The sequence below is a fragment of the Myzus persicae genome, unplaced genomic scaffold, assembly GCF_001856785.1.
Source record: "Myzus persicae strain clone G006 unplaced genomic scaffold, MPER_G0061.0, whole genome shotgun sequence".
NCBI lineage: Eukaryota > Metazoa > Arthropoda > Insecta > Hemiptera > Aphididae > Myzus > Myzus persicae.
This window is the reverse complement of record NW_019103798.1, coordinates 208,710-264,733: the sequence shown is the minus strand read 5'-3', so window position 1 is coordinate 264,733 and position 56,024 is coordinate 208,710. Positions and strand designations below refer to the sequence as shown.

The 56,024-nt window shown below is 28.0% G+C and overlaps 4 protein-coding genes across 7 annotated transcripts; 1 reads left to right on the top strand and 3 right to left on the bottom strand.

Moving 5' to 3' along the window:
• The first annotated feature begins 20,804 nt into the window (after positions 1-20,804).
• Positions 20,805-31,602, top strand: LOC111035323 (arrestin homolog). Its single transcript, XM_022316893.1, has 7 exons — positions 20,805-21,120; positions 22,194-22,335; positions 23,809-23,958; positions 24,997-25,144; positions 26,118-26,407; positions 26,741-27,119; positions 27,620-31,602. The coding sequence occupies exons 3-7, from the start codon at positions 23,863-23,865 to the stop codon at positions 27,724-27,726; spliced, it is 1,020 nt and encodes a 339-aa protein (XP_022172585.1). The 5' UTR covers positions 20,805-21,120; positions 22,194-22,335; positions 23,809-23,862; the 3' UTR covers positions 27,727-31,602.
• A 1,243-nt stretch (positions 31,603-32,845) lies between these two features.
• On the bottom strand, positions 32,846-34,817 carry LOC111035324 (sex-regulated protein janus-A-like). Its single transcript, XM_022316894.1, has 3 exons — positions 34,633-34,817; positions 33,044-33,209; positions 32,846-32,874 (listed from the first exon to the last, which is right to left on the bottom strand). The coding sequence occupies exons 1-3, from the start codon at positions 34,678-34,680 to the stop codon at positions 32,861-32,863; spliced, it is 228 nt and encodes a 75-aa protein (XP_022172586.1). The 5' UTR covers positions 34,681-34,817; the 3' UTR covers positions 32,846-32,860.
• Positions 34,818-40,589: 5,772 nt separating this feature from the next.
• Positions 40,590-42,575, bottom strand: LOC111035333 (protein farnesyltransferase/geranylgeranyltransferase type-1 subunit alpha). The gene is made up of 7 exons (XM_022316910.1): positions 42,263-42,575; positions 41,947-42,070; positions 41,787-41,882; positions 41,389-41,523; positions 41,124-41,324; positions 40,888-41,062; positions 40,590-40,805 (listed from the first exon to the last, which is right to left on the bottom strand). The coding sequence occupies exons 1-7, from the start codon at positions 42,522-42,524 to the stop codon at positions 40,689-40,691; spliced, it is 1,110 nt and encodes a 369-aa protein (XP_022172602.1). The 5' UTR covers positions 42,525-42,575; the 3' UTR covers positions 40,590-40,688.
• Positions 42,576-48,590: 6,015 nt separating this feature from the next.
• Positions 48,591-55,786, bottom strand: LOC111035326 (golgin subfamily A member 4-like). 4 transcript variants are annotated; one of them, XM_022316896.1, is made up of 16 exons: positions 55,578-55,784; positions 55,426-55,516; positions 55,251-55,363; positions 54,995-55,186; positions 54,772-54,927; positions 53,736-53,804; positions 53,447-53,672; positions 53,328-53,362; positions 51,955-53,236; positions 51,144-51,274; positions 50,905-51,048; positions 50,779-50,823; positions 50,564-50,670; positions 50,357-50,486; positions 49,448-49,537; positions 48,591-49,382 (listed from the first exon to the last, which is right to left on the bottom strand). In XM_022316896.1, exons 1-16 carry the CDS (start codon positions 55,644-55,646, stop codon positions 49,362-49,364), a joined length of 2,901 nt encoding a protein of 966 aa, XP_022172588.1. In that variant the 5' UTR covers positions 55,647-55,784; the 3' UTR covers positions 48,591-49,361. The 4 variants fall into 4 exon arrangements, with proteins under 4 accessions (XP_022172588.1, XP_022172587.1, XP_022172589.1 ...); XM_022316895.1 differs by having other exon boundaries at positions 50,558-50,670; positions 55,578-55,783; XM_022316897.1 differs by lacking the exon at positions 50,779-50,823 and having other exon boundaries at positions 50,558-50,670.
• Between the last annotated feature and the right edge of the window lie 238 nt (positions 55,787-56,024).

Sequence of the window (56,024 nt, the reverse complement as noted above, 5' to 3'; positions counted from 1 at the left end):
GGCGCAGTATAGACGGGGGGGTGGTGAAGCGGGGGGGGTCCAGAACCGGCTATTTCATACTACTTACGTATTACACTACTATTGTCTGCTACAATACATGTATCAAGTAAATGTATATTGTATACATGTACATTCAATTCGTTTTTAACGATATCATACAACACATATTTAAATATTTTCTCTTTTTTTAAAGGTATAAATTAATACATAAAATACTTAAAAAGTATTCTATAAGTATTACTTATTCTACATTAATACTCATTTTTAAATTTTTTCCAATTGTTGAATGTTAAATTTCATTCACAAATGCCTCTGAAATATTTGCATCAATGTTTAATTTCCAAACAATATACATACTCAATATAATACATAGATCACAAAGCACACACGAAGCAATCTAAGGTGTTACAAAATGACACGTAGTCAACATCATTGGGTATATTATTGAAATTATTGACAATTCTATAACACCATATTATTGTGACCTACCAATATAACCGTAACACAATGTCTGAAAATTCGGTATTTTGGCTTAACTACACCAATCACGCCGATTTTGATCTCAACAACCGTCAGTCTTGACGGATGAAATCATGTCATGACTCATTATATATATATGATCGGATATTTTGCCCGTGATTGACCCGGCCGCTTGTTAAATAGCTTTTCATGATTTCCGGCCACGTGTCACCATGAAAGGGTTCAAACGCAAATTAATTATTAACAGGAATGGGTATATGGAAGGCACATGACATGTCCGTTTAAATGAGGCGACGAGCCACTACGTCGGTTCGATACTAAGAGTAAATATGACAGGCAGATAGGATTACAGAAATGCGAGAGGAACTGTGTAGAAATGGCTAAATGTCAATCTCGGTGGCGACTACATAATATAGCCATTAACCATGGCGTGAATTTAAAAAAAAAATGTCTTTCTGATGAGTATAGTATACATTTATATGTTTTGAGCCACCTCGTTATTTCACCACGGTAATTACACAATGTCAAAGCACGAATGTGCTTTAAAAAGCTTAGAAGCACCGATTTTACCGTATCACACACCACAAGGTGATTACAAACACGTCGACCACCTCACACAAAAACATTTACCGTATTGCATTTTACAAGGAGATTGATTGCACGTTCAAAATCAGTTTTGCCCCTTGCTCGAAAATATTACCATGAACACACCAAAGTATTTTTCCCTCGATTTTTTCACCAAACCTTACTTAAAAATTGAAACAATATTTCAAGTAAAGAACACAAATTCTTTAATAAACTTTTATTGTAATAAATAATTTTTAAATTATATTTACACAAGTTTTCTTACTCCTTTGTAAAAGGTACATATTCTATAATACGATTATGTAATTCATAAACAATAAGCAGTTACACCTGCAAGCAATTCTGTTGCTTCAATTTCCAATTGAACATCCACTGCTTAGACTGTGGCCGAATAGCTCTGTTTCGAAGTACCGACAACTATAATTGGAACATTTGATAGGAAAATGGAAGGACTCAATATTGGGTACCGTATACTTTTTAATATTACGACCCTTGAAACGGTGTATACATATAATATAGAGTGTTCGTTAAAAATGAATATTATTTCGAGTAAAATCTGAATTCAGATAAGCTATTGAGTTTAGAAATACTTCAACGTTTGTTAGATTACAATGATCAAATATATTCAAATTATAATTATTGGATACTTCGAAACAGAACGATTCAGCCAAAGCCTCAACATTACCCCTTGGACATGGTGTAATTATCACGAGAAAAGACAAGCTGGCTCAGAACATACAAATGTATACTACTACTATGGTAACAATATATTATGTTAGTTTTATTTATTATTATTATTATTGTAATTGTTTTTGTTGTTGTGGCACCAGTGTTGATGGTAGCTGTGGTAGAAGGTGGTTTATCCCTTGTTTATAACGCAATAAATCGATATTATACGGTTGTTTAATCGAAATATTTAGGTATCAGACTAAATTAGCCCCTAACGAACGGGGGGGGGGGGGGGGGGTGTTAGGTTTGATTAAGGAGCGGGCTGTTTCATTTGTGATGAATAACCAAAGCCTACGTTAAATAATATTACATTTTGAAAGTATTTCGACATTTCACATATTCAAAGTTCAGACACGCGGTAGACAACAGAAAGATAGGAATTATCAATTGGATTTAAAATTTTTAACATTGAATAGAACTGAGCAAAGCGGATTTCCCCATATTTTATCCTTCCGTTGTATTTTCATTTTTTTTATAAACAACTTTAATTTTAATGAGCCCTATATATAACTTGAAAATGTACATCCATGAGAATTGCCATTGAACCTCAATCAAAGTTTTCAAAAAATATACCCAGGCTTTACAAATAAATCGCAAGAATTTATTATTAAATTTGTACGAAAAAATACACATAGCTCGAAAATCTTTAGGCGAAAATACTCATTGAGAACGTACCCTACATAGGTATATCTCTTATATTATACGTAGTTCCCCGGTTCTTCATACCTAATATTTGTTATATTTTTGTATAACAAAACAGAAAAAAAATTACACTCAACTGAGTTAGTCAGTTATGATTCAATGAAATGTGTGTTGCAACGTAAACCTATATAATATGTTAATTAAAAGACCATTTAATTATTAGTGTAGATACTTTGTAAAAACACCACAGTCATAGCCCATATGATGGTATGCGGCTTTATATAATATAAATATATATACATTTACCTATATTCACATATTATGTTATTCACCTCCTTAATTTAAATTTTCTGGAATTAATTAAATTTCCTATTCGGAGATTGCTGGTTTTTAATTAAGTATTCTGTATTTTATGGGTACGTTGTGTTTCGATTTGATTAACGGAAACAAAACTACACTAGTACCTTCATAATTTACTTCGTATTATATAATTTCCATAGTTCTTACGTTGGATTGTACTCGAGCTTCATAATCCTTCTATATTTTTGTTAAACTACACAATCGGACCAGGAGACAACTTAATTTCAACATCTACTGTTATAATCAACTATACTAATTTTCGAGTTCTAACTTCTAACGTAAACGTTTAACGGGCAGGGTAGAAATTACAACTAATTTTAAAGTCACGTAACATTTAATTTCTCATTAAATTATTCAAATTACTTAAACGTCATAATTATATATTTATAAGTTTAAAGGAAGTGGTTGAACTTCAACAAATGTACATTTTTAAGAAAATAAAAAGCGTTAATATTCATAACAATTAATAATTCTTGTAAAATGTACATATATGCACATACCATATGTTTATTTTATTGAAATTTAACATTAAATCATTCTTAGAAACATATTTTTTTAAAACTATCTATATTGATACCATAGACATGTATAGGTTATATATACATATAGGTTATATATACAATATACATATAGGTTACATACAAATATAGGTAGTTATGAGGTACTGTTGTCCCGAATACGCATAGCATTTATAGACTTTCAAACGGATTAAATATAATGTACTTTTTAAAATGAATAATGAAATAAATTACACACGAAATTGTATTCTCGAAATAGACTAATTTTCCTTCGTTAAAAAAATATCCTTTTTATGGTACTTATAATATGTATTTGTTTTTTTTTTTTTTTTGCATAATGGCAAAAACACCCCTAATATACTAAAAAATAATCGTAACCGCAAAAAAAAATTTAGAAAATAACAGATTCTGATGATTTTCGGTTCGAGTACTATAGCTGATATTATCGCTTCCGGCGAATATATTACCACATTACCTTTTTGATCGTCGTTTTACAAATATTTTTATCACTCCATCCTACCATACGTAACCATAGATTCCGTTGATTTGTGACTGTTTGACACAAAACAATATTTCATCTCCACGCCGTGATGCTTTTCTAAAACGCAGACGTTGATTCGCTTGAGACGTGTAAACACATGAAATTTGAATATTTTATGCGTGTCAACCTCGTTTGGGATGAAAAACGCGTGTGGTGTAATATCATAGGTGTGAATAATTTAAATATTTGGAAATCACTTTTTAAGTTCTTCTCAGTCATGTTCCCACTTAAATCACTTCAAGCGTACTCTCTTGTTGACTTTCCTCTAATTATAATTTGGTAACAATTTGTACATTTTCGACTTTTGGCAAAAGTTTTCATCCAACGACTTTGAACGAATTGTGTATCACTTCCTGTACATTCAAGATCTAATCTATGTTTATATGTTTTTGATTCAAATAACTTAGAAAAGCACATAACCGAATACGGTTGTATCAACCTTGCAATGAAAACACGAGTTTAAGTCCAATAGTCTCTGATGTCGTTACATTCGTATTGAAAAACCAATTAAATAGGCACAATAAAATAAATAATACGAATAAACACCACCCTTATGATATAACTGCAAATTGTTCATGGTTAGTTATTTTAATTTCTATTTTTATAACTTATACGTTTCATATTGAATTTTTTTAGATAGTATTAACTTTTTTAACTTACAAATAATTCTATTTTTAATTTGATAGTACCTATATAAAAAAAATGTTTACAATGTTTAATTAGGTTTTTTAACTCTTTAATTTTCCAGGCATTTAATGAAATTAAAATTTTTTAAAATATAGTTTCATTCATATTTCTTGGTCATAATATGATTGTCAGAAACCCACGCAGCGACGGTCCGTTTTTAATAAAACTTTCAAAATGTCTTTTACCCCAGAGAAGAAGAGTTTACAAACAGTTAATGGAGCTGAAACCTCGTGGGGTTTCATCGCTATCCAATTAGGCTTGACATATTACGGTCCATAAATTTGAACAGAGGAGGGAACTAGATTCGACAATATTCATTGCTATAAAATGATTTATTTTATTTAGTTTGACAATTGTTGACGTTTTCTTTTGCTTACTAAATAGTTATATATCCCAAAAATGTTAGTACTCGATTTAAAATTGTTGTTGTTCAACACGCGGTAGCAAAGCTCTGAATAAGTCGGATATAACGGGAGGAAGACGAGTGACCGAAGACCGAAAGATGATTGTAAACGCGTTATGGACACCGATGCCGACGGCGAAACAATAACGCTTTTGTCAAGACCTTTACGCACACATTAAATATTCGCCGATTATTATTATCATAATATCACCACTGTTGCGGGATTCTCGGGCAGAAATAGAACGAGGGTGCGGTAATAGAGAAGTGCCGCTGGTGGGGGGAGGGTCAACCTTAATAATAATAATCCCGTCCAGTGGGAGGTGGATGGAAAATATATAGGTTATAGACGATGACGACATCGGCTGCGAGACCTATCTCCCGCAACCCCAGGACACTGTATACAATATGCATATATATTGGATGTGGCTGGCGAGCGTGAACGGAATTTGGGTCAGGAAAATAAATTCTATTCAACCCGCGAGGGCTACTACTTACGGCACCGCGGTCGAGATTTCCGCATTAAGTGCGAGGTGAAGCCGTGCCGGTCCATTCAGTAAATCTAACCCTTATCCTCCCCCTCGACGATCACTGTCACCACCTTTTTGCCCCTCGACGTCCGGTTATCGGTCATGTACAATAAACGTCGCGGACGATGTGGTTTTACGTGAGCGGCGTGATTCTTTTTAGTCTTAATTCATTCGCGACCAACACGTACTACCCTTACGGCCTTACCCTAACCTAACCTTATTCTATTTCACGGACATTTATTTTGACAGATAATATGAGTGTTATTATACGTAAATAATTTTAAAAACGATTCGATAGATGTAACCCTAGATAACGCAACTCTAAGTATGTGGTCGTTAAACACTAAACAACAAACAATTTCGTATTTATGCTAAACACAGAACCTATATAATATACTATCTACCCGTGAAATTACATCATTAGATAGAACAATCGAATAACTGTTATATAATAATAATTAAATGACAAATACCATGTTGGTTATCAAACACAAACGTTACACCAGTTGAACAATTCATACTTAAATTAGCATAAATATTTATAGTCGAACATTCGTGGAATACGTACGTGCGCGCAGCTATAATCAGAAAATATCTGTTTTATTTATAAACATACACTTTTGGATATAATTCATTTATAGATATCTAAATATATGTACACAGGAATTATTTAACCAATTTTAAAGAAAATTGACAATGAGCAAAATCGTTCGATCGTCAGCATACCTAACCTAATATATTTTATATATTGATATTGTAATGACGTGACTATCAATATTCGTGCCAAGTAATTGCATTAAAATTTAAAATTCAAGAAATCTATTTTTAAATAACATGTACCTCTAATAATATTAACATATATATTGTTTTGTAATGTATAAAGTTCAAGAACAGACCACGTAAAAACAACTATTATCGACCAATACTACAACATTTGATAAAAAAAAAATTTAGATAATATTTTAAGTCATCCAAAAATACACGTAGCTATACCCGCCAAGAATATAAATTACTTTCTATAAAAGTTTATTAAATACACTGGGAACACTATATAAATATATATATATATATATTACTTTATTAAAACCCTGAAGATAATAGCTAGTTAAAAATTCAAAAACTTTTTATTTTACTTATATTTAAAGACTACATTATTTTTAGTTCTTAAATAATTTATGAAAAAAAATCCTATTCATTCAAAAATACAAAAAGCATCACAACATAAACGTGTTACTCAGAGAAAAAGCTTACAACGTAAAAGTATTCTAATAAACGACTCTTTTCGTCATTGTGTATCGGGTTGAAAAAAATCTGATTTGGTTCTAATTTACACTACCGCAGGACCAATGAAAAGGATGCAAATACATTGTCACAAAAAAATAAAAAATTTCGATAAATCCATAGAGTGGTTGCTCAATACCTAACTCTCGTTCGCGAGTCACGACAAGCCACAAGCGCAGTACAATATTAGCTGAACGGCATGAATAACATTGATCGCAAGACGTCAAACCAGAACGTAAGAGGATTACGTAACAAAATACAAAATTTAACTCTCCGGTCGCGAAGCAAAACTCAATTCAATTGTTAAGCTACTTAATTTTTGTATGGGTGAAGTATCGTCGTGTGCCGTTGCTCGACATCAGATACTTATAAAATTTAATTCGTTTTCGATCCTAACTGAATGTGCATCATACTATGTATTCAATTACAATTATTTTGATTGGTACACAAATCGACTACTCTCATTCGACGAACTTATCGGCTACAGATGATAAGAACAACAACATTATTATGTGGACGACTATATACAACGAGACCTTGTTTACATCATTATATTGTTGTTTACAAGAAACATTCCGATTCGTAGGAATCCTAAACAACGCAAAACATCAAAGTAATTTTTTGTATAACCGCAGTATTAAAATTTTAAATGCGACATTATTGCAGATTGCAGTTTATAGCATCATTCAAAACATTGAATTATAAATACTGTAAATGTATAAAATGTATAAGAATATTTAAAAATAAACTTTATCGAGCAAAATATAGTGTGATGCAACCTAAATTTCAAACTGCATCTCAGCGACATAGGTACTCCATTCAAATATCATACAGTATCGAAATTAAAATGTTACTATAGGGGTTTTTTTGTTATATATTACAAAATACGAGACACCCCGGAGAGAATGGTTTAATGTTTTTGAACGCATACAAATTGCTTTAAAAAATCTCTATGAGATGGTTTCTTTTTTTTTAATGTTTGCGTGTATAATTATGACGTTTAGAATTAATATAATGCGAACTTACAACATAATGAATGCACAATTCATACCACCACAGCTCCACAAAATATTTAAGTTCACATTTCGCAGTCCGATTACAACGTTGTAGTTGTTGATAGAAGATTATAATATATTTTACACAATATACGTAATATATATGAGTCACATTTTTTTTTTATTCGACCCATATAATGACATATTGCCTGTGCTACGCGTTACATAATACGAGTAATACAGCGATCGGGAAATGTGTTCATTATAAGTACTAAGCTCGATATAATCATGGCAATTTTATAATTTTCAAATAAATGACTTGATTATAATATGTTGGAGTTTAAACGCATAGTTACCGGACTGAAGCTGAACGATATTACGGTATACACCACCAAACATTATAACATTGTGTAATGTAGGTAATAATATATATTATGAATTATGATTTATGACAAAGATCGTATGGATAAAAATGTAATTTAAATTTTAAATTCAAAACCAACGTTTCGAGAGGAGGTACAAGTGTATTATAGTCACTCGGATTTAACGCTAATCATACGCACAAACAAGCACAAACGTATCGTTTAACTGTGGTTTTATACTTTTCGCATTGTTTATTATAAATTATAATATACATTCAGTGACTATAGATCAGTGGTGACAAGTCCCAAGTTACTCATTATATGACCACAATATATTGTGTATGACCTATAAGTTAGGCTATAACAATAAATAATAACAACGTATTCATAAATGATGTAACGAATTAATCACTTCCGGTCATATTATCATGGGTCTACGTCACATGACACATTCTTCGAGCACTTCTTACGTTTAATAACATATGAATTATATTCGACGGTGTGGAATAGACCTAATAATAGTTAAATTATCCACTGCACTTACTTTAAATGCTTAAGTACCTATTTAAATAATTGACTACCGTTAAATAGTGTATAGTTATACGAAATAAAAATAGACATTTTCAGTTCAATACTTTGTTTGAAAGGCTGATAGATGGCCTACAACGATAACCGAAAAAAAACATAGATATTTTTAATTTGCATCAGAAATTCGCAAACCATACTGCAGGTTACGCGCCGCTAATGACGAAATCGCTCATTAATATTACAGATTCACAATATTATACGCCTCATCAAAACCGTTTGGTATATATAGAGGTACACCCATATTCGTATGAGCGATTAATATTATGCGCACCGTAATAAACATCATATTACACGTTTGCCTATTAAACGTATCCATTACCAGCTATGCATATTATCATATTATTATTAATATTATTATTGTAGCCGATGAAGGTAGAGATTTTGGACGTATACATAGCGATCAATATCTCTAAAAACGGTTAGGTGAGATCTAATTAATTATATCTTATCGCCCCATTGCATTTGTCCACGTCTCCCCCTACCGGTACACATTTTAATATTTTATGTACAAGTGGTGTGTCCCAGGATTTGAAATTCGTGTTGTTCGCTGCATTCCGGTAGTAATGAATGTCAACGTGTTTTTAAATATTCTAGTTCCATTGTGAAACCCGAGCCCGATGAATGCATACAATAAAAATCGAAAATTCGATCCAGAAAAGATTAATGAAAATTGAATAAAATCTTTCAACATGATAAAAACTAACAATAATAGCGAGAAAAATTGGAAAAATTGGAATTTTTTAAGTTTTATACCTACTTATTATAAAAAATTATGTAAAATGATTTCTAAAACGTTGATACTTTTCCAGAAAATGATTGATTACCTTTAAAAGAATCGCCTAGTAATGCTTGAACAAAAAAATTATAATGATTGTATAACATGCGACGATATGTCTGACTTTATATTTCAAAGTATAGTGAATATTGTTTATAAAGGATATATATCAACTTCTTATTTAAGATATTAAATATGTGTATGAGCATAAATAGTTACAAAAAAAATATATATTATGTGCATTTTGTACCCGCAATTAAATTACAAAATATGCTAAATTAAACATTGTACAAAATCGTTTATCAGTTTGATGATTTAACTAAAATTTAAGTAAGACACGGTTGCGTGGTTGGATGCTCGCTTCCTAAATAACCCATTCTTCCTACCTGTAGACGATGGACTGACTCCCAGGAGGGTGCATAGTGGTAACGTACCTATAGTATTATAATACAACGTGCTTTTTGCTCGTTAAAACACGCCACGGCTGATGACGTCATAGTATCAGAGAATATAAGTGGCGCCCCACGCCAGTACTAACCCGGTGTAACGTTTCGCTTCGGGTGCTAATTCAGAGGACGTTATTCCTGCACGCGTTGTCTCCGTCATACGAATTAACTACATAGAAAATATTAAGTTTATAATAATCCATTCAACTCTATACTATATTGTTAACGTTAGAGTAAATTAACCTATATTGTACAATTTAAAAGTAAAATGGATAATTTTGAATGAAAATGTTGGAATGTTGTGCGTTTGTAAGACAGAAATATTATACAAGAGTGTAACGTTCACAATAACCTTATGCCGCGGTATGTGTTCGTAAATATAATATCAGGTCGTGTGCGCACATCGCGAACCTACAAAATCGTGTCGGCGGGTAGAACAGATTTAGCAATTTATATACAATACCAAAAATACAACGTGCCTCGAAAATCATTTATCATCCAATGAATCTATGTGAAAAATCATTACTTATAGGTATTCGAATGCGGTAAATTACAAAAAATTTCTGAGAAACAAACATTTTAAAAAAGAAATTTAAAAATAACTTTTTTGTGAGAGGTATAATTGCTGACATTCTTGAAACAACTATATTTGTCATCTAACCTAATAAATAAACCATTTTAAAAAATAAACATATTACAATTTAGTAAAAACTAACGTTTTTGGGAGACTGAAAAGAACGCATCGGCTCATATAATATTTATTAATTAACATATAATTTAAGTTAATAATGTCATCGTATAATGTATAATGTATCTATGACTTTGCCAATCGTTGAGCGTCGTCATTTTCGTGACAAACTTCGAAAATGCAGTTTTATAATTGAATATACTAATTATATTATTATGTTCTTGTTCACTGTTTACTGAAAAACGAAACACGAATCGTGAAAAAATCATATTTCATAAAAATAACACTATACGATCGCGTACCTGCCACGATGCGGATAACACCATTGATTTTTCAGGTCCGTGAAGTTAGCGGAAAAATGTGAGCACTAATTTCCGCTATACCACCACTATTTAGTGCTCAATTAGTGCTAATCAACGGAACTATTTTCAAAATTAGTGCTGTAGTCAGTCAAAAGTTACAGGGGGGCTTACCTTTCTCCGCTAACTTCACGTAGCGGGTTCAACACCAGCACCAAAATCCGCTATAGCACCAAAATTTAGTGCTGAATTAGTGCTAATCAACGGAACTGTTTTCAAGATTAGTGCTGTAGTCAGTCAAAAGTTACAGGGGGGCTTACCTTTCTCCGCTCACTTCACGTAGCGGGTTCAACACCAGCACCAAAATCCGCTATAGCATCAAAATTTAGTGCTGAATTAGTTTAGTAATCTATAAAATATTTCTGATTTGATGTCCCCCTCCGCAACACGCCGCACGCGTATTCGGTTTTTAACGGTTTCAATGAATCTTCGACCACAAATATAAATACTTATTTATACACATTAATTTACTATATGTATATGTATTACACGAATGCGTATATATTTTAACGTCATATTATAACTAATAGTTTTCCTCAACGTGAAAATTCCATTTTATTTATTCAGTGGCACCGTCGAAAACGACGTTCAGGGTTCACTCTTTGAACAAAGTCGGGTATAGGAATATAAAATATCTGTAACTATATTATAATCGACTCTGAATTCCCCTTCGAGCGAGTTATTCATTTTAACGCATCAAACAAGTACTTGGATTCTGGACGACACCTCGTAATAAACTAATAGCTTAGAGGCACTGTACATTTAAAATTATGTAGATATACAAGAACCCAATTCACGACGAACCACAGTTATAATTTATAATACAATAATTTACCCGTGTCAGGATGTGCTTCAATTAGTTTACAAGCGCAAATAATTACGATGGACGTAAATATAATTTTTTTTAAGAACAATTAAGTGGCACGCGATTATTATACAGTTAATATTTTTATTTTTACGGCACTTTGCAGAATACTTAAAGCGCAAAACCTCGTTATAATATTACATTAAAAATGTTATTATGCATTACCGAGGCGTTCTCCGCCATTATGATCGAATTAATAAACATGTATTTATTATATGGTCTCATTAAAAGTAATGTTCTTAGCAAAATGTATAAAAATTCTAAACGTATATCACTTCTTATTTTAAACGAAACTAACTAGTGATCAGATCACAGAGGACACGACTAGCAATACGACGGTATAATTATTACAAGTACGTTGTCGTAGAGATCATATTGACCTATGGAGCCAAAATAATGTAAACTTTATAATACTAAAATTCTCAGCAACAATACCATTTAAGAAGTGCGACATATTACCAACGTTTTAAGTTGTTCTGCTCTAACTTAGACCACTCAAATATTTTTTTTAACACTTTTTAACAATAACTTGTATTTTTTAAATTTAAAAAAAAAACTTGATGGACTAGAATTGTTTACTGATCTAAATACCGTATAGGTATCTACGATCGAAAAATAAACATTTGGAACGACAGTGAATTATTACTTGGGTATCATACGAATATGACATTTTAATAAATCATCAAACCGTTTCCAAGCGTATAATATAATCGATCCATTCATAGTTGCAGTGATTTTAAAGATAAGCTACATAAAGGGAAGGGAGGTTTGAAAACTACGCAAGCTACAAGGTTTAATTACGTTATTAATTAATTAAACTCCGTATCTTGAATAGACAGTCCTAAGATGCAGATGAAAACTGTGTACCGGTGAATAAATAACTAGTATAAACTACGCAGTAATATCGAATCTTTCTGCTTATATTACTATTATATGGTTCATAGAACTGCATTAATTCAATACCTACACAAAATGCTAATTTATCAATAAATCAACAGAGCACTTAGACAGCATTTGGAATCAACAACATAGCTCAAATTAAATCATATAATATCTGTGTGCAATAAAGGTCTAATAAAAGGAAAAAACCCGGGAAGTCGCTCTTGCTGTATAGTAAGATAGGTGTCGATTTTACCTCGGAATTGAGTAGATCACAGAGAAATAATAAAAATTTTAAAAAATAATAATATTTAAATAAAACATGTACTTAACATGTATAAAGTATATGTATGCCTATTTATGTTCGTTTATCTTTATAGTGTACATACCCAGACTTTCATTACCTTTCATAACATTCCGTTTTATAGAAGGTAAAATATGTGATTTGCATTAGTACATATGCTAATAAAAATCGTTTTCCAATTGTTATAGGGCAATATGTCTAAAAAATTACCGAAGACAACTCAAGTTTTTGCAACAAACTGGAATATAAATTGAAATATATTGTGTAATTAAGGAAACGCTTATAGTTTGCAAACTAATCGTTTTTCGCTATGGTTTCATTGCTTAATTCTATAGATTACTATTCAGAATTACCAAAGAGAAATTGTATACAACTTAATTAAGACCTATCGCTACCTATGGGTATGGCTGTAATACATGTGCCACAAAGGGAGGGGACTACAATAAACTTCTCGTCTGAGAGAACAATTTTAAGAATAATTTATGTCCCTGTACTTGATGACTGTGAGTAAAAATGAAAAAGGAAGTCGAGGAATTAAAGAATTTATATACTAACGAAGATAGTGTATTTTGTAATGGTTCAAGACTTGCGGGGCTGGCCATGTGAAGAGAGCAGATGGTTTTATTATTAAGATACTATTGACAAATCAAATAGATCAAAAAAGACCACGAAGACGAAGACGGCTAGACGTGATTAATAAATACATGGACTTCAACCGGATTCGAACAAAAACTTAGAGGAAGAATAATATAAGAAAAGTATGGAATAAATAGGTTTCAGAAGAGCCTAAATGGCTAGTAAAAGCATTAAAAAAAAATTTAAGAATCAAAAATTACAGACTTGTCTAGTGCACTTGCTTTTAAAGATGAAATGAAAGAAAATACTATTCCTATTTGTAAAACACCCATATAGCTCAACGATATTCAAATGTATTTACGTGGGACTTGAGTAACATCATTCGATTGAACGCACGAGTACCTAATAATGATAATTAACTGGCGCATCGATTAAAATATTAATACACACATCAATACATATATGCCGAACTGATGCTCTGCTAATACATATTATAGCATTTCACATTTGCATATAAATTTGTTCGACATGCGCCGATAGTGTACATCGCGAATCGTGATTACCAATATCGACACACGTGTGAGGTACCAATTTTAATTTAGTTTCTAACGTACCGAACTTTTCCCAACACAGGACTTTAACCTTATGATAATATATCATATAACTGACAGTAAAAGTACACGGTCGGCGACTTTAATATGTACACACTCTGCAGAAACCTATATCAATGTGTTTATACACAATTCATTAGAATGGGCAGTGATCTGCGTCTAACGAATACTATACGCACATCGTATGATTAATTAGATTTATTTATATTTTGTTGCGATCATTGCTTTTGTAAACGATTGATCACGAAATCCAATACAAACTATACAAGATGCAGGTTAATTAGTTTTGATTAAGTTATCCTATCAACAAACAAATTAACTTAACAGAGATAAAAATTATTTTTCAATATAAAAAGGTCAATAACTTGTATATTATTACCGAATGAAATTAACTTGGAACCGGATACTTTGAGCTGTCTAACTTCCTACATACAATATACCAACATTAGATATACCGACAATAATATAATAGTACCCATATTCAGGGACGTAGCCAGGATTTTATTTGGGGGGGGGGATCAAATGAAAAAAAAAGTGAAATTTTTTAGTTTTTCAACGTTTTTTTCTAAAGCGAATTTTGGTAACAATATTTCTATTGACGATAAAATATCATTATTCTGTTCAAACCTATTTTCGAGATGTAAAATAAAACCATCTAAACATGGTAAAAATACAGATATTTTATTATACTCTTCTAGTGAATTACATGAATAAAAATATTATAATTTATAATTATCCCTATAATTTTGTTTATTCGTAGTACGCGGAATTTTAATTTCAGTAACTATATACATTTTACTAAAAATTTCGGGGGGGTCCTGACCCCATGGACCCCCCTCTGACTACGTCCCTGCCCATATTAAACAATTTTATGATAATATTGTATATTTGTGTGTAAATAAAAGTCAAAGAAATGTGTATATTGTCAAACCTTTAATTGCGACTCATCATCAAATACATTATAGATAGAATTACTACAATATAAAAATAGGTGTATAGCGAAACGTTCAACACAGCGCATAATAATATATTTGTATTATTATTATTATTAATTATCCCGCGACCACATAGGACATTGAGTACTATAAGTATTGTAAGAAGTTAAGTACTCTTAACTTAGTATGGGTTAATATGGTTTTGGAAACTCGTCACTCGTGTATGTTTGGCAAGGTCTTTGCCAACTAAGAACCCGGGTGGTCACCCATCCGAGAATTAGTGGCAGTGGACGATTGCGTACTCTCAATCACGTTGCGTGACTGATTGCAGCAACGACGCTACACTAAGCCACCCTCATAATAATGTTATTATAGATATGCCCTAAAAATGTATTGTATAATACATCAATTTTGTCGGCGTGGAAGATGAAACGTATTCTCAGCCGAGTGATATTATTATAAGGACTACAACACGCACCCCACACGTAAACGGTTTGAGACGACCTTTTTTTTTTTCTTCAACGAACCGAGGAAAACAATCTTTTGTTGTGCTCTTCTATAGCAGGGCGTTCATTTTTCAGAAGAAACTTGTCACTATATTATTATGCCTCGTATAGTCGTATAGTACGTAAAAATGTATACATATTACATGTATATTATTCATATTATATAGTCCAACCGTTGTCTACGCGTTCGTGACGTCATTATTGTGACGACGATCTTGAGCGGTTGGAGGAGGGAAATGATGCAAACATACAACGTTGTCAATGGTAGGTTTTTTGTTGTACTTCACGGTTTATAAAACGCAAAGAACGAGACGGGTGTTATCCAAATTCATTGAGTGCGCCGATATTTTTACCCTTCAAAACTGATTAACTGTTCAAGTCCGCCAGTTATCGAATAGAAAACAGGGTGACACTTTTATCGAAATGTTTGCGAAACGTCGCGATCAATCATCATTTATATTGGGTATAAGTTCAAACTCTCAGCAGGGACAGCTTTTATTTTATTTTTACGTCAAACTGTGTACATTAAGCACAACACAATAACATAATGCGGGTATATGTATACAACCCACAACAGTGAAACTTTCTATTTCGAAAACCTTAGGGTAAGAATTAAAATGTGTCCGCTTAGGGATGCATTTTTTTCACGCAAGTTTATGCCAAGCAGTTTAGATATGTCCATTAGTGAGAATATGTTTAATACTATAAGATGATTCGCTGTAAAATAATCTAAAACACATCTTAAGCTTTGAACGAGTTACACTATACAGGAAGAAAATTAAATCAAATATAAATACGTCTTTTAAAATTGTTGAACACTAAATTCTTCGTAAATGCAAGTATTCCTACCTATAATAGAGTATTACTTGTATTCTGTACGTGATTTTTAAAACCTAATATAAAATTTCACTCACAAGTGCAATTAAAATTTCGTAATTGTTGTGCTTGAAGACTTTCAAAGAATTATATGTGCTTTAGTTATTATAGACCGATTTCAACTTAAATCGGCAACCTCAATTCTACAAAGGTACCTACATAAGATCTTAAATATAGTTAAGATCTTAGTTGTGTACCTTGACACAATTATTATATTATTTTTAATATTTACACATCAATACATTTAATAATATGGGTCCCACTCACAAAATATTTGTACAAGAGACGATAAAAATTAACATTTCAGCATTTTAATATATTTTATTTTAAACAAATGTATTACAGAATAAAATCGTATTATGGATGAAGAGTCACAAACAGCATATTCATAATTCGCAGGTTAAAAAGTAGGTGCTAAAATGGATTAAAATTGAACTTACATAAATGGTTGAAGATATAAAAATAAATATTTGCTTTGCAGATGATAAATCGAGATTACGAATTTAAGAAAAAACAGTTATTTCTATTTTAATATTCAGTTAAACTCATATAATATGATTTCAGGTGAACAGAGATTACCATAAATAATTGTTTACGGTTTTACTGCAATACATAAAATCGTCGAGGTAATACCATTGAAACGAACATTTATGTAACTGTGTAAAATACACTTTTGATTCCGCTCCGAATGAAAAAGTCTACGTGTGCTTTGAGAATAATCTAATGCAAACCATTGTTTACTACATAAACTGGAACAGTAAAATTAATATCCACGGTAAACTATTGTTTAGTGACAGAAAATATCTAAAAGGATTTCCCAAATCGGTACAATGCAGAGTTGTCTTTTCTATTGCTACATGGTTCGGTTACGTTAATATTTCATATTATACGATAAAACAAGATACCATCAAGGTATCCTCAATCTTTAAAGGGAATATTCAAAATTGTTTACGAGTTCATCTTTATACAATTCGATATAATTCAAAAACAATAACTTAAATGTGTACTATTATTTTATTTTAAGATAATTATTTTGATAAGCTTAATATGTAACGCTTTTTAAGTTTTTTTAAATTAAAAATAAATCTTAAATATTAAAACTAAATTAAAACTTTTTCAAGTATCATTGGCTTAAAATAATGTTTACATACAACCTAAATTTAATCTTCTTATTTTGCTATATATTTGTATTTAAATTCTTTATTAAAAGTATGTTTATAAAAGTTATAATAAATTCTAATTAAAAAAAAAAAACTTAAATGCTCTTATTATTGTCAAACTATTTATTTAAAAGTGTAGTTAATAACCCTAAGAAATAAATGAACGTGTGTGTTGTGTGATACATTTAAAATCACAATTATAATTTGTTTTTTTAAACTTGAATTTCAAATGAATATTACAAATTTCAACACAGGCGAGTAATGAAATATATTAAGCTGCAAATTAATTTCAGGATAATTTCAGGGAATTAAATTACTATTCTCACAAATATACAAGCTCATACAATATGTATTTTCAAGAAGTACATGTTATACTGAATAGGGCCTAGAACATAATGCCTTGTGAATTAATGCCGACTTGTGTGAAAATACGATTCAGCTTATTTCACAAATAATGGAATTTAATAGAATAGGTACACCGCACATATTAATTTACAATACCGTTGATTAAATAATACTCTATAATAATCTGGTATTATTTAATCAATGCATGTGAAAAAAAAATGTGAAAAAAACATAATTTTTTGTGTCCGTCCAAGACACGAAGATTGAAAATTAAAAATACCCTAATTTATATCATAAAAGCAATGTTTTTCATAATATTATGTAACTATATATTTAAGGAAACTCGGCACACTAGGGCTTTATGACACAAAGAAGTTGAGAACACTAAACTTGAAAACGCGAAAAAATCAACTAAGAATATCACCTAAACATATTTAACGCCTTAATGAAATAAACATTTCAAAATAATATAAGATTAAAAATAATTCCAAATCATCAAGAGAATGTAAAGTAATGTTCCAATTCGATTTTAAATTAATCCCGTTTAAATAATACATGGAACTATGGAAGTGGTAGACACATAGACGTGTCTTCAAAACGTTATGCCACGCTTAATCACATAAGAATCTAATATGATCTATAGATTTTAGATTATTTTTTATTTCAACTTGGAAAACCCTGTATACATTGCATACATTTATATTTTTGTATAGGTGCGTATAGTCCTAGCTTCATTTTTTAACAATGATAAATCGTTAATTTGTTTAAATAAAATATTATCGAGTACTAATCTTACAGATACCTATTAAATAATACAACATAAAATTAAATTTGGAAGTCTTTTACTTTTTACCGATCTGTGGCAAAAATTATTGATAACCAAATGTGGATCAATGGAAGTTAATTTTTACTACTACAATATACAAATAAATATATATACCAATATTTTAGCCACACTGAGGTCTCCGTACATCAAATGAAAAGCAAAAGATAATGGTCCTGCGATGAAACCATGTACGTGAATAGAACCTATAAATATACTGATTATCATGGTTGAAGACATAAATACACAAAGATTAATACAAAAATAATAATAACATAAATAATGGTTGTCGTATTGTACATGCCTGCCATCAAAGATATACCCACTATAATCTGTATTATTATTTTTGTTTTGAAAAATGTTGGGCCGGTCAAACAACAAATGTCCGTCTTAGGCGTGGCGTTGACGAGTTTATCATTAGGGATAGACCGCGGCGGGATGTAATACCATTATATTTTTGAGAAGAAAATATAAATGCCCTAAAAGCATTAACAAAAGACACGTGTGTCTACGTAACAAGCTATATATCCATTATTATTTAATAACATGTCCCCGCGTGTTAATGAACGAATGTTTGGAACAACTAAATTGTAAGAAATCTTCAAAAATCTAATTAGTTGACAATTAGCAGTTGGGTAGTTAGTAGACAATTTATTAAGTACATTGTCAATAAAGAATATTAGAACACAACTGATACGGATATATAACACTATTAATTAATTACTTATTATAATTTATGTTTGTGACTTCCTATACGTAATACCTATAAACAATTATAATATAATATAAGAACATTTTAATTATTATATTGATATAAAAATAAGAAATTCATTCCTTAATTTAAGTATGAAATAAATTTATTGAACCAAAAAATAAATGTGAGGGAGAAATGGCGGTTGCTACACTATACATATAATACGGTTGAGACTTGAGACGGTTGTAAATAACGGTTATTTTATTGGGAGCATCTTGTAATTTCGAATTGAAATTTCTGCTTATAAAAATCGACAATTTTTAATAGTAGCAATATTATGTCTAGAACAGATGAGAGTACATTTCAGTAGATATTACGAATCTTTGTGGATTCATTTGACCGTAGCCACACAAGACAATGCGTACAAGCAGCTGCATTGTCACAAAATGCCAGTGCGCGTGGCTATGGTCAACACTGATCTAACAGTAAACCAGTCATTGTTGGAAATCGGTACATTACTATACTTGACTGATAAATTTAGTCAATGTTATTTACCAGTATTTTAAAGTTAAGCTGGTTATCGATTTGTCGCTCATGAAACATTACATATTACTTAATTGTTGGATTTACGCTTAAACCAAAAGAATGCAAACAACAATAGTTGGCATTCAAATACATACTAACATTTATTATTTTTCAAAAAAAAAGTTTTGAAAATCCCAACGTAGGGGCTGGGCCAGGTCAGGCCATCGAGGACAAGCGTGTATTCAAAATGCCTAACAGTTTGTTTTGTGAAAATAAGTAAAATAATTTGATTATATACCTCATATTAATTTTTTTATTAATTATGTACTATAGTAAAAGATAGTAACATAATAAATGATTTCATCTATTTATGTAGGTAGTGTACTAATAAATAAATTAATATAGCCCACATCGAGTATCAATTTTAGTAATTTTATGATGTGTGTATGATATTCGATCAATGTTGCCACCTAACCAAATTATACATTGTTAAAAAAGACTAGTCACAACTAAAATTAGCTGATTTCCGGCATTTGGGTAACGTAATATATAGTACATACCTACTAGAAATAAATATATATACAATAATGTATACATTTAGATTATCTGAACTTATATTCAATAATTGTAACAAACAAAAAAACATAATATGAAAGTTTATGGTATATTCAAAATATATTTGTTTTATTTATATAATATTAAAAGTAGATAATATTTGAGAAAGGCTTTAAAAAATACACACACAATATTCGAGAATTGAAAATTATATCGGACTTATTTTACTCTACTTAGTATACTTGACTTCATTATTTTATGTAATTAAATTACAAAGTTTTACCATTAAATATAGATAATACTCTACCTATATAGTAGGAATATTTAGTTATTTTATAAAAACAAACGGTAAATTGCTTATACTATAAATATTGGTATTGACTCTAACATCATTAAACTGTTTCAACCTATACTCATCACTTACATCAAATTTTCATTGATTATAATTTATAATTTTTCAGGTCATGCATTCAAGATTCTTTACCAGGAATAGCGCACAGGTAAATTGATAATTATATGGGTTACATTTTTTAGGATTTTAATCATATATGTATACAACTATATCGAATCTATTATACTTATTAGGTACCTAGTTATTAAGTGTAATTATTACATAGACATAGATAGTAATAAGGTAAAAGTAATACCTCCTCAATTCCTCAGTTCCTACCTCAATTGTGGTACCACACGAAAAAAAATAGTATGGGTAATTACTAATTACATTTAGGGCATTACATTTATTTTTATAACAGTTCATACACTTATCAATTATTATACAATATACATCCATGCATATGAAATTCTAATAAGAAATAAATAAACAAAATATAGTCAGATAACGTTCAATATTTCATCATTCAGCATGTTTTAGAAAGTGACAATCATTAATCAATGCTATTAGCCTTTCCGACAACATATAGACATTTCCGATAACTGCCCACGACATTCTAAAACATCATTTATTATAGAAAAATCTACAGTAACTGATTTAAATTTTGTATTTTTAAATAAAGTATAGGAAAGCATTGTTTATAAAACAGTAATGTATAGGTACACTGCAGCACATGCGTCACATTGAATTCAACTTTTACTTAACTGCAGTAAATGGCGTAGGCGAAAATTCAATAAATTTTTTCCCTTTTAATTGAAAATAATGAACCAAACAGGAACGCGTATGCCAATTAACTACAACACCTATTAAACTATAATGCAGAATAAAAAAAAGGTGAAATTCATTGTATGAATACTGCGATAATATTCCTCCGATGTTTAAAAAAATCCTTTTTCATATTCGTCCAAACTGAAATAAAACTATGAAAGTATAAACATTAAATTAACAATGATTTATCGCACAATAACGGACACACAATGACGTAAATCAGTAGATAATTTGTATTTATGTAATTTGTAAATCTATAGAATTAAATCAATTTTTAATACTTGATACTATATACAAATTAAAACTATATACAAATATAAAATAAATATTCTACCGACCAACTGTTTGAAAAACTATCAAAATTTCAAAAACATATATCAAAATTAAAATTAAAATTGTATTTTCATTTTACAGAGTTTTTAGAAAAACTGCCCAGAACAACAAGCTGTGTTTATATTTGGGCAATAGAGACGTAGTGGTGTCCAATAATTCGTCCACAAAAATACACGGAATCGTATTAGTGGAACCAGATCTATTGAGGGATACAAAGAAAAAAGTACTGTCAATTAAAGTATTTTTTTATATTTTTAATTACATGAAGTAACTAAATATTTTTTATGAAATCATTAAAGTAAAAAATATCATGTTTCAGCGTAATAATAATAAATTGTATTTATCATTAATTAAGTTATTACTCTTGCAGACAATATATTTAATTACACACTTCGAATATATACATAGAAGTTACAATGTTTGTAACGAATGATTAAAAAGTGTAATCAAAATCACAGTTATTATAAATCTCCATACAATATATTATTATCTACGTTGAAAATATAATTGTATTTATATTATTATGGTTGTCATTCAAAGTTTTTCTGCACAAACATTTACTCATATTAAGTTATGACGTATAAACTCGCATATAGACTACAAGTCTACAACAAACTTTGTACTTCGTGATTCTTAATACATAATACTATGTTTATATAAACAAGGCATATAGTTTATTTAGAGATGAATCACTGACATTTTTCACATTACAACTAATAATATAAATAAATAAATATCAACTAAGTATAACGCAAAACAATAATAAATCATTATTTTACCGGAGGATAAAAATATAAAAATATTAACATATAAAATTGTTCAAATAAATACTAAAATATACATATAGGTACGCATAATATGTTTTTACAAGTAGAAACATTGTAGGTACTAGGTAATAGATATACTGAGTTAGAAACAGGAAATATACGCTCAGTTGAGTTGCTACTCGCGGTTGCAACGATCGACCGTAATATTATTAACAGGTTGGTATATATAGATTATAGGTGCAAGGTACCTATCATCATTTAATTAAGCATTTTTAACAATTACTGTACAGTTATTGTCTAAAATAATTCAGTTGGTAGATACGTATGCGTATGTACAGGATGTATTAAGTGCACACGAAAAATTATATAATATACCATTGAAAAACACCCCTTCACGACTTCACATACACTGTACAGTACTGTAAAACTCATTGGTTAAATTACTTTCGAGACCTACATTGGCGTTAAAAGCATTTCAACGCGGTCATGCTGAGTTTTACAGTATTATTATTGCTCTTATTACTTCCCGGTTCTTTTGCGTCTTTAATGGATTTTAAATGGGCACCGTCGACAAAACACGCAACGAAACGATGGTGTTTAACAGGAGAATTTTAATACAAAGACGTTTGTGTACGATGACATGTCATGTGTGTTAAATGTTAATAGTTGACTAGGTAGGTTACTAACCTTTAAAAATAAACTTAAAAAAAATAATGAATGAACGTAACACCGCTTGATACAACTTTATTATAAATGAATCACCCCATACAAAATTATCCAATGAACTTTGATAGATTCATAACAAAACAGTTTTAAGCGATTAATAGAACATGATCAACCCAACTTTATTTTCTAGAGTAATATTATATCGTACACCGGCATAATATTATAAATTATTATTACTAAAAATTGCATTTCAATTCATAAAGGTGTTCGGGCAAATAACATTAACTTTCCGGTATGGAAGAGAAGATGAGGAAGTAATGGGATTGAAATTCTGTAACGAAGCAATCATGTGTTTAGCGCAAATTTATCCACCTCACGAAAATGCACAACGTGAACAAAATACACCGTTACAGGTATATAAATATTGATTATATTATGTATGTTCATCTAAAAATAAAGTATTGTAATTTATAACACTATTACTTTTAACAATCGACTGATCAATCCTTTAAAATTCAAATTAAATATTATATTTTATATACGCTTAAATAATTACTTTTTGAAATGTATTAATATTATATGAAAATATATAAAATCTAAAAATTATTCATTATCGTAGCCAGTAGGTAAAAACTAATATAGTAGTGTTTTATTTATTTTTAAATGCATAATAAATCAAACACGATTTAAATTATATTCAGATTTAATTGATCTTCGTCAAACAAATAATTTCTAATTTATTTATTTTTAATAATAAGCTTTCAGTAATAAAATTGTAAATATTAAATTAATTCCTAAATTTAACCATAACAAAAAGCAAATAAAACTATAAGTAAACCAAAGCTAAGGTCTATTCAAAATTTGTATCAGATAACTTTCAAAAGTATTAACCACCTCTAATTCACACATTTATTATAAATTATTTTCGATCGTACATAGGTATGTAATGAATTTTTTATTCGATATATCCCTGTAGACTGTTTGTAAAAAGGGAATAACTAAATGTTTAAATATTTCGAAACACATTTTTTTTACACCGATAAAATAACCTAACCTAAGATTTTAGGTCTTTTTATTCACAATCATATGCATACTAGTATGTCAATATGCAGTATGTATTTAAACTAAAGCATGATTTATTATTGAATATAATATATATAAATATAAACAACTAAATAGCTCAACAATAAGTGAATCATAGAAAAAATATATATTAAACGTTATTTAATAATTTAATGTATTAATAAAAGTTATTAACTAAAAATATGTTCATAAAATAGAAATATGATACATAAAAAATCTCATTCTAGCAATGTACATAATAAATATTATAAATTTCATATCGTTATCGGGCTTTTAATTAATCTAATTAAAAACATCTAACGAAATAGTGTATATTCTAATGCATAAAAGTTCCCTTAAAATACAACTTTTTGTTTTTATTTTCTAAGGAAATGTTAATACAAAGACTGGGAAGCAATGCTCATGCGTTTTCAATGGAAATAACTCATTTAGCTCCACCTAGCGTCCAATTAGTTCCTGCCAAAGAATACAACGGCGCTCCAATAGGAACTAGTTACGATATACGAGTATACATAGGTATGGAAAAAAACAATAATATAATATTATTAATTTAAAAAATATAATTAAATAGTATTATATATTGAGTATACATTGTAAACATTGAGTTATACGTGTACGGTGTATTTATTATAAGCAGATCATTAACTTGTATATAATTTAAAAGATTTCATACGTTTTATTTGAATCAATAAATATTTTTACAACGTCAATAAACAAATTTTTTCTCACATGTCACAAACTTATTATTAAAATACTTTAAACGCCAATAGAACGACTATTAACTGATGCGTAAAATCTATTACATAAACTACATTAATTTCCTTAACAAAATAGTATAATTTATTTTATTTAAATTTATAATACATTTTAAGTTTCTTAAATATTTTCTCGCGAACAATTAAAGTGATGGTCATGTTAACTGAATGTTATCATTATAATAACAAATGATTACAAAAACACATATAATTAATATATAAGTAGTAAGTACAATGTGAATGTATATAATATTATCGCGTATGCAATGGCTCATCATTCATTAAAATTTCGACTCTCAAAGGAGGTTTAAGGAATTGTATTCAAATTAGATCAAGCGCTACAGATGTTTTACCACAAACGGTTTCTAGTTCAATTAATTATAAGTTTAACAAATACCGAGGGAAATGACATAATTTTACGGACAAGACTTAAATATTTTCGAAATGAAAAATGTTAGCTCAGTGAAAACAAGTATTACCCAAGTATTATTCTACTGAAAGATTTTTTATATCCCTTATTAGCACACGAATAAACGATTAATCAAAGTAATATTAATTAAACATAAAATACAAATTATATAATGCCTTTAACATATAATATGTATAAAAGTTACCTAAATTTAATACTCAAGTTTTTGATAAACAAAGCCCTTGCACGTCGAAATATCTCTAATATTTACTTAAATGTACTGTGTACAAAAATTAACAATGTTATTGTGTGTATACAAATGTAGCCGAAAGGGCAGACGAAAAGTTACAGCGAAAAAATATCGTAAAAATGGGTATCAAAGTAGTGCAAATGGCTTCAGCGCCACCACCGCCCACGCCTACGCCCAGATCAGAGCAGCCAAAAGGTTGGCGTCAAAGAGGACCGCAAGCTACTTCAGAGAAACCGTTTTTACTTAGCGACGGTAAAGTTACCTTAGAGGCAAACCTAGACAAAGCTATTTATACACACGGTGATCCAATTCACGTTAACATCAGCGTGAAGAACACAAGTAAAAAAGCTGTCAGACGAATAAAGGTAAAAGCTTCAAGTTAAAAAAGTAGAACAAATTCCCCTACACTATCAGTAAAACATACTAGTAGTGCCACTAATATGCATTTTATTTTCGAATAAATGATTACCGATTCAACTCAAATAATTCTGAAATTTAAACAACACAGTGTTATTATGACGTAATATATGTACCAATTGTATAGCTGTTATATTTTTCTGCAGATTTTTGACAAACAAAATCGATTTTAATATTTTACTGCAGGACAACTACTAAAAAAATACAACGAAATTCTATGATATCAGCTACCTAGTATAACACCGTTCCGTCCAGACTGACGATATTATATACATTTATAGGTGTTCATTGTACAGCACGTCGACGTATGCATGTTCAGCAATGGTAAATTTAAGAACACAGTTGCATCAGATGAATGTGCCGATGTACCGATACCCGGAAATGGTGGTTCACTCGAAAAAGAATACCTGCTGCACCCTATCAAGGCGAGAACCAAAAATTGGATCGCACTTGAGGACTCGCTGGGGTCTGCCGTAAACAAGTCGGAGGGCACGTTATCTAGCACTGTGGTGTGCGTGTCGCCAGAAGACAGAAACGTATTTGCAATTTACGTCACGTATTACGTAAAAGTCAAGCTTTTAATAGGCGCCATGGGTGGTCAGATGTCACTCAAATTACCATTTACTTTGATGCACACGCCTTCAAATACTTACCCGGCAGGTAAACTATTTTTAGACAAGTCACAAGTAGCTACAAGTACCTATAATAGGTAAAGCCGTATAAGTACTTCATAACCGATAATGCGGAGTAATTAAATATTTTTTTAAATTATATGGCTAAATCATATCAATATTTTTTTTCACGAGAAGATCCAACTATTTATGTTAAATTAAGATTATAATTTTAGTCTATAATCATTGATCATCATTAATTTATTGTCACAACCGGATGGCAGTAGCCAGTCTTCCCTAACCACCAAAAATAAGTCCTAGTTGAGCAGCACTGTTACTCATTACATAATAGAAGTTTTAACATCTGTTTAACCGCGATGTACAAAAACAAATTTTTTGTATTATGATTTACTAATAACCAGAAATTTGGCGTTTCAGAACACTGTGGACCCCTCCCTCCACCCAAAATACGGCCATGACTTTATCGATTTTGTTTGTTTCCGTATAATTTATTAATATACCTAAAATTTGTATATATTTGTGACATAGAATGCAAGGATTCTTCATGTGCGTCATTGGGACCCTGTCTAATGGTGGACAGTAAAGAAGCAGCAATGACATCAGACGAACAATGCACCAACAACTTAGCACTCTGAGGATTAATCGAATCGGCCGATAATCGACATATTCGTTCGACACCAACAACAGCCACGGCCGATCAAAATGCCGAAGATCATCATGAAGACAACCGTTTTAAATTTAAAAGAATTTTATGCTGTTTTAACAACAACAGATAGTGTAGGGGGACCAACTACAAAAAAGTTTTATTGTTATTTTTTATACTACATAAAATAGATTGTACATAGTAGTAGGTACCTCTATTCGAGTAAGTAAAAAACTATGATTGTATAATAGTTAAAATATATAATTAGAAAACAATATAAAACTTATCAAATTCAATATAAGCCCAAAATAATTTACAGTTTTTAGGATATTATAATATTATGTCTTCTTCATTATAACGTCTGAGGTTGTTAATTTGAATAATAAAATCTCAGAAAACTAAAGAACATTTTACCAATACCAATAACCAGGCTGATTTCTTGCAGGGTAGAGTAATTTTACGATTTAAAAACTGTACAGTATTATTCTAGACAAGCCGTATTCTAAAATCCAATGGAGCTCAATAATCTACTTAATGCTTCTATTAAAATGATGTTTTCAAGTCGTGTTTAAAAAAATAAAAATAAGCACAGCTTAAAATAACCAATTAAAAATTAAAAACACTGAATACACATTTAAGCTTATAATAATTTCAGTTTGATTGTATACATTAGTTGAGTTTCACATATGTAAATTGATGTTGTCTTTGAAAATAAAATATATTATTTGTGTTCATAAATAAAGTCAATTCTATAAGAAGTCATGCATTGATGATTATTGAATATCATAATATAAAGGGAAAATGGCATTAACTATACATCATTTTTCTACAGAAAAATTAAAAAAGGTACAAATAATATGAGATATTAACATAACAATAATTATCAGCGATTTATATCATTTAAAAATTCAAAAACTTAAATTAAAAAAATTGTTCAAATAAATAGATATTTATTTGTAATTCCTCTCAATACCAGAACAATGTTGTATGCTCCAATAAAAAATCATTTTACAGAAATCAAAAAAATATATATATAATAAATAGATAAAAAGTATCACCTATCACAGAATAAACTTAATACTTCATTGTTAATAATATAATTCATATTAAAATATTATGTATATTCATTGGGTTGGATAATATTTTGATCCGTTTTTTACCACAGAACTAATTTTATAACAAATTAACTTAAAACAATTTTATTTGATTGCCATGATTGCAATAATTAGGAGATTGAAAATTCCATTCTTCATCTGTCAATTAGTTAGTAGTAAAAGTAGTTAAAAGTACTACTAAACAACATTATACAAATATTATTTTAATCTAATTATAAATATATCACATACGATTCACCAAGCTACTCATTCCCTTTTTTCCTTCAATAATGTAGTTATTTATAATATGAATTTTTGCATTTTTGAATACACTGATTTGTTTGTATTACTTAAGGATTTAAAGGAAACATAGAGATGAGAATGCTTGAGGAATCATCCTGTATAAGAATAGTTAATCAAAACAAGATATACTTTAAAATACCTATGGTTAATAAATACTCGCATTATAATTATTTAAGTTTAACTCCTACGGTTACATTTAAGTTATACTTTTTAATTACTTTTATTTATTTAAAATACTAATTTTCATAGACTTCATAACTGTCAAAACCTATTTTCAAACAAGTATTTTACTAGATTTATGTTAATATTATGTTAAGAAACTCATACAATCAAATAAATCATTGTGACATTTTGTAAAGTTTAATACATGGTTAAGAATTTAGTTAGTTAGAATATGTATGGAGACATTTTAGAAATGAATTTTTTTTTTTTTGACAAATTAATTTATAATTTTAAAAATGTTGTTATTGCGATCACGCAATTAGGGGGACTAATCTTGTACAACTGAAAATGATAGTTTAATATTTCAAGGAGTACATTATTTATTTCTCTTCGTAAATTGTTTATAATGTAGATAATACTTAACATTTTTGTTGTTAAATCATTTAGTGATTTTAATTATAGCCGTAAGTATTCAATAAAAATTAATTTCAGTAAAATCATTGATACCTGGAGAAATTACTCATGTATGATTGGTATAATGACTACCTAATACAAGTATAACCTTAAAGGTATTAACTGAGAATTTAATTAAAATTTAGATTTACAACCTCAAAATGATTTCAACATTAATTATTTGGTAAATTGTTACTAAACTGTAAATAAATTGAATTGTTGATGCTTAATCATTATTGAAATTAGATGTATTTTAATTATTGTAAAGCCTAAGATTTATCAGGTTTAAAAGTTAATAAATGTTGTGTTAAAATGTTTAAGCAACTAAATTGTTACAATAAAAGTGTCTTAGGTTAACTCATACATAAGTTTACAAATACCTTAATACATTTTGCAATAGTTTTATATAATCAACAAGTTTTGTAAAATGTATGGATTTAACTTTTTAAGCCAATGTACATATCAGAATATTTTATAAATGCTATGTAAGTGTATATTTTTAATGGCATAATCAAAAGGTCAAGTCTCACATGTTGCGATTAAATATTTAAAAAATGTAATTATTGAGTATAAATTATTTTAATAAAAAGCTTAAAAGTTTATATTACAAAGATATTCCAGAAAAAAAATTGTTTTCATCAACTTCTTTACAACAAAATCAATGAATTACCTTTAACACATTAGTTGTTTTTTCAACAAATAAATAATTATTTTATTCAAATTTAGTTAGATAATAATAAAACTAATATATCTTTTAATTTGAAAACTATTTAATACTATTTAAATGGTACATGTACTGAAGAGACTAGACCTTTTAACATTTATATATTAAATTTGTTAATATATATTATATAATTGTGTTTAAATATAAAAGATTTTTACACGCACTTATAAAATAATATTTTGTTCTTTCATTGCAATGCTTTTTTAAATCATTATATCAAGACATCAAGTTCCCAATAGTAACATAGATTAATTATTAATTATTAAAATGTATAGATTTTATAAGATCCTGAGTAAATCAATGTAACCAAAACAGCTGCAAAATCTTGGTATGTGAGGTACGTATTTTGTAAAGGACTTTGGATATGAACTTATCCAAAACTTACTCTATGACTTAAGAAATCAAACCTAAGAAAAACCATGAATTGAAAAAATGAAAACTATACTGTGATTAATTATTTGTAAGTCTTGATAACTATCAGTATTTTAAAAAACGTTGAAAACAAAACATATCGGGTTGTTATTAAAAAACTTAAACGTCAGTCAAGCCACTAACAAATTACTAGATCAGGGATTCCCAACAGCCATACCGCGGCGCATAAGTGTGCCGCAAAATTATTTAGGTGTGCCGTGTAATTTTTGTCTTACGTTGTAATTGTGTAATAGAAATCTCCTAAAAATAAAAATTGATAAAATGTCCACATGGAAAGACACAGCACTAACTATACATTAGAATATTAGATAGTTCCCGATCCAACATTTTCAAAATAAACGATGGGCAAATCCAATATTAAAGAACTACAACAACTTATAATTGAGCATCTTATATTACTCGAAGAAAAAATCTAACATTATTTTCCTTTCTTGACAACATCTGCAGATTGGGTCGTGTTGCCATTTGATTTTACAGACAATATGAATGAAATTGATCTTACTAATGACGAAAAGAATGAATTCATTGATATGTGTTCTAGTTCTACTATCCGAATATTATTTAATAGTCAGAAAAGTAACATAGATTCCTTCTGGTTAAATTTAGCTTCAGAATATCCATCTATTTCTCAGAAAGCGATACTATTGTTATTACCATTTTCTACATCATATCTTGGTGAACAGGCATTTTTTGCTCTGAACCATATAAAAACAAGTAGTAAAAATTGTTTGAAAAATGTTGAACCTGATTTGTGTCTTGCTGTTTCAACTGTTTCACCCTGAATAGAGGAATTGTGTAAAAAACACCAGTCTCAAATATCACATTAAATTTGAATCATTAAAATATTAAACAAAAACAATTTATTATTTATAATTTATTAAGTTTCAGATTATAATTTTTTTTTTTAATTTACATTATATTTAAGTTTCACATAATTTTTTATTTATTTTTATCAAAATTAATGAATAAAAATATTGGAGTTTCAAAATATTACTGTAGTTTATATTTCTACAACTCCTATTTAATACAAGTATCTTGTGAGTATTGTAATTAGATAATGTCAAAAATACAAAAAAAAGCATTTTTTAGAAGATCAATGACACAATTGTGATTTTTTTTATTAATTATTTATTTGTGTACCGTGAAATTTTTTTAAATGATCAAGTGTGCCGTTAGGTAAAAAAGGTTGGGAATCCCTGTACTAGATAATGACTCCCTACTTGATGATATTACAGTAAATTCTTCATAAGTAACTTTATAAGTTTATAACAATAAATAAATAAAATAATATCTTAACTATAAAAAGTTAAAAGTTAGTGTTTTAACTGTCTTGAATCAAATATACAATTAATTGTAATAAATACAACTGAAAAATACAGTTCATCTATATTATAGAATCTAAAATATTAAAATACTTACAACTTTACATTAGTTAATAATTATTACTTATTACTTATTTTATAGCTAATGTTCTAATAATTTTAAACTCTCAACATTTGACAACATTTAAATAGCTTAAAAAAACATAAAAATGTAATATTATACCATACATTAGTACCTAAAACCTAGTATTTAAAAAACAGTATTTGGTAAAATTGTCATACACACAGTTTTTGTACTAAATTGTTTACATTCATATATATATATATGTAATATGTATATATATACATTGCATTTTATAACTACAATGATGAAATATTAATAAACAAGTATTAAGTTATATTAAAACCATTATACATAAATTAAAGATTGATACATTATACTCTATTCCAAATAAGTTTGGAAAAAAATCCTGATGGAAAAGCATCGCAGTTAGCCCAAGCGCAGTCTTGGTGGCTGACAACTGCAACCAATCCCACCGGCCCTAACTTTCCAAAGCTTGCAGTTCACAATTTATCTAAGCTTATTTGGAATATAATACGGTATAAAATTAAAATGACACCGGTTGTTGAGACTTATCAAGTTTTATGACCTTAAAGGAAAGAGCCACAAAAAATGCATGAGTAAGTTGTACAATATGTTAAATTTTATCGGTAGTTATGACCTATTATCTTTGTTTTCTTGATCGTCATTATAAACAATTTCCACTGTATTATCAAATTGATTTCAACTTAATCTTATTTTAAAAAATGAATGCTTACCATGAAAGTCAAATCTTTGACCACCCCGTACAACATATTTCGATTGGTTGGATGAGTCATTTTGATCTGTAACCTTGATCAAAATGTATTTATAACGGCCTTTGTCATCAATATCTACGTCTGGAATTTTTTCTAATGCTGAAGATGACATTGTGCGTATGATTAACTAAAAAATATTCAATTACTTTAAAAAAACATTTCCATTAACTATGTATGCATAAGACAAAAATGTACACATACAACTTTTAAATAAATGATCAATAAAAATCACTACTATTCAAAATCAAATATAACAAATTATATTTGTAATACTTTATAATTGTAAACAAGTAACTCCTTTGCCCCACCACAAGCTATGCTTCTTAGGGTAAATTAATCAAAATGTAATATGAAATTTTATTTTAACTCATTCTGTTTAGATTTGATTTTCTTGATAAAAAAAAAAAAAATTAAAACATTAAAACTAAAATATTTAACTGAAGTTTTCAGTATTTATTTATGAACAATTTATTTTTTTAAATAACCACTTTACCATACAATTTATATAAAATCATTGCTCCACCCTAGATTTTTATGAGCTGATCAAATTTTTGTGCCAGTTTTATCACATTTGAAATGGTAGCTATGGTAGCTATGCTCACACAAGCCCATAATCGTACCTAGATAATTTTGATTATTAAGGAACATCTACCGTAGACATTAACAATTTATTCATTTAGATTCATATAAAATGAATGGTATATTATACAAATTAGTTTAAAATTCTTAAGTAATAATAATTATTATTATTAATACGAACAAAGGTTTACAAGAGTAGGTACATGAATTTCATAACAGTTTGGAAAAAACATAAATATTTAATTTAAAACGTGGAGTCCCCTCATTGGCAATATTTATTCATATAATTAATTTTGAATTAGGAAATAAGAAAAGACTCATAAACTGGAAAATTATTAGAGAATATAATATTCATATTATAGGTATGAATCATAAATTACCTAATAACATAACTATTACTTTTGTTATTTAATTTTTCTTTAGAAATCAATTTTTCTTCTAATTTTGATATTACAACTTCCTCAGCAGATAACTCATAAAGTAATACATTTTTAATTTATTTTATGAGTTAATGAATAATATTTTGAAAAATTAACGTATAATACTATGATTCATATTATATTATAAGGTTAATGGTGAAAACAAAAAGTAAATATTCCATCTATCTTATCATTGTTATTCAAATAAATATTTACTTAATTCTTTTTAACTTAACGTTGTTGCTTGAAATTCGTTAAATTAATATATCATGTTTTTATATAACTGGGTACTTCACTGAACAAAGACTACAAAGTAAGGTTAAAGGTACCATGAATTACAAAATGTTGTTTTATATATTTGCGTTCTTAAAAGTTATTTCAACTTCTTTGTCATGTTATAACTTTTGACGAGCGGTACAATAGACTTTGTAATACACCTATTACTTTAAATAAATGAACATTGGGCAATGAACAATGAACATTTTACACCAGGATAAGAAAAACTAAAATGACGGCCATGGATCCATGAGCAATTATAAAATAAGCATTTACCTTAACAAATCGTGGTCTTGAAAAGGTTGTTAATCTTTCAAAAATCATCAACTTTTGAACTCTAGAAACAACGGTTTTACGAAGGACACAATAATTACTAAGTAGGTACTAATATAAATAAGTAAATACTAATAACATCAACACACGTCGAGTATACGAGTAGTCAGTAACCTGCAACCGCCAATATCACATTATACTAACCAGTAACCGGTAAAATTAAAATTTGATAACATTTATCAAGTATGATAATACCACAGGGCACACAGGAGTAAAGGACGTACCTGTGGAATAAAAATGATAGACCGTATGGCTTATACTTATAAACAAAATAGTTGAGACTTTGAGAGCATAGACAAGTATACTAAGTATACTACTGGTTGTGAGTTGAGACTTTGAGATCCTAGATAAAACCCTAATATTAATGTCTAGCTCATAGTGCTTATACTTAGGATTTATTTATAAGATGTATTATAATATGGATTTATCAATTCACTTTGAATTCAATAGGTACATATATTATAGAAATATAGAATACAGTATTTTGCACGGGCCGTGATATTAATTATTATTTTTACCTATACCAAGGCCGTGAATCATGGCACAAACTGAGTAACTGTTCAGAAAAAAGGACAAAGAGGATAATTTTTGATGTTTGGATGTATATTCAATACATCATAATTGAAAATTATGTACCTAGACCTAGTCACAATCCACAGTAGATAGGTACCATGATTAAAGGTTTTTAATCGTGGTAGATACCTACCTACTGCATCATTATTAATTATTTAATTATTCGCAATGCCCAATTGTATTTTAAAAAGGTTATTATTTAGAATATAACAGTATAATTTAGGACATTTAATTAAATCCAAATACCTATAACATTTAAAACGTAAAATAAAATATAAAATCTAAATTGGTACCTACCTGATTCACATTTTTTTAGTAATTTGGTTTCCTTATTATACTAATCAGTAATCACCATACTTAGCATCGTCTATATTTTCTGATGCTACGGTTCGCCTGAAACACGTCTGTGACTATCCAGACATCTATTATCCACTAACTTGTACCTACATTACATTCAGGAAAAAATCATAGGACATAGGTCATAGAGTAAGACTCAGCAGTCTGGATCAACTCCATCGAGTGCATCGGCTCTCCAAATTCTGTTACACAATGAATGTGACAATTTATACATTTACACCAATGGTCCTGACTACTGAGCTCTAATAGCTTCTGCTAAGCTGGTAAACGTATAACTACATGAATCATCTGTCTTAGTCTTACTTCAATCATTATAACTGCAAACCTATCAAATAACTTGGTAAATTTTTATATTTCTGTATCTGTGTCAACGGTAGTTATATATTTTACAAGACTTTAAGTATAGGTGCAAAAGCCCCTTAATTTTTTTCATATTACCTTATGTTTGTGGATACCTGCATAATGGCTATTAAAATTTGAAGAAATTTGAGGGTGCTAAGCACTCCCAAGCACAACCCAAATTGCACCTATGTATATTACCTACCTATATTACCCTTTATTATACTTAAAGCTATAAAGCTTCCATTTTGTTGACTAAATCTTTTTATTTAATTAAGAATTATTATATCATGAGCAATCGGAACATTTGGGTTAGGTATATTTGTTCTTAAATAAACAAATAATTCGTACACCATGTGTAATCTCCGTGTTTATATCTATATTTTGCTGATTAGATAACTGTTTAGCATAAGTAAAAGCTACAGAAAGTAACCAAAATTAATAATAGTTTGTTTCATTTGGTAATCGAGTTTTTCAATTTTATTTTTCAACTTAGAAGTAGTTTTAAACGAATAAAAAGGACAAGAAACATTGTAATCTTGCATGAAAATTATCAGTACAAAAAGTCGCTCAGAACTCGATGCAGTGGCGTATCTAGGATTTTGCTGCCCTGCAGGGTACACATTTTTTTAATGCTTTCTTACCCCACCAGTTTTTTCATAATGACAATTTTTCTCACCCATAAAAAAACTTACAACACATGTGTTAAATGTTCTGCGTCTCCCCCTCCAATAAAAAGTGCTACCTGACACAATTGCCCCCTATGACCTCCCTAAATACGCAATGTAAATCTAATATTAAGTAAATCTGACTCAATGAGTATATACCGCGAATGAAGAAATTGATTTGTATGCATGTCTAACGCAGCTCCTGATTCGTTTAATTTAATTTATAAAATAAATAATAACAATAATATTAATAAACATACAAAAAAATATATGACTTAAGCTCAATTGGAGTACCTAATAATCATAGGTGTAAATGGTGTAATAATGGAGGAGGCTAAGGGGGCTATGGCCTAACCTAACAGAATTCTTACTGTTAAGCTCCCTCACAATTCACACGAAGTTCCGTCAGCGTCGTCGATAGCACAAATAAAATAAAAAGCCCATAGCCCTCCCCCCGGCCCCCTCCGAATAAATTCATCACGCAACGCCAATGGTAATAATATTACTATAAGTCAATTATATTTTCTTTTCTTTATATGAAGAATTAAAGTACCTACTTGAGTAATAGTATTCAAAAACTTTTGAAAAATGTACTTCAACAAACTAGTTTATGTGATATGGTGTCTGTATATAAAATCAAATAGTAACTTTCAAATACTTTAAGAAATTTTTTTACTTTATATATTTTCTATTTTAATTTTTATCACATAAAATAAAAACAAACATTGAGAATATATATAATAAATAATAATATAGGTATTTTTTACGTTGAATTATACTCAGCTGAAAATCAAATAGGTACTTTGTCACTTTGACAGAGAAAACAGTTGAGTATTGTAAAGTCTCGCAAAATGATGCTGTGTAAAATGTATACGCTAAATAAAATTAACATAAAACATAAAAATCGGTTTAGTTGAAAGGTAAAAAAAATATTTAATAAACAATTTGAAAGCATTAATTTTTTATTTGTACCTTCTCAAATGCTTTTTTTTGCTGAATATTCAAAAATGTATTTTAAATAGGTACTTTTCAAGGCAAGCTTCTGTATCTGAAATCTCTACTTGAATACCTACTTTTAAAAACCATCTTTTACAAGACTGTTCATAAGTAATAAAATTGAGCTTAAAACGGTATTTTTACTTTCCTTCATGATTTACTCCTATGGTAAAGTGATATTATACCCTTTGAAAATTAACGATAAAGTAATTGTTAGGTAACCTTGGTTACCAGAAAGTTTGACTAGCTTAGCTCAGAATCGTTTTTTGTCGTATATGCTTCAAATTTAACACATCCATTACAGTTACGTATTCAATAACGAGGCACAATTGACACCTACCATACAGAAAAGCTTTTACCTACTTGACGGTAGTTTTAATCATTACATATGTATACAAAAAAAAAAACTTTTTTAAACAATTATTTACAACTTCTCAAAGTTTTATAAAATATTATTTAAAACGTTTACCGTACGACCACTCCACGAAAGCGTGCATTTTTTAAAAGTATGATGTGAACTTCCGAAATTCCGAACGATGGTGTTCTATCATCCAGTACGCTTCAAAACAAATAGGAGTTTAAAGGGAATACAATGCAGGTACCTATATACAATATACATCAATAATTTACATATTATATTAGTGTATAATGTGATATTTTTTCACACATTTTACACAAGTGATTTGCTTAAATCATTAATTTATGAAGTTCCTGTAGTATTTACTTGTATTGAATTTAAACTTTTAAAGTTATATCCAATTATAATAGTGTATAAGATAATTTATTCGTTAATAACATAATAATATGGTCTTTATTATTTAAGTGAGTCAAATGATCTGAAACCGATAAAAGGACCATTATATAGTATATACCTTTATATATATGCCTAAAAGCTAAAGGACATAGGTATATTGTTTGATTTGCATGTTAATTTATACACAGATATTATTTCGTAATTACCCAACGTTCCTCATCTAATATAATTAATGTAGATGTATACAATAAAATATACTTGTTATATATTTTGTATTGTTAGTTTCGAATTTATTGTTTTTATATTTTTCAGATAGTTTTAAGTTCAGTTTAAATTTTATTATTATTATTTTTTTTTTATTTTATTCTATAGAAAGGTATATGTTTTAAATAGTTCGACCAGAGGCAGAACTGAGAGTTTTACGGTCAGCTCTCATTTTTACGCCATGGAAAAACCTTAAAATCACTAATAATCATGGACCAATATTGAAATACCTTTCCCTATAATGTTTTCCAATAATAAGCATCATTAGCACAATTAATGCCGGGTTGCATGAAAAATGTATTCTTTAATGGTACAATAAAATGTAAAAGACCAATTAGTAAGGGACCACTAGTCTCCTATTAGGGTACCTTAAGTACTTTACCCACTTAATATCATAAAACATTTACAACAGAAATGGTAAATCACAACGATAAAATTCATAGGAGAAAACAGTTTGGGGGATAATAAAATATTTGAAAATAATTCACCAGAACCATATTTTAGCAGAAAAATAGTTATCTATCCCGAATTTATATTATAAAATAAATATTTTGATAGAGTCGTATTTAATCCGAAAAATATTATATCAGTACAGTAATTCGTCCGATTGATATGTAGGAAAGTATACTACCGAAAGTAAAATAACAGAAAATATGTTATCCTTTATAGTTTATTTTGACTCCTTTTGAGCTACTTAGGTATAAGTTTTCGAAAATTTAGATTTTCATTAGTTTTTATTTATATACTGTCAGTAAAAATCTGTTCATTATGACAAAAGACTATGCAATTGAATACAAGGTTTTTGATAAGTTGTCATCAGAGCAAATTAAAAAAAAAAGTTGAGTGTAAATTCAAAATATTTTTTTAAGTGTCCGAAGATGAAATGTTTGCATTGAATGAATAAATAAATTGAGTGAATAAATAAATTGAGTGAATAATTTTCTTATAATTACTTACCTGATAACATTTACAAATTATTGACTCGTTTTAAACTATTTATAGACACTTTAAATCTTCATTTTTATTTTAGTTTTTCTACGAATGTCAATAAATTTTAAAGATTTAATAGAAGTATAGTTACAAGTAGTTTTTATAGCAGTTGAAAAATATTAAAGTTACATATAACAAAGTCATGATTTTTTTTTTATAACCGTTTAAAATTCATCACAATCTCAAAAATTGGTAAACTACTTTGCAGTTAAACATTTATGAGATTTTCAATTTTTTAGTTAAGGATTGGACATTTAAAACAAGGTTTCTCATTAGTAGTTCATATTGTAAAATAAAAAAATATTAAAATATAAAAACAATAATAGATAGTTTTTTTGTATAGATTTCAAGTTTGAATTATGACTTTTTAAATTATATATTTAAACAGAGAATAACAATTTCAGTTATTTCATTGTTATTTAAAAATAATATGCTTGAGTAAGTACTTAGAACTTTTAAAAATTATTTTTATATTTTTTATACATTTGCAGTTTTGGCTAAAATTAATTAATTCAATCCACTGTAGTACTAATGCCTAAGAGTAAAATAAAATACTTTAATCATCATATCATAAAATATGCTCAGTTAGATAAGCTGTCTTCACTCAGAATCGTTTTTTGTTTACAATGATTTTATATCATGGCATTCAAATTTGACACATCCATTACAGTGACTTCTCTATTTTATATCAACAACTAAGCAATTAGAGTTACACAAATAAACATCATGTATTAGTTTATTTATTTAGAAAATGAACATTAATATAATAATATAAGTTTTATACAATGTTTGAAATTTAATTCAAGAGCAAAGTTAATAAAATATACAACTAAAATACAAAAAATAAATACAAACATAAAAATGCAATTTGTCTAAATATCTAATAAAATATTATGGCAAAAAAGAGACATAACCAATAAAATGTAATTTAAAAAAAATTATCATTATAGTTTAATGAATTTTAATTTTAAAGTTCACCTTACAACTACATAATTATTAAATGATACAATAGGATTAATAATATGTAAATTCTCTTTGATTCTATTATTCAATCTATTTTACATAATTTTAGTGTCATGTTCTCTGAAATTGAATTTAAGTTCAATATCTTTAGATATATATTCCCAATAAAAACGACGTATAGGATCATAAACAGATGCTAAATCAGAGCATAACTAAAACAACAAAAATATTTATAACATTACAAATGGTTAAAAACAATGCATGTAGATACATAAATCAATTCAGTGTACATACTTTTAATGCAAATTTAATTTTCTCAACGTTCTCTGGACTAGCAGATTCATCAGCATCAGTCAAATCAATCAAACAAGACATGAGGTGTGTTGATCTATTTCCCTTACTATATAATTTTGTACAAAAATCACGAACTTTTTCTTCCAAGATTCCATTTTCAGAGTATAATAATAATCTATATCAAGAATTAATTTTAACTAATATGCCCTGTTCTAAGTATATGATTATAATATTACCCCCTTAAATAGTTCCATGCACTTTCATTTTTTGATAAAATTTGAATTTTGCCAAATGTATACTCAAGTTCTTTATTGATTACATCATTATTAGGATCTGAATTATTTACAACAAAATAACGTTGATTCCATGCAGAATTATTTCTCATATCTTGTGATATTAAATTATCAACAAAATTCAGCTCATTTTCCATTAACTTACTAAAATAAACACAAATTAAACATTAAACAAATTTCTTATTTACATTTTACAATTATGTATTACCTGAATGCAGTGAGAACCCATTGTCTGTATTGCCAAGCATGGTAATTTTTGGAGTCCATATCTAAAATATCAGCTGTAAATTCTAGTTCGCCTGATGGGTCGTTCAACATTTCTACAATAGTCTTACGATACTGCCTGAAAATTAATTTAATGATAATCAGATTATCGGGTTATGATAATCAATATTTGGTGAATTATTAAGTACAACATGCTATACTCCATCAACGTATCAAAAGGTACCTCGGCGGCTGACTTGTATGTGGCTTTACTAGGCGGCAGGAATACAAATAGTTGACTATGAGGAGGTGACAGGCAACTATGTTGCCTGACAAAACCTTATTTTCCGCCAAGATTCTTTGCTAACGCAAATGGAGTATACATTTATACACAATACATACCATACTTGGTAATTTTTAGTGAACTCCCGGATCACATTCGATATGTATTCCAATTCATTGTGTAGGTCTACTTTCAAGTGTTTTACAATTTCTAATCTGAAAGAAAAATTCTTAATATTTTTAACTGAGTGCAATGTGTACAAATCAATACACTATTTACCGGTATATCCATACAGTATAATTAGCTGGGTTTAAAGTTAAGGCATCTGTTACTAAGCCTAAAACCCTGTCAGATTTCTCTCCTGATTTAAGAACGGCTCTGAAATAGTCAAAGACATCTGAAACTGTAAACAGAAACCAAAAAATCTTATTATGTACCTATTACATTTTGTCTAAAAGTTAAGACAAGTGAATATCATAACATCTATGTAAATAACAGCTACTAACTGCTACAGCACACATAATATGACCTGTGAAATATTACAAATAGTATTTACAAGTCTGATGAAATGTATTATTATTTATTAGTTAATTACATTTATTGGAGTATGCTATCTGAACCACTTGAGCTGGACCATCATCTTGAGCGATCGGTTGTACATCTTTCCATTCCTTTCTGTCTCGGTACAGTACATAATTTAAAGAATCTGCCTCATCAGACAAATCAGAACTATCAGATTTGTGTTCCTGGTTTTGATCATCCATATTGAACACAGCACCTGTGATCTTATATAAAACAGATTGTCCAACGGCCCACTTAAGTATATGAAAAATAATTTTTTTGAAATAATTGTACATGACTAAATATATAGGTATAATCGCATTGAAACCCACTTTTGTTAAGGGTTGCGCACGTATTATTATTCCATGATTTAGCATGGAAAAGAATCTCAGTTGACAGTGATTTATATCACCGGTTTTTGCCGCTTTCTTTGATGTTGATACGTCTTGATAATTGACCAAAGGGCAAAGGCCACGGTTAACGACCGTACTAAAGACTAACGAGTGAAGCTTAATGTTAATTATTATTTATTTATTTCAATATTTTCAATTTTGCCAATCGCCAATGTATGACTCAAAGTAATGAATAATTCTTATTTTCAATTAATAACTTGAAAGTTGAAACCATTTAAACTTGCCTATGATTACTTTGTTTAATTGATGTAGGTTCAAAATACGTTTTTATAATTTACATTATTCTTGTAATATAAGTATTGCTTTTATTACTAAATTGATTTGAATTATTTATTTTTACTCGTCCAATTCTTGTATTCTGTATGAAAAACAAACAAAATATAACTTGAGTACGTAGTTGTGTCATAAAATGGTTAGTAGTTACATTTTTTTCAGCTCAAAATCACAAATTTAATATAGTACCTATTATAGTACTTCATAGGTACTTACTTTTAAAATTATACAATAATCAAAAATACGCAGATTTCTTACAATACTATCAATTTTGATTAAGAAATTATCTAAAATGTAAAAAATATCTTGAATAGTTCAGAAATAGCTCTAAAGCTAAAAACAAAACTCAAAATATGCAAAGTAAAATGTTTAATTTTAGAACTATAAAACAAATTTTAAGCTTACTCTGCTACCTAAGCATTTTATAAAAATTTGCAAATGCTATAAAATCTCAACCCCGGTAATAATACATTTAAATTAATTGTGGTGCTAATACCAACTACCAAAGAAACAAATGAAGGGAATTATGGTTCAATGGGGGGGGGGGGGGGATAACCCCTCCCCTGAGTATGTCACTGATGCTTTTGTACAACTACAGTTAAAGATTATTTTGGGTTTTTTACTATTTCTACTACAGAATATATTATAATGAATAATATAGGTCATATTGACTTAAGCATCTATGTATTTTATTCCAAAAATTACTCTATAAGCAGCCTAGAAAATAATGTTCTTATAACTACATATTATTACCTACTGATAGATATACAAAATTGTATCCTTGTCATTTCCAGATAACTAAAAAAAAGTTGATATTTGTAGAATATAAATCTTTATTGTGGGCTAACATTTTTGATATAAAATAAAACTAGGTTGGTTCTCTAAAAATTAAATTTGACACACTTTCTAAAAACAAACTATAATTAAATAATAATTCATTGAAATAATTATATTTTTTATTTTAATTAGGTAAATACATTTTATCAACATTAGCTACACATCATATTCACTTTAGCCAGATAAAGTTAACAAAGCAAAATATGTGTATGTATATTTTGTTTCAATCACACCAGTTGATGTAGTAGATTTGTTAAGTCGTTTTATAAATGATAAATATTTTGAGTCCTGTAAGTCAGGGGTGGCCAACCAGTCGATCGCGAGATGAATTCAAGTGATCGCGACACCCTTTCGCATTTTCTTGAATTTTTGAATTTTTTTCAGAAAACAAATAAAATATTTTTTTTTTTGTAAATTTGTGTACCTCTGTACATCCCACAAATATAAAAATCTCATTAAATAATTAAATAAACATAGTAATAGTGGTAATAATAAAAGTAGTAGTATTGTTATAGTAGTAAATAGTAATAAGTTAAAACTTAAAAGTAATAATTTGTAATCAAATATATTAAAATACGTGTGGTGTGAAACTGTGAATTTATATTGGAAATAAAAAGTAATATAAAAGAAGTAGTGTAACATGTGCATCACACAGGTACATACTATTTTATACTTTTTGTTTATTGACAACCTTTTTTTTTTTTGGTTGATCGCAACAACCTAGAGAAACTCGGAGGTTGATTGCAAGTCTATTAAAGTTGGCCACCTCTGCTGCAGGTAATACCATAGATTGTAGACATTATTTAACATTTGAGTAGGTAAATTTGTTATACTTGCACTTTAATTTTATCGTAAGAATTCAATTAAATGGCAAAAAATAAGTTTTTGTTTGAGCATTTAATGAATTATATTTTATATAATTCAAATTCTATACCTCAGTATATTAAATAAAAAAATTATAGCCCACATAACTAAGTTGAAGACTATAAAGTATAAATTATAATAAAGCTAGTGTAAGTAGATGGAGATTTATCATTTAAACTCCAAAGATCAAGCCTCCTGTTAAACTAATGAAAACTTAGAAAACTTTATAAAACACAAATTAAGAGGAGGTTGGTACCAGCATGTGCCTCCATCTTACTTACACCTTACATACCAACAATGGCGTCGACTCAGTTTTCAATAGAGGGGAGCCAGTTTTGACCAACCCAAATGGGTTACTTAATAACCACTTATAACCACTTACTTTCCAAACACCCATTTCTTTTTTTTAATACATTTGTCCATATAAAAAAATAATGGAATCATGCCGAAAAAATTAAATTTGAATGTACTAAACTAAATTCAACGAAATAAAAAATAGTGTATCAAATACATTGTTACAAACTCAAAATTAACTGAAGTCTGAAATCAATGATAAATAAGAGTACCAATCGGTTTTTAATTAAACAATTTGTATTAATTTTAAATTTTAGCAATAATAGTTTATATAATGGGATTATGACATTAATTATTATTATTATTGTTGTGTGTACAAAAATTTGAAAAATTGAACAATATATCCCTTTTTCTTCATAAGGCAGACACCAGTTTCATGTATGAGTCTAAATATAAATATATTCCAATTATTAATTTATCATTATGACAATAATTTCTTTGTACACGATAAAATATTTAAAAAAAAAATAAGCATGATTTTGAAAAAATTAAATATATAATAATGGTTGAAAGGAAAAGACCCAACAATGTCTCATCGAGTTGCTTTTAAAATCAGACAGGAGCAAAAGCCCATCTTGCAGCCCCCAACCCCTGAATGACACCACTGCTTACCAACATTTAAGTTCATCAGTTCCAATTGTATGCTGTTAGCTTAAATTTAGAGAATTGACATGTTGTTAACCATAAAGGTTTTTTATTTTTATTTTTTAACAAGAAATATACAATCTGTACCCTTGGCATAATGAGAATATGTGATAAGTGAAACATTTTGTACATGAAAAAGCGTGAGGGAAGAAGCCACCCAGTGAAAGCATTATCTATTTGTTTGTTTGTTTTAAAATTTTTTTTTTTTTAATTAATCATAAAGTAAATCTTGATACCAATTTCTTTTCAGTCGCTGTGTGGGATTATCCAGAATTGTACAAGAAGGTAAATTTCATTTAAGAGGATTAGGATGAGATACAAGTCTATATTATAAAATTGTTTGTAAAAACTAAAAAGGTTTCTGCTTCACCGCTAACTGTTTTTATTATACTTAAGTTTGTGTGTAGTTGGAGACGTATGGTGGGGCGTTAGTGATTAAGTTTTATTTTGAACGGTTTGAATTTTGTTCACATTAAATTTTTTTTGCATTGCCCCATAGCTGCAGGCCATTAGTCTACATTATATATGAGGATTTTGTTGTTTATAATTTGGTGTATTTGCTAGATATTAATAGAGTGTAGTCATTTGTTTAGGGTGAGTTTTTTAGTTCTGATATACAGTTCCCAGGTAAGACAACCGTCAAAGGTTAGGCATAAGTACTTCACCAATTGGGATGGAATTAAACTTAAAGGTAAAAAAATTATCTGTGTTTTAATCATTGGTTTTTTACAATATTTTAATGTATAAACAAGTTTCGAGTACCTATGTAAAATATTTAAAAAGTATGTTCATTATTTTTATTTTATTTATCAAAAAAAGGAAATACCCCAATAACAGGATGTGTTTACTAAATTGCACAGCACTTTAAATATTATATAAAAATAAATACAATTATATAATTTGCTAATTTTATATAACAGTAAGTCGATTGAATAATATATGATAAATAAATAATAATACACTGTGTATTTTAATAATAGTAATAAAATAATATAAGAACTGGATCATAATTTGACATAACTGTAGTTTCATGTGTATCACCAATAATTGTAATTGCAGAATAAAAATAATCCAATTGATGTAAATCATAGCTATTAATGAACAGTAATTTTATTACTTATTACCTTTTTTTTAAATACAGTAAAATAAATAAATCACTTTGTATTTTATTAACAAAAGAACAAAATTGTATTACATTTTCCTGCATGTGAAGAGTAAAGTATTTTACCCAACATAATGGTTTGTTAGAAGATATATCAAGCATCGACTTATAAAGTTCTTTAAAGGTCTATGATTCTACAGGCGATTTATTTCATGTAAAATACTTAATGTTTTAAAGACTATGAACGTTTTTGAAAACAATGTTCCAGATAATTTGAGATTGTAACAAAACAATATTTTTGATAAAAAGTTATGTTATTAATAATATTTGAAGGTTATATACTTTATTGAATGACAACATAAATTTGTAATTTTATATTCATAAGCGGAATATTTTGATACATAAAAATCGAATTTCAGACAAGTAGTTTTTTTTTTTGTTTATTGTAAGCTACTAGCATAAACTATGATAACTTGACATTAATAAAATACAAGCTATAATTACCAATACACCAATTATTAAACTGATACAAGTAGTTAATTAATTTAAGCTAGTATTTTAAGTTTAGATGGGCGAAACAGTCAACTAACAACAAAGGGACATTCCAATATCAATACTTCAACGTTTAAATACACTTAACTCATAAACTACTTGTCCAAAATGTAATTCAAACGTATCCAGAAGTACTCTAAAAAAAATTGTTTTTTAGAATAAGAAATTAATAATATATGTCAACAAAAAATATGTCATTACTCATTAAGTAACAAATTAAAAAATTATGGCGATAAAAAATGTTAAAAATATATTTTGTTTTCAAATGTTATTTTGTAATGACTTTCACAATTAAGTAACAATATTATTTCCAAAAATGTTTATAGTTTTTGAAACAACGAGTAATAATTATTAATACTTTAAAATTGTATTTTAGTATTTGTCAATAGTAAATTTTACTATAGGTATAGGAAGTTTTTAAGTCTTAAATTTAGTATATTAAAGGTTTCAAGTAAATATGTAACATATTATTTAATAGTAGTCCTTTATGGTATTTACTGGAATTCACTCACAAAATTAAAATATTTTTACTGAAGTTTACAAGTAACAGCAAAATTCAATGTAAATAATGTCTTTAACTTTTTAGTATTTACCTTAGTTTTGTCGATCATCAATACTTACTAAAATAAAATAATGATGAATTATTACTATAGTTACATAAACATTTAAAGTTATAGTCAAATATTAGAAAGTATTTTTATCAATTTGTGTACCAAGCTTAAAAAATTCAAAAGTAAACATAAAATACTTTTATTATTTCAGAATATTTATCAATTATCTTATAAAAATGATCTTTTTTTACAGAACAAAAATTGTATAATTTTGTATACATTTATCTAATTTCTTTGTATTTAAAAAACAAACCAATTTTTGATTTAAGTGTTTAAAGCTAATAAACTATAGCATTTTCAGTATTGTAAATCACAAAATGTGTCAAAATAATTTAATTCAAACAAGCAATATCACTTTAAAATCAAAAATTGATTCATGAAATACACAAAATTATGAAATTTTAACTATAAAATACATTATGTTGAATAAATATGTACACATTGTAATGTATGTGACTTATATTAATTAATCTTTTGATATTTCAGATATGTTGAATTTGATTATACTACAACATTTTAGGTACAGGTGGTTTTTTTCAAGCCAATAAACAAAAAATTAGAAAATTGAATGTTCTTCTTGGTAACATTTATAAATTATAAGATAATGGATAAAAACTATACCTACATAGTCTAAGTTGTTTAAAAATTTGTATCAGAATAACCATAAATAATACTTAATACTTTTAATTAATTACTCATTCATACAATAAATGTTTGATATTGTTTGTATATTAAAAATAAATAACAAAATAAATAATAGAAGCATAGGCAAAACTAGACTTTTTTTTGGTCATGCCAAAATATACCAAAATTGTTTTCTGCACAACAAAAATCTCTCTTTCTGTATTTGTTTTGAGATAATTAAATTCTAAGAATATTACCAAGGCCTGGTAATATTACCTTACATTACTTAAGAGGTATTACCCACTCATATAGATAGACATTGTACTGAAATATATTTTTTTGTATATATACTCTGTCCAGCGAGAAAATGCGCTGTGCACCAACCAAACCTGGTTTCTCCACGCAAGTACGCAACACACTACCTTAGGTGAACCGGTTCTATGAGCGTGATGACGCAGAGGGATGCGCAAAACTCTCTCGCTGGACAAAGTATGAGTAATACATTTTGTTAAATTTATACCCCTCAGGCCTCAATATGTATTCAAAGGTTCTACCGGTGCATGAGGTCAGGCTTAACTTAGATAGATGACCCACAGTTTTGCCTATGAATATAATATTAAAATGACCTAACGTATAATAAACAATATGTTAATAATAACATAATATAATTAACCTATTTTAGTAACAATACAAGATTACAAGATAAATAATACAAATTAAAATTTTAAATTGCTATAAAATAATTGCACTATGATAAAAATTGCTTATGAAAAATTATGTTTGGAATGATGCTAGTGTAGTGAAGTAACGGTTGAGATGACAATATAACAATTATGATTTGCTTCTGGACAGTTAATATCACAGTCCTAAGGTTTTTAACTTAAAAAAAAAATTCATTTTTTTTTTTTCATTAAATGTTAAAATTATTAAAATTATATATTTACCAAAGAAACTTTTTGTTCTTCTTTTTGTAGTATTGTACTTAACTGGTTAGAGTCAAATTTCACTATAGCAGCTAATACTTTAGCCAATACCTGCAGAATTATACAAAATAAAAATTCAGAAATGTGCATTAAATATGATTGCAAAAATGTTAATAATTTATTTTATAAATAAAACAATAATAATAATAATTTAAATTTGAATAGAATGTGGGTTTTATTATTTTATATACATATAACTTATATGATATAAGGCATATAAGCACATAAGGCGTTAAGGTTGGAGTGATAAAATAATTTGTTATAAATAAAAAAAAAATGTTTTTAAAGTGATTAAAACCAAAATTTACACTCAATTTGTGAAATAAATAAGGCAAAACTATGAGTCCTAAGCTTACCCAAGCTTTCTCTACTCCCATGTGTAATTATGATTAAACATTATTCATTAGTACATAAGTAATATTTTGACCTTAGTAACAAAAATATATAATAAGTAGTTATGCTACTACTTAATATAAGGAAATTTAAACGACAATATTGGGCCTGTTTCACATGGGATCTTATCATACCCACACATTTATAAAGTTCATACACACTATACCTGAGAGGAAAATAAGCTAGTTGTTGGAGTACCACGTATGAATTTAACCAATGTAACTGAAAATATACTTGAATATTATAATAAAAGTATATCAATAATTTATGTATCTGTAAACTGTTAAGAAGATGCCATACATGACAAACATAGACATGTTTAGAATAATTTTTTTTTAGCAGTTATTTTTCTAAAATCAGTTTTCAAATTGCATAGAAAATAAAATTAAAAATAAAATAAAAATTTTATACCTATCAAAATAAAAAAATTATTTTTAGAGAAATAAGTATATTTAAAATTTTAATTTCATCTCTTACCATAGGTTGTTTCCCCATCATATACTCGTATAAAATATTTCTTAAATATTCCATTTCACATCCATCTTTATTATTATCATCATCATTATCATCTCCTTCATTATTTCTATGTTTATTATGAATTTCATTTCTATAGAGTAAAGTAATATTATAGTGTTAAGATATAGCATGAATAAAAAAGCATAATATTTATTAAAATACCTGTACATTTTTTTTAATTCAGAGAGTTCTTTATTGAGTTTGGTTATTTGACGCTGAAGAGCTTCTTCTCGTTGTGATGTGGTCTCAACATCTTGAATAATTTTTTCAAGAGTCTAACAACATACAATTGTGTTTTAAATACATAATTTAACACATTTTTAAATGTTTGAAACAAAAAATTTAAAAAAATGAAAAAAAAATAAAATAAAGAAAAAAAGCACCTCTTCATTTTTACTATCAGCAGTCATTAATGTAAACGCATTATGCTGCAAATAAATAAAACGAAACAAAAAATCAAAATCAAAATAAATATAAAAATTATAATAAAAAATTATTAATTTATTAACTTTTTGTTCATTAGTCCATTCGTTAGTTAAAGCTTCTACTTCTTCTCTGTGCTCTGTATCCATCATTTTTTTATAATTGTCCATTTTCTCCAACCACTTATTTTCAGTTTCTATTAACTTATCCGTCCATTTTTTCTTTTCATTCTAAGAAAATATACTTAATTAAAAAATACTAAATAAGTAGTTAGTAATAAATAATAATTACAATTAGTATAGGTTATTAAACTATGATCACTAACCACTTGGTAATTAGAATACTCATCCTGTAGATCTGTATATGTTTTTTTTTGTACTTCAATGCATTCTTGTAACTCTTGTATAGTTTCTTTCACTTCTGCTTTCACTGAGCGGTGTTCACTCTTCTTATAGCCTAAATAATTAAATATAATATTAATAAATGTATATACAAAGGGAAAAGTTACCCTTGACATTAATTTTCTTGTTTTGTGAATTAAATATCTGTATCTAGTTTGTAATGCTTGCATATCATGCCATATAATAATAATAATAATAGTAATAATAATAATAATAATAATAATAATAATGCACATACAAAAAAATATACTATAATAAGTATTAATAACTGTGACTTTTTAATTCAGTGTTAAATGTTTCAAACATATAAGTAAGAAAAATGTTATTTACAGAGACAAATTTAATGAGCAATGACAGATATTTTTCTATCTTTATTTTTAAGAAAAAGAATATGAAATGTTGTCTAATATATTAAAAGCCCTTCATTTTCAAACCCTCAGTTGGCACATTATCAGAAAACCCTCCTTGTTGTCTCAAACGTAAATGGCCACATGATCAATTAAATAATCTACAACAACTTATAACCCTAAATTCATAAATTGAAATAAGTGTCGTAGGATGTCCCCTTCCCTCACGCTTGCCATAATTTGTACACAAATGTCAACCTATGTAATTATTAAATTATATTATTGTGTATACAGATTGTAAATATTTAAAAATAAAAAAAGTAAAAATAATTGAAACAACCAATGAAACTATAAAAGTGTTCTAAAAGTATATTTATTTCATACTTACTTTCAATTTCTTCTTGAAGTCTCAGTAAATCTATTTTCCTTTTTTCTAATTCATTATTATTTTGAGATATTAGAAGCAGTACACCTTCATTATATTTTTCAATTTCAATTTTAAAACTATCTAGACTCTGAACACAGTCAGATTTTAATATCAAATATGCACTTTTAATTACTTCTAACTTTCGTTTTGTTTCAGTCATATTATTATGGTACAGTTTAATTTTAGATGAGTACTCAGCCTTCAAATGTTTTATATGTTTCACAAATATCAATGAACACTCTGTCAATTGCTCTTCTGCAAATGACTTAAGATTTCCAAAGTCAACTTTAATATTTTTTAGCATATCTTGGAAGGTCTGAAGCATTTTTTGTCGTTCTTTTTTCAAATAAGCATTTTCTTCTGTTAGGAGATTATAATCTTTAATTACAGACTCAATGCTGCGTTCTTCAGAAATTTTAATTAATTTATCTTGATTTAATTGACACAACATTTCTTTATTTAAGTTGTTTAACTTCTCAATTTCGAATTGATTTTCATCCATTTTTGTTTTCATTGTATCGATAGCAATTTCTTTTTCTTTTTGTAACAATTTAATAGTATCTTGTAATTCATCATTGGATTTTTTGTAATTAAAAATTGTCATCTTTAATTCTTCTTCAGATTCATTTAGGCTTTTATTTTTAAAATTAATTTCATCAATATGAGTTTGAAGATCTAAGTTTTTTTTTTCATTCTCTTTAAACGTATGTTGAAGTAATTTTAATTTATCTTTTAAATGAGAAATTTCTTCTGATTTCAGTTTTAATTCTTCTATACATCTATTCTGTTCATCTACACGAATTAATTCATTTTCTTTGACTAGTTTTTTAGATTGAAGAACTTGATTTTTCAAATCTTGTATTTCATTTTTATTTTTTTCATAATCTTGTTTAAGTTTCTCCATTTCTTTTAGTTTAACAGTTAAATTTTTAATGACCTGTGATTTTTCCCCAATTTCTTTTAAAAATGCATCAATTTTCTTTGAAGATGAAATCTTATCCTCATTCAAACTTTGTTCTAAACTAGAGATAATTGATTTATAATTGTTTTCGTTATTCTTCATAACTTCCTCCATTGAAATATTTTTTTGTTCTTGTACTTCACAACGTTGTTCAAGAGCTTTTAATTGATTCTTCAGCTCTTTCACTTCATTTTCTTTAAACTCAAATGCTGAAGACATTTCACCTTCTAGCTCATTAAGTTGCTTAGTTATTTCTTCTTGAACATTCTGGTTAATATTTATCTAACCAAGAAAAATACATAATTATGAATTCAAAAAAATTTGATAAAATAAGTTGTATGTAATTAGTGAAAGGAAAACATTTTTTCTATACCTGATATGAATTTGTAGACAAATGACTAGCTTTTTCTGAAAATTAAAATTAAAAAATGTTGAAAGAATGATTAAATAAATTAACATTTAGTTTAAATACACAAGTTATTTAAAACTAACCTTTTAATAATATTTGATTTTCCATTTGTAGTCCATTTATGGTTTTCTCTAATTTTTTTATTTGGTCTTCTTTGGTTTCAAGTTCTTTATGGATTGCCATTTTATTTTCTGCTAAACTTAACAAAGTGATTTCTTCGCTTTTTTTCAACAACTCAATTTGGTTTTCTAGTGATGCACACTCTGATTTTGTTGAGGATAATTCATCATTCAATCGTTCACACTTAGCCTAAATGTATATCATAATTAAATTTATGATTTTTATTAACAATAAAAACAAATATATATGTACCAATAAATCAACAGATGTAACAGAAGATGATTCACACTCGTCAGAACTATTTTTCCTCAACAAATCAATCTAAAATTATAATTTTGAAAATACAGTTAATACTGAAATACTGAATACATTTTAAACTAATGATGATAATGACTACTTTTTTGAGTTCATTTTTAATTACAAGTCTAATTTGATTATAAAATTACAACCTGTACAATTTAATAAATCGTTATATGTATACTCTTAAATGAAAATAGATTATAAACCTTTCTTTAAGTTTTAAATACTGTATACTTAAATTTCTATAAAAAAATAATCAAAAACAAAGTATAATTTTAATTTACAAGCAATAAATTGGCTTATAAATTTGCATATTTGTTGGGGTAAATATTAAAACATGGTACACAGTTTTATTTCAAAATTCACAAACATCATATACAAACATTAATTTTGATTATTTTGGGTTATTTACAACTTTTAAAGCCATTTTGCTAATTTGGAATTTTAAGAGCAAATTTTGAGCAAATTCTAGTGAATGGTAATAAACATATTTACAGACAAATTATTTAAATTAAGTATTTAAATTATTGGAAAAGTATAGAACAGAGCCATCCATACATTAAAGTCATTTTTTTTGCATGCAGTCCTTTACTTAAGACAATGAGTATGTATCAACAAAATATGATGACCAATGATTTATAATGGTTTAAATAAAGTTTAGAAAATTGTTTTTTTTTTACTAATTTTTCATATTTTGGTGTTTTAAGTGCATATTAAAGCTCTTGTAAATACATTTTTTAATACTAGAACTACCAATCCTTGTTTATAAGAAATAGAATTATTTATATAAAGAATATACAGAATATATAATGAACATCTTGGCAATTTTAAATTGAATTACATTTGAATATATCCACAAAATATCCTATACCTATGTTAGGACAAATAAACTTTCACAACCATATGTTAGAATTTATGAAACATTCTAAACTGTTATTAATTGTGATACATGCTGATGTTCTTAACAAAACATAATATTATTTTTTACTTTGGTATTAAGAGTAGATATAATATGATCTCTTTCTTCTATATCATTTCTTAATGCATCTTCCATATGGGCCTTGGCAGCTTGTTCCAAAGTACACTGTTCTTTAAGCTCTGCAATTCTTTGAAGTAGTTTATCTTGAGCCTTTGTCATAGTAATCTGAAAATAGAATAAGAGATAAAATTATGAAACAAAAAATACATTTACATATCTTAATTTACATTACTTTATCTTTATCATGTATGGTAACTGTCTGTTTGAATTTATCAGCTAATTCAGTATACTTAAATTTATGTTTATGGTAGCGACCGTGAAGTTTTTTATAAGCGGCATACAAATTTTCCTTTGTAATTTCATTTGCATACTCAGACACAACACTTACACTATCATCTATTTCACTTGCTGATTCAATATCGGTCTAAAATAAAACTTTATTAATTGCATATGGCTATCACAACAAGAAGTTTCAAACACCAACATACATGAAATGAAAGATGATCATTCGCTAGTGATGAGGAAGATTGGCTGAATTTACCGAGATCAACAGTAGTACTTTCACTGACGGCAACACGAGCTGGTGAATTCTTAGGAGTTTCTATAAATTAAAACCAAAAAAAAATTATTTCCAAATATTTATTTCAATTTTTTAGAAATTACCTTCAATGTCATCATTGATACAAAATTGAGAATCTTCCATTTCTGGATTCAGTGGAGATATTGTAGAAAAGCCACTCCAAGTTGGGCGATTCTAAATTATATACAAAAATACCAAAATTAAAACAGATTTTTGTATAAAACTATGGTCTTACTTGTGGTAAAGAATTTGGTGTTTTTGGTTCATCGTTTTTTCCAATGGATCCTTTTAGTCTTTTGAACATTCTTAATAAAAGATTCAGCTAGATTGTCTGACCTTAAGTTTAATATGACGATTGTTCTGATCGTAGTAATGAAAATATCGGAGATTACTCTATTGAAAATATGTAGGAAATATGGCTTATCAGTTATCGTTATCGGGTCCGTATTCATATTATCATATATTGTTATTTTGACATGTCACCACTTGGCAATCCCCTCCCATATATATTATACCATGGGACAGGCAATATGCATAGATAATAAAGTTAGTTCCATAAGACCATAAGTTAGATCTTAGATCCATAGACCATAACGGGGCCCTGTGGGCTATATCAATATATATATATCATACAATAAACATACAGTATGTGCCATGTGGCTGTATTAACAATTTAGAGGGA

Coding starts and splice junctions, on each gene's coding strand:
- LOC111035324 (XM_022316894.1), bottom strand. CDS start 34,680: ATGATTTTTGAAAGATTAACAACCTTTTCAAGACCACGATTTGTTAAG. Junction 33,210..34,632: donor CAAGACCACGATTTGTTAAG/GTAAATGCTTAT, acceptor AATATTTTTTAG/TTAATCATACGCACAATGTC.
- LOC111035333 (XM_022316910.1), bottom strand. CDS start 42,524: ATGTACAATTATTTCAAAAAAATTATTTTTCATATACTTAAGTGGGCC. Junction 41,883..41,946: donor TATACTGTATGGATATACCG/GTAAATAGTGTA, acceptor TTTTTCTTTCAG/ATTAGAAATTGTAAAACACT. Junction 41,325..41,388: donor TGGGTTCTCACTGCATTCAG/GTAATACATAAT, acceptor TGTTTATTTTAG/TAAGTTAATGGAAAATGAGC.
- LOC111035326 (XM_022316895.1), bottom strand. CDS start 55,646: ATGTTCAAAAGACTAAAAGGATCCATTGGAAAAAACGATGAACCAAAA. Junction 53,673..53,735: donor TTACATCTGTTGATTTATTG/GTACATATATAT, acceptor ATATACATTTAG/GCTAAGTGTGAACGATTGAA. Junction 50,824..50,904: donor AATGGACTAATGAACAAAAA/GTTAATAAATTA, acceptor ATTTATTTGCAG/CATAATGCGTTTACATTAAT.
- LOC111035323 (XM_022316893.1), top strand. CDS start 23,863: ATGGGATTGAAATTCTGTAACGAAGCAATCATGTGTTTAGCGCAAATT. Junction 26,408..26,740: donor AAGCTGTCAGACGAATAAAG/GTAAAAGCTTCA, acceptor ATACATTTATAG/GTGTTCATTGTACAGCACGT. Junction 27,120..27,619: donor TTCAAATACTTACCCGGCAG/GTAAACTATTTT, acceptor TTTGTGACATAG/AATGCAAGGATTCTTCATGT.